Here is a 72,089-nt window from a genome sequence, read left to right as displayed (position 1 = left end):
CATTCACATCAGCCACCAGAGTGGTGTGCTGGAAACCAATGATTGCCCATAGAACTGCATCCCAGCATGACTTGGTCAGACCACGTGCAGGGAGGCATATGCCCATGGGAGGAAAATTTAGAAAGAAACTAATTGGACACACTAAAGTTTTTAAAGAATTTGAAGTATGTAAACCAGCCAAATTCCCAGTCACTTTGCATAGCACATGCTCTTGTTTCCTTTAGTCATTGGCAGATGGTGGATGATAATGGAACCTGCTTGGACCAGAACTGTCAGGGATTGCTGCTCCAAAGTTTTTTTTTCTTTTAGATAAGGTCAGTAAAATTGTGCAATGAAATAGGTCAGATCTTGGTAACTATGCCAATGATCTAATCATTTTATGACCTGCACTGTATTTTTTCTGCAGTAACTATTTTTGTAAACATTTATGAAATGTTTCCTTTTTGATTATAGTATTTTTTCAGTGCAATATCAAAATGTCCCTAAAGAATAGAAATATTGCATGCACACGATATAGCAAACTTAAAGATATATTTTTGTCAAACTGAAATCTGATACTCACAAATAGATTAATTCCACTTAAATCTAATTTTTTACTCTATTTTTGTAGCATTTTAGAGCATCCAGAATTCAGGGAATTTTTAGACACAATCTTCATTTTAATAACTACAAAAGAAATGACAATTAATATTGAAATCAAAAATCTGCCAAATTCGGAATGCTCTAAATGCGAAGTGGTTTTTGTGGAGTCCTGAAGTGAATTGGTTAGAGCATTAATTCTGGGGTAGGGCGAAACCTCAGGCAAGTTGCCTTACTCCACACACCCATGTTTACCTAACAGCTAGTAGGACTTGGTGGTTAGTCAATCGGCAGATCACTTTCTGTGGGTAACAATCTCTTAAAACATTTTTAAAAAAACAATAATCATTTGCTCACTCAATCCACGACTGTTTGTGGGACACTGCTGTGTGCAATTGGCTGCTGCGTTTCTGCCACAAAATATGCAGTCAATTCACTTTACAGTAAATTCTGTGAAGCACTTTGAGATGTCTCGATAATGTGATAAGGCGCTTTATCAAATGCAAGGTTATTATTATTTTTATTACTTTGCAATGTCCTCTCATGGGAGGAGAAGCTGGGGGTTGGGGGAAAGATACCAAAAGCACAGTCTAAGAGGTAGGTCTTAAATCTGGCTTTAAAAGTGGTGGTGAGGTGAAGGAGTTCCAGTGAGTTGGGGCAGGGTGAGTGAAAGCTCATTGAGGAGCAGATCAGGTGGGGGAGTAGAAGCAATGATTTGAAATGCAGCCTAGTCAAGTGAAGTTACAGTATTTGCAGTCAAACACAGCACCAGCAAAATCCTACAAGGAACATGATGTGCATGACTATGTAATTTGGAAGATAGCCAGGGCACCTTGAGAAATGTTGAATAATGTCTGCCAGAAGAACATGCAGATAGGATCTTAGTAAATCCAAAGTTCAGCACTTCTGACAATGCAGCACTCTTCCAGTACTGACTGGGAGTGTCAACCTAGATGAGTTTAACTCCTGACATTGGTTTGAATTACCGACCTTCTGACCCAAAGGCGAGAGAGACAGCTGCTTCTTGAGTGAGCCAAGCTGACACTTCATATTGCTCAAATACACATCTCAATTCTAATGTGTGCAATCGGTTTTCACATGGAATTTGCACAATAAGTATGGGAAAATAGCAGCTTTCCTGCCATATGATGTTGTAACGCAGATTAGTTCTTGCGCATGATAAAACTAAGATCGAGCCCGGACTTAAATGGAGAGTTTTGCTAGTATTTTACAACGTAAACTGAACAATCCTGATTCCTGATTCTAAGAAAACATGCACCAGTAAACGTTATTACAATCATTGGATATGTTAGAATCTTTTCATAATTTGCCAAGTTCTTGATGGACATGACTTATTAAGCAGTATATCAAATGCATTCAGTTATCTCATTAAATTCCATTCTTTGAAGGTTTCCACCAGCTGCGGCAATAAAGCTATGATTGCCCCAATTATCCTTTGAAATCTTTGTAAATCAGATGAATATAAAGGACAAAGAAATAATAATAATAATCCGTGCATTTGATATAGCTCCTTATCAAATCGTTGAGATGTCTCAAAGCGCTTCACAGAATATCTTGTAAAGTGGATTACTTTACATTAACCAATGTTAGTTAACACTTGACAGGTTGACATTGTGAAACTTTAGTGATTGTAACCTAGAATACAAAAATAAATGGATGGATGTTTCAGTTCTGGTTTCTTTCATAAAATAATCCTTGCGTTTGATTTACTACTTTACTACATTGTCAAAGTCTCAAAGTTCTTCAAAGGATTGTACTGTAGTGAATGCTGTAGCATTTTAAAAGGTACATTTTGTTTAGAGGTAATAGATACACTCTAGAAACCCACATTGAGTACCTTCAGGCTATTTCACATGTAGTAGGAGAACCAAACCATTGTTGACCAGTTTTTTTTATTCCTTCATGTTATGGAATCCATGGGAAACTTGCAGTACTGGGAGGTGATCCATAGAGGCTGCTGTCTACCAACAAGGAATAAAGACATAAAAAGTTCCAAACTTTTAAGGCAGACAACTCGAGGGCAATTTTCCATTCGTCAAACAAATACCCAAGTAAAGGATATTTTGTAGACACAGTCATTCATGAGTCTTGATTGTCACCTGGGCTGAAACTCATTCTCTCATGGGGTCTTTCTGCCAAGGAATTTCCCAATAAAATGCCAGTTGAAATGAACTCATAGATCAATCTCGCTCAGCTACACTTATGCTTTGACAGAGGGCTATAATAATAATAATCCTTGCATTTGATATAGCACCTCATCACGTCTTCGAGGTGTCTAAAAACGCTACACAGAATATACTGTAAAGTGAATTGACTGTATATTTTGTGGGCGAAGCATGGCAGCCAATTGTGCACAGCAGTATCCCACAGTCATGGATTGAGTGAACAATTTTTTAAAAATTATTTTTAATCTTGAAGGGATTATTACCCTGGAAAAGCGATACACCAATCTACTAACAACCGGGTTCCTACTTACTGCTAGGTAACCAGAGTCGTGTGGAGTAAAGAAACTTGCTAAATATTTGGCCTTGCGCAGGAATCAAACCCAGGTCCTCTCGCTTGCGAGGTGAATGCTCTAACCACTATGTTTGAAACATGTTTGATACATTAATCTATCTTTCTCATTCAGGTACTGATTGACTAGCTGTGGAATTTAAATTTTTTTTATTCTGGTGCCAGGTAATATCAGCCAAAATTAGCACATGCTGAGTATTATTACAAGCCCCAGATTTAAAAGCAAATCCTCTAGTTATTTGTAGGTTTAAAGGGCATCAAAATGGCTTTTGGATGAGAAGAAACAAGAAGTGTGTGCTTTGCCCCAGTGTGCCCTTGTTGAGGGTGTGATCATGTGGAGCAGGAAGGTTCCTGTTGCAGGTCTTTAAGAGAACTCACTACAATGTGAAGAAGGAACAGATGTTGGCAAGAGGTGACGGCTGTGGAAGCCACCAAGCAGTCAAGAAGGGAGTGACGGAAGGAACTGAATAAGTTGCAGCCAAGTGCCACACTAAGAACGGATAAACATTAACAACATTTAGGATCGTCTGGCACAATTTAAACCAAGAATATAATAATAATAATAATAATCCTTGCATTTGATATAGCACTTTTCACGTCTTCTAGACATTTTTTTAAAAATAGAAGGATTAGGGGATATGGGGATAGGGAGGTAATTAGAGTGAGGTCTGAATTAGGTCTGCTCCTAATTCTTATGTTCTTATGTTCTTATCTCAAAGCGCTTTACAGAATATGCTGTAAAGTTAATTGACTGTATATTTATGGGTGAAACACAGCAGCCAATCAAGAAGGGAATTTCTCCTGATGTCCTGGCCAAGAATATTTCAGATTAGTGTTTGCATGGCTTTGCCATGTGCAAATTGGCTGCCGTATTTGTCTATAATAATAATAATTCTTGCATTTGATACAGCGCCTTATCACGTCTTCTGGATGTCTCAAAGCGCTTCACAATTATACTGTAAAAGGAATTGACTGTATTATATTTTATGGACAAAATGTTGCAGCCAATTGCACACAGTAGTATCCCACATATAGTCATGGACTGAGTGACCAAATTATTTTTATTCAATTTGAAGGAATTATTACCTCCAGAAAAGTGATCCATCAATTGAACAACCGGGTTCCTACTTACTGCTAGGTAAACAGAGACGTGTGGAGTAAGGAAACTTGCCCAACGTTTCACCCTACTGAGAATCAAGCGCAGGTCCTCTCGCTTGCAAGGCGTGTGCTCTAACTATTAAGCTACAGGACTATAAATACAATTCCCTACAGTGCTTTGAGATGTTTCAATGTTATAGGCACTAAAGTATTTCTCTTCTGACTATCCACATATCCACATAGGTCGGAGTGTGGACTGTGATTTGCTGAGCTATTTGTTTTAAGTGTAGTGTAAGATTAGAGATGGAGAAATAGAGAGTAAAAATGTTGAAGAGGAAAAAAGAAAAATAGTGAAAAAAATGTAGTGAGGGTGTAAGAGAAATTTGTCTTCTATAGCTCATTCAATGTTTTTTTACTAAGAAATCTGATAAGAAATGCAATAAATTAAGCAAATTATATTTTCCCATGATTGCTTTTCCATTAATTGTGTCCAGTCCAGGATTGGATGTGTGGAGCTCTGATAAGAACATGTGTTCAATTGATTATATCCTTCCGTCGGGATCCTTTCTATCTTAATAAGTCCCAAATAAAATTGGTCACTTGCTCCCCGGCTGTTTGTTGGATATTGCTTTGCACAAATTGGTTGCAGTGTTTCGCCCACAAGATACATGGTCAATTCACTTTACAGTATATTCTGTGAAGCAATTTGAGATGTCTCGAAGACAAGATAAGGCGCTATAGCAAATGCAAGGATTATCATTATTATTATATCCTCAACCAGGAGATGGCAGGGTTTAGTTGCAGCTTTAGCAGAAGCTGTAACTTTCTCAAACATTTCTCTCTCAACTCTCAAATGTTCAATGGAGTAAGAATTGCGACCTGTGATGTGTTCATTAACATGATATTAGTGCACATGTTTGTGAAAATTGCAGAAAATGTCTTGAACATCTACTGGTCTGTGGGTGTGATGTCTATCCATGTCCACTCCCCACCCCACCACACCTCCCTAGCTCCATCGCAGTGGTTGGGACTGGAACCAGCTCCACCATGACACTGGAATGCTGTTGGCAGGATCACAACACAATTCTGTTTTCATAGTGTTGAATCAAGCCAGGATCCCGCTAATTTGCGGATTTTAAAACAGGGTTGTCCAATACGTTAACCATTAGTCATAGGTGGCGAATTTGGCATCCAGAACTGGTGAAACCGCATTTTTGATTAGTAAATGAGAAATAGACACCGTATATGATCTCAATACTCATACTCACCCAACATACCAATATGTACATTTTTTGCTTAAAAAGAAAAGCAGCTTGGGGGAGTGTTTTTCGATAGTTGTGTGTGCTTTACTTTTTGGGTTATTTTTCATTGTTTTTCTGCTAAAATGGTGTGTAACGTGGTTGAAAATGCCAGGTTTCGACGCCAGCAATATTGTAAGGAAAGGAGAGTTGTCAATCGCGGTCAGCTCGACTAACTGCTCCAGGCCGGCAAGAGAAAGCATGTCCAGCCAATAACAAGCAGCTCCAGCAGGGGGGAATTTGGAAAAATCTTGAATATAACAATGCTCTAAAATGTTAAGAAAGTAGAGTGAATGTTCACCTCGGTGGAATTTCTAGCCCGATATGCTGTGCAAATGTTGGTAGAAATGCAGGTACAGGCAGGAGGATATAATTTGTTTTACTTCATTGAGGGATGTGGGTGATACAGGGCAGAGCCAGTTGTTATCTCATCCCTGGCCTGGCATCAAGCTTTGCCACTGTTAAGCATCCCAAGACACTTCCTGCATGAAGGGCGCTGTATAAATGCATGTTTTTGTTGTTGTTGCTCATCCCTGATTGCCCCCAAAATGGTGGTAGTGTCTTTAAGACGTTTGTAAATTTTTAGCTTTAGTTGGCATCTCATTGTTGCCCCATTTCATTTATTTTTGAATATTGAACAAAGAGTGAACACATCATGTGATACACTTTACAATCGTTGAGAATGGTATCACACTGTCAGCATTCTTCAGGCCTCAACCACTGTACAAAAGCTGTCTCAGTTCTTCCCTTCCTACTTGAGATTGAAAGCCTCGTTTACTGCTTGCAATCCAATATTTTATTGCCTCCGCACCTGCAACTTGTTGGTATTTTGTTATTCCTATCAGTTTGACAATTACCTCCACGAGAGGCTCTCAGCCTGCTGGATGTTTTGCCACAGCTTTAACCTGCAGACTGATAAAGACAAAGCAAAGGTCATCAAAACGTCCTGTGTTTTTTACAAAAGTTGCAGCTGACTGTACAAAAATAAAGTGCCAGGGATAACACATTGAATAGAAAAACAAATAACACAACGTGATCAGGTCTGCTATTTTTGCTGGACGTGGCAACTTCAACAATGTACGCTCAACTACTGTATTCTGCTCCATTGCTAAGTTTGCTGAATTGGGGCTCTGGTTTATAAATGTAAACAATGATATATTGTATTTCATTTTTACATTCATTTATAATGCCAGTTTATTTGTGCTTTCAAATGTAATATATATATATACACACACGAGTGCACTTGGACAAATTTGTTAAAGTTACAGAACGAAGCATAATAATAATAATCCTTATATTTGTTATAGCCCCTTATTACATTGTCAAAATGTCTCAATGCATTTCACAAGATTTACCGTGAAATGTTGCGACTGTTTATTTGTAGGTAAACTTTCGGTAAAATGTACAGTCACTTCACTTCACAGTCTATTCTGTGAAGCGCTTTGAGATGTCGAGAAGACGTGAAAAGCGCTATATCAAATGCAAGGATTATTATTATTATTATTAGAAAGCAGCAGCCAATTTGTTTTTACGACAATGTCCCTAAAACAGCCATGAAGTGAAAAACATAGTACATCAAGAAATGTTCTACTTTTAGTGATCTGTGCTAAAACCTCCACAAGGAATGTTGTGCTCCTGTATCAAAGTTACGTACAGTGCAGTTTCTATAGCCAGTTCATTTAAGATCATAGAATCTGAAACATTATAGAATAAGAGAGGGGCAGATGAGCCAGATCTATCAATTTAGCTCAGGTTTCTGTTTGATATTTATCAAATCGCCAAAAAGTTTTCATAAATTTGTCAATAAACAGCAGGACCTCAAGAGACGTTGACCAGCTTTGGGGCAAACTATTGTATTGAAGTCACACTGGACAGGGCTTCACATCTAAACCAAATAAAGGACCAGGACTTGGATTGTACTTATCAGTGATCTGGTTCTCTGCATTCTTCACTCGTGGGATACAGATTAAACTTGAGGAAGTTAGGGGTAGGAAGAGAAGTAAAGCAGACCTATTTGTACATTGGACTGCCATGTTTGCCTACAATACACACAGTCACTACACTTTCCAGTAAATCCTATAATGTGCTTTGAGACATCCTCCCGACATGAAAGACACTACATATAATTCAAGGTTTATTATTATTAGTTTTTTACCTGGCAAAAACATTGCTTCAAACAGCTATTAAGTGGCCGAATTTGGCACTTGAAGGGAATTATTATTTAATAATTAAACCTGGAGTTTGCTTTTTCTTCTCAGGCTTAGGGAACATAAAGGCATTTTAACGAAGTCTGACAAAGTGTTCATTCTCCATTTATTGCAACTTTATAAACCTTCATAAATTCAGAGCATGCACGCTCCACACCAGGCAAATGGAAACCATGTGTGTGGAACACTCAGCAGCATGGTTTAGAGATTCTTCAGCATGGTGTTGTGTTTTCCATGTGTGTCGGACACTTGACCGACCGACCGTTCGAAGAGATAGGATTTAAGGTGTGTTCTCTAGGGGTGGGGCAGGGCATGAGAAACTTTACCACACTTCTAAGGTACTATTGGTTTTGGAGGTGCTTTTAGACCACTATCTACAAATTTAATATTGTACAGAATTTTGTGCAACAAAAAGTTGTTCCTGGTAAGTGTTTAAGTGTAAAACAAGGTGGTTATTAACTTTACAGCAACCGAACAGGGATTGGAATGTTTGCTATCTTGCATTTAAATAACTTCTACATATTTATTTACTCGTAAAAAATTAATACATGACTTATTTTAACTATGAATTTTATGTGGCCTGCTTGTGCGTCTGGAAGTGGCAGTACTATCTCTCCCTTCATTGGTTAGTTGGCAAAGGAGACCTCTGCACATACACAAATGAATACAGTTACTGCTTTTACATTAACTAGTTCGTTTCTGGGTGGGGCGGGGTGTTCAGATCGGGGAAAGGCAATTAAGTAATGCAGAATGACTGGTTTTCCCAACTCAGAGTCCGATCAGCTGTTTATGCCATCCCACAGGTGAACAGTTGATCCTTGTGTACTGAGGTCGTGAAAATGGCTTTGAAAACAGGTGAAGTCTCAGAGCGCTGAAATGTCCTGTTGCCCCCTCTCTGGTGCCGCATTCCCAGGGCCCTGAAAGTAATGTGAAAGAGGAATGAGCGCCTTTAGAATCCACAGAGCACTGGTTAGTGCTTCAAATTTACTACACACTCTGTTGTGCGTGCTGCTGAACACGTCTGACTTAAATCAAACTTAACAGTCGTTCGGCAGATCTGGCTGGACCTTATCAAATCTTACCACTCGGCCAACACCTCCGCTAAATCGTTGTTCTACTCTAAGACAATCTTGGAGGCCAAGGACAACCCCAGGCTCCTCTTCTCCATCAACAACTGGCTCTTCCGTCCACCCTCTCACACCTCGCCTATCCTCATCTCCAATGTCAACTTCCTCCCCACCCAAAAAACAATACCTTGGAAAATAGGTTTGAAGGCTATTTTATGGTGGTTAGCAATCTGACATAAAGTGTTGTGAGTCTCATTGTATCAAAAACAATAATTAAATTGGTCATTTTCAATCTACGACTGTTTGTGGGACATTGCTGTGCGCAATTGGCTGCCGCGTTCGCCCACAAATATACAGTCAATTCACTTTACAGTGTGTTCTGTGAAGCGCTTTGGGACGTCCTCCCGACGTGAAAAGCGCTATATCAAAATGCAAGGATTATTATTATTATTATTATTATTGTGATAAGCTCTCGAATCTGGAATCTACAAAAGTGAAGGGAGTTTCTTGCCAACAATCCCTCAGATAAACGTGATCATTCACTGTTGCTTGTGGGATATTGCTGGGAGCAAATTGGCTGCCGGCTTCACCTATAAAATACACTGTCATTACACTTTACAGCAACTCCTGAGAAGCACTTGGAGATGTTCTCCCGGCATGAAAGGGTCGGTATCAAATGTGAAGATTATTATTATTGACCTTGAAATACTTGACGCTGACTGAGTGTAATAAAATAGAAACTGTTCCTTTCTTCCTCACTAGTGTCCCTGAGAACCAGAGAGGAATTCTCATAGGATGGAGCTGATAATTTCAGTACATCTGTTGCAATGTTAGCATGGTAATTTCCACCATTACGCACAAGAAAACAATGTGTTACGCGGAGTAACTATTGGGATGACGTCTCAAATTCAGGCTAATTCAGGATTGTGAAGGTCTTCTACATTCCTGAATTAGCCTGAATGGAAGTTGGGAAGCAATGATTCATTCCAGAACCTTGCAAAGGAAAGGGAGGTTGGAGATGGGGCGGTAGATAAAAAGCAGGAATGAGTCCAGGGAGGATTTTTTAAGGATAGGAGTGATGACGGGCGTTTTTAAAGTTGAGGGAATGGTGCCAGTGGACAAGGAGAGGTTTATGATGTCTGTAAGTAGAGGGGCAAAAAGGTGGAGTTTGGAGGTATTGAGAGAGATTGGGATAGGGTCGAGGGAGCAGGTGGTCGGTTTAGTTATTAACAACCAGGCTCCAACTGACTGCTAGGTAAACAGAGGTGTATGGAGTAAAGAATCTTGCCCAACATTTAGCCCTGCCCAGGAATCGAACCCAGGTCCTCTTGCTTGCAAGGCGAGCAAGTGCTCTAACCACTAAGTTACAGGCTACAGGATTTAACATGTTCATAGCATTGCAAACAATTACTCTGTATTATTCAATGTTGTGTGTGTGTGCAATGATGGAAATTACTGCACAAACTTTGCAATAGTTATACTGTAATTTGTTTTTGGTTCTCTGGGACACGAGTGAAGAGGAAAGGAACAGTTTGTATTTTTTCATGCAGTCAGCATCAAGTAATTCAAGGTCAATACTAATAATCTCTACATTTGGTGCAACATCTTTCACATCAGAAGGATGGCTCAAAGCACTTCACCGGATTTACTTTGACGTTTATTGACAATGTATTGTGCCAGCAAATGTGGCAGCCAACTTAGGTACAGCAATATCCCAAACATACCCATGAAGCGAATAATCAATTTTATTTCAGGTATTATTGGCAGGACATCAGGAGAAACTCCCTTCTCTTTCTGAATAGTGCCAAGAGATCTTTAACATCCAGCTAAACAAGCAGATTGCACCTCAGTTTCATGTCTATCTGAAGAACAAATCTGTCCTGACAGTGAACCATGAAACGCTACCCTTACTTCTCTCTCTCACTCTCTCTCTCCCTCACTCTCTCTCTCTCTCTCTCTCACTCTTTTTGTTTTTCGCTCTACCCTTCTCATTCATACTCTCCTTTTCTCTCTCAGTCACTCTTTCTCTCACAGCGTACTCTCTCACGCACTCTCTATCCCTCTCTCACACACATTCTCTCTCTCATTTTTTCTCTGAGTTCCTCCATCTCAGACCCTCTCTCACACAATCTCTCTCTCCCCATCCTTCTCATACACTCTTTCTTCCTTAGTTACTGGCTCCCTCTCCCTTTCTCCCTTCTCTCTCACACACACTCTTTCTCCCCCCTCTCAATCATTACTCTCTGCTCTATCCCACCCTCTGTCCGTTTCTTTCTCTCCCCCTCACCCTCATTCTCTCCCCCTCCCCGTCACTCTCTCAATCACTCTCTCTGCCCTCTCTATCTCTCGCTTAATCCCTCTCCCCTCATTCTCTCTCTCCCTCTCTTAATCATTCCCTCTCTCTCCCTCACTAAGAACTCTCTCTCCCCACTGCCCCTGCCTTCTTTACCCTCCACCTCTCTCACCCCACCACGGTAACAGCCGCCATTATTTCCACTCCCCCCGTGCTGCGTCCCCCCCAACCACCGACTCCTGCTGCTGCCATGAGAGGACATTCGCCGAGGAGGGAGGGAGCAGGCGGCCTGAAGTTGGAAATGGTCTCGGGCCAGATTACAGCATCTGCCGGGCCACATAAGGCCCGTGGACCGCCTGTTGGACCATCCTGATCTTTGGTATCAAAGGTGGCAGAGAGGTCAAAGAGCTTAAGTAGGCAAAGGGAACTCTGGTTAGTGATATAAAGTACTTCAGTGGTGACTTTCACCAGGACATTCATGGTGCTGGGTAGAGCCAGAGGCAGCTAAATGAATCCTCTCGATTTTAATTAAGAAAGAGATGAGGATAGAGATGGTGTGGGAGAGCACAGTACTGTCTTCTCCTCACAGCACCAGGGTGTTTTTTTTTACATATCTTGACCATGTATCGACCTGCTGTTAATTATCATTCTGTGAGAAAAATCCTTCCTGGTATCTGCCTAAAATCACCCTTTGAAAGGGAATTGGGTATATACATGAAAAGAAAAGGTTTGCAAAGCTATGGAGAAACAACAACAATTTGCATTTTTATAGTATGCACCCAAAGTAGTGTCCCAGAACGCATAGTATCTTCGGGGGGAAGAGCAGGGAAGAGGACTAATTGGATAGCTCTTTCAAAGAGCCGGCACAGGCATGATAGACCCAATTGCTGTAGGATTCTATGGTACTTTGAACCTGCGTTCCTTATATTGCTGTGCTGGACATTCTGAAAGTATTATTCTGGGTTTACTTTCTCAATGCCATTTCCAGTCCTTCAAACTGCTCTTGCGATCCATTCCTAAGCTTGTATGCAGGATATTAATGTATGAAAAATGTTTCCTACATTCTCATCAGCAGAAATGATCCCTGGTTATTGATCTGAAACTTAGCCAACTGGAGTTTAGCCAAATTTCTGCATTCCATATCAGTTTGGACCTTGGCCACTAACTCTGCCTATTCCTGGTATTTGTTTTGCAACAAGTAATACTGGAATTGCCAGCAGTAAGCAGGAACAAAAGTAGGTATTCAATCTCTTGTGCCTGTTTTGTCATGCCCAGTTATATAGTATTTCCTTTTTGACATTGATTCGAAAACAAATTATTATTTCTGCATCAAATTGTTTAAAAAAAATTGAGGTGTAAGGGCTGAGCATGGCATCTGAGGGGGGAATACCCTCTTGAAACCATGGTCTTGAAATGTGACATGATGCAGATCTACACGCTCCCCTTGGTGACATCATCTGTGGACATGGGGTAAATTTGCACATGTATGCAGATGACACCCAACTCTATCTCTCTGCCTCCACCCTGAACTCCAGGACTACTGGCGTCCTGACCAACTGCTGTCCGACATCAAGTCCTGGAGGAGGGACAACTTTCTCCAACTCAACGTCAGCAAGACTGAGGCCCTCCTGATTGGCTCGTGCCAGCACCTCCGCACCTCAGGCGCTGGGAGCATCAGCCTCCACGGCTGCACACTCAACCTCACTAAGACAGACAGGAACCTGGGTGTCTTGTTTGACCCTGAACTGTCCTTTCTCCCCCACATCTGCACCATGACCAGCACTGCCTACCACCACCTCCGCAACATTGCCAGACTCTGCCACTGCCTCACCCCTCAGGCTGCCGAAACCCTCACCCACGCATTCATCACATCAAGGCTCGATTATAGAAACTCCCTCCTCATCGGCCTTCCCAACTCTTCCCTTCACAAGCTGCAGAACATCCAAAACTCTGCAGCTCATGTACTCTCACGCACCAGGCTCCGCGACCCCATCATTCCCACCTTCGCCCGACTCCCAGAGGATCGAGTGCAAGATCCTCGTCCTCACCTTTAAGGCCATCCATGGACTTGCTCCCTGCTACCTCTTGGACCTGCTGACTCGCTACGAGCCTGCCTGCTCCCTCCGTTCATCAGGCTCTGGCCTGCTCCATGTCTCCCACCCGACCCGCTCTACCATCGGTGGCCGGGCTTTCAGCCTCTCTGCCCCCATACTCTGGAACTCCATCCCACGATCCCTTCGCATTGCTTCCTCCCTTGCCTGCTTCAAGGTCGGTCTCAAGACCTTTCTCTCCGACCGTGCCTTTGGTCTCCCTCCTACCTCTCTGCCTTCCCTCACCCCTACACGACCCCCCCTCCCCCATGCTCGGGCCTCGACACCTGACTGCTCAGCGCTTTGGGACATCCTCCCGACGTGTAAGGCGCTCTATAAATGTCATTTTGTTGTTGTAGTTAGAAAAGTCTTACATTTAGTCTCAATGTGGAGGTTAGTTTGACAGTTAGGAGAGAGAGAGAGAGAGCTTCAAAGGAATTGCTTCACTCAGAGGATTGTAAGTGTGTAGAATTCATTGCCAGAAATGGCTTTTAAGATTTGATCAATAGAATGTTTCAAAAGGGAATTAAGTAAGCAAGAATCATTAAAGGTTAGGGGGAAAGAGCTGGAAAGTGGGATTAGTGAAAACAATCACTGAGAAAAACAAGTAGCAATGGCACAGACACACTGGACCTAATGGCCACCTTCTATGCTGCAAACCTGGAATGACCCAGGCCACTCGATCCCAATGCTGATGTCAGAATCTTCGTTTGGAAGAGGTTTGTTGAATTGACTGCAAACTGAGTGATGTGAGTGTGCAATATGATACCATTCTGGCCCCTTGAATCCCTCTACTTCAATATGCAGAAGGCATTAAACCGACTGCATCATTAATACATCTGAATCCCACTTTCACACTCGGGTACCCAAAATATGTTGTTCTATATCTACAGCACTGCCACAGCATACATATCTCAAAGTACAAATATGCCTGTTCAACTTGTTTCCAGCTCCCTTTACAGCAATACCACAGTGCTTTTTGTCTTTTAGGAATTCCTTGGAATTTGAGGTGTTACTTTCATATCTTTTGTTGTTCCTTTGACTTATTCATCATTTCTAGCATTCTTCCCTTCCTTAGAAAGACCCTAACCTGACAAAGAATGCCCTTTCTCAGATCTGTAGAAGAATGCGTCTTTGTCTACATGCCTCAGGTCATGAAAGTGGCTGCTCACCCATCGTACTGACAGATTTCTCTGTCTCTCTGTACACAAGTCTGATTCTTGTACAGCCAAACCTGTGTGATCATCTATGGCAATGACTTTGGGTGGTTGTTACAGATGGTCTTTAATGCATGTTCGTGTCTGACTTCTTCAAGTCTATCTTTCTATATAGATGGCATTTAAGACAGTTTTGAATGTAATAAAGAGGTTAATTTGGCGACAATTTCTCAGTTAAGACATTTGGAAGTCTGCAAGGTCTTTGTAGGGAAATGCCACTCCCAACTCAATCTATTTTCATTGCAAGATAAAGTGTTGTGCTCGCATAATGGAAGGAGACTTCATTTGGACTTGTTTATTAAGAAATCTGTTACTAAATACCACAAAATCGATCCTGTTTATTGCAATTAGAAATGTTTTACTTTATCATCAATGATACTACTAACAATACCACACTAACTATACCATTAACTTAACCACTAACTGTACTGCTCTAACTATAGTGCTAACTATACCACTCCAGCTATACCAGTAGCTATACCACCAACTATCACTAACTATATCACTCTTTCATCTGACTTCTGATATAACACACACACTGAGTTTCTCTTTCTTTCCCCGATACAGTTGAAGTGTTGCAGTTTGACTTGTTGGTTAAGGGGCAAGGCCCATCTATGCAGGCCACCAGCAAAGTTGAAAAGAGTAAAGATGAGGGTGAGCTACAAGGAGGAAACAGTGATCAGGTCAAGCTTGGGTTTAAAAAGTATGTGTGTTTTATATCCTGTTATGCATACTTGAATATATTCTTCCACAAGGGGAGACATGGGAGTACAGCAATGGCATGTTAATAATGTGGATAAAAACACAATGTTCCCCATGAGTGGCGATGGATTTCCTGTGCCTTGAGGCTGCGAGCAGTCCCAATTCACTCACTATCGCCCTGCCTTTCAGAACTCTGTGCTACAAGTGGTGACAGAGTACTGTGCATGAGTGGCAAAGTAAGGGTCGTTTGATATTCAGCTTCACCTTTCAAGTTTTCTCCACTCCACAAAAAAAGTTGAAACCCCTGTTGATCACAGCGTTTTATTGTACTTTTAGGGCAGCTGCAGGGATTAAATAATTTATAAAAAACCTTTAAGGGCACGGGAATATAATTAATTGTGGGTGTTGTCAAATTCATCTATTACAAAACAAAGTCAATAATTAACTTTATGTGAGAACTAAGGCAAGATACAAGGAAATTAAAAGTAAAAGCAAATGAACCTGAGACGAGCTGACTGCAGCAACAAATGTACCTGTGTTCAAAATGCAGCCTTAAGTTTTGATCAGTGGTGTTGTTATTTCCTTTGCTAAGAAAATCGAGGATTTACAAGTACTTTGGTGAAAAGCAGGTGTCTAACATCAGGTTTCTCAGGTTAGTTTTTCTGTACTGGCTGCCACGTCACAAGTGGGCCATACAGCTTTGCCATATATTTTGTATCAGATGTACATTTTTGTGGACATAAAAGCTTGTAGGACGGGGAGAAATTCCACCTGGGTCTAGATTTATTCAATTTGAATAATAATAATCCTTGCATTTGATATAGTGCTTTTCACGTCTTCTAGACATCTCAAAGCGCTTCACAGAATATACTGTAAAGTGAATTGACTGTATATTTGTGGGCGAAATGCAGCAGCCAATTCTGCACAGCAGTGTCCCACAAAACAGTCACGGATTGAGTGACCAATTCATTATTGTTTTCTTTTCTTGAGGGATTATTATCAGGTGTGGAGTAGGGAAAATTGCCCAAGGTTTCGCCTCGCCGGGAATCAAACTCAGGTCTCTCGCTTGCGAGGCGAGTGTTCTAACCACTGACCTACAGCACTCCACTTTCTTAACATTTCAGAGAATCCAGCAGAGTATTTAGCAAATTTTTAAACACAGACTTAATTTTGAAGCTGGGTTTTGCTTGATTTATTTTAAGAACTACTGAAAAGCAGTTCTGAAATTGAGGCTGAATTCAACGATTTGTCAATTGTCAATTCAGGGCATTTCTGATTTCTACATAAATAGAGCAAATCTACACCTGGGATGGAATTTCTCCCCCGCATTGTGTAATAGAATTCAGTTTGTTTCATGTAGACGTTTTTCTGCTTGTAAGAAAATGTGAAGTAAAATGGGTGCAAAGAGATAGGTTGCTTTATGGTTCCTAACAGTACCTCACAGTTAGTAAATATTACAATGATCATCACTGGAACAGCCGGCATAACCCATTCTTTACATTTGTCTTCTCTCCTTTTATTATAAAGGAAGCCGTCTTCACAGAAATGCATGAGGTACACCTCTTAGCATTTGTTCATTAACACAGAACACCATGAGGGGTTTATATTGTAAATGAAGCACTTTGGGACGTCCTCCCGACGTGAAAGGTACTCTATATACGTAATTGTTGTTGTTGCTGTTGAAACGCACTATATAAATGTAAATACAACTTCTATATTAAGGAACGCTCATACAGAGAAACTCTAATTCTAGGCTTGCCATGCTTTATTATGATGCGCATCAAAACAGATGGTACACGTTTGAGCTTTTCTCTCTAGAGCTGGCACAATTGAGAGAGGACCTGATAGAGGTGTTTAATATTATTAACGGATTTGATCCGATGGACGCTGATGGTTGTGTCCACTTGTTGGTGAGTCCAAATTCGAGGCAACATCAATATAAGATAGGCAATAGCAAATCTAAAGGGGAGCTCAGGAGAATATTCCTCTCTTGGCTGAAGAGAATGTGGAACTCATTGCCGGAAGCTACAACAACAACAAATTGCATTTATGTAGCTCCTTTCTCATCAGGAGGATGTCCTAAGTTGCTGGAAAATGAGGGGTTTGCACCGAGAGCTGCGGGTTGGGATCAGAGAGGGATGGGCAGGGGACGATGCGCTTGAAGCAAAATATATCAATGTATTTCAGGGGAAATCTGATGCATACATAATAATAATAATCCTTGCATTTGATAGGGTGCCTTATCACGTCTCTGAAATGTCTCAAAGGGCTGCACATAATATACTGTAAAGTGACTTGATTGTATATTTTTTGGGCAAAACACAGCAGCCAATTGTGCACGGCAGTGTCCCACAAACAGTTGTAGTTTGAGTGACCAATTTAATTATTTTTGAGGGAATTATTACCCCCCGAAAAGCAATCCGCCAATCAATTAACAACCAGTTTCCTACTTACTGCTAAGTAAACAGAGACAAGTGGAGTGAGGAAACTTGCTCAACATTTCGCCTTGCCCGGAAATTGAACCCAAGTCTCTCGCTTGCGAGGCAAGTGCTCTAACTACTGAGGTACAGGACTCCACTGAGGGAAAAGGGAATGGAAGAGTGCAGGAGAGCAGCTCATGTGAAGTATAAACACCAGCAGGGAATAATTGGGCTAATTGGCCTGTTTCTGTGCTGAAATATTAATTTTAATGCTATGTAATGTTGAACTTTCAGTTTTACAAGCCTTGGATAAAGAGCACTCTTTAAACCATCTGGCGTGTACGGGCTGTAGGGTTGGTGCGGCTATAATTATATTAAGACTTTGAGCCCTTTTAGAGCAATCACATGATCTGTCCTCTGTTCAAGGACCAGCAGTTTTTCTAAAAGGATGTGTCTGTGAACAGGAGAATGAACAATTGAGAACAGCTCATTCTGTAGATAACACTGAGACGTTTTGTATTTACTCGGATTAGGGATGATCTCAGATCATAGGGTGTGTCTCTATGATGACCTGTGTTTACAGGTTTCCAGTTCAGGCCCGGAAGTTACTAATTACGTGTCCCTGATGAAAGGTGTGTGAGTGATGATGATTGCGACATTGACTCATGACTCAGAGTTTAATTCATTGTTATGGTTTGACACGTTTGATATCAATGAATCCTCTGAGAGTCAACTTCCGCACACAGCGAAGCTATGAATAAAACAGAAAGTCTTCAAAGACGGAATGACAACAAAAAACACGGGAAACAAATTTTTAAACCAGATTTTCTGCTCCTTTTGTAAATTATGCGAATTTGTCTCCGTGCGCTGCTAACCAATAAATTGTATGCAATTTTAAATTATGAATCTGCATAGAATGATAGAATTATACAGCACAGAAGGAAGCCATTCAGCCCATTGTGTCTGTGCTGGATCTTTGAAAAGAGCTATCCAAATCAATCCCACTCCCACACTTTCTCCCCCTCCAAACTCCCCAAATAATTATCTACTTCTCCCTTAAAAGTTGTTATCGAATCAGCTTCCACTAACCTTTCAGACAGTGCATTCCAGATCCGAATAACTCACTGTGTAAAAAAATTTCTTCTCACCTCTGTTTCTTTTAATAACTATATTAAATCAGTGTCCTCGGGTTACTGACCCATCCACCAGTGGAAATAGTTTCTCATTGTTCACCCTATCAAATCCCTCATCACTTTGAAGACTTCTATTCAATCTCCTCTTACCCTTCTCTGTTCCAATGAGAATAATCCTAGCTTCTCTAGCCTCTCCTGATAACTGAAGTCTTTCATTCCTGGTACCCTCCTGGTAAATCTCCTTTGCGCCTTCTCCAATGCCTTGACATCCTTTCTAAAGTGTGGTGCCCAGACCAGAACATAGTACTCTAGCTGAGGCCTAACCAGTGTTTTATAAAGGTTCATCATAACTTCCTGACTTTTTTATTCTATGCCCCTATTTATAAAACCTAGTGTCCCGTATGCTTTTTTTTAAGAAACAGCTTTATCTACCTGTCCTGCCACCTTCAAAGATTTACTTATATAAACACCCAGGTTTCTCTATTCCTTCACCCCTTTAAGATTCTACCATCTAGTTTATATTGCCTCTCCTCATTCTTCCTCCCAAAATGCATGACTTTGCATCTCTCCACATTAAACTTCATCTGCCACGTGTCTGCCCATTATACCAGTCTGTTTGTGTCCATTTGCAGTCTGCTACTATCCTTCTCACTGTTTACTACTTTTCCTATCTTAGCATCATCTGCAAACTTGGAAATTGTACTCCCTATACCCAAGTCCAGGTCATTTAAAAAGATCAAAAACAGCAGTGGGCCCAATGCCGACCCCTGGAGGACACCACTGCATACTCCCCTCCAGTCAGAAAAATAACCGATCACCACCTCTCTCTGCTTTTTGTCTCCCAGCCATTTCTGTGTCCATGCTGCCATGTTTAATACTGTGAGCTTCTATTTTGCTTACAAGTGTCTTATGTGGCACTTTATCAAGTGCCTTCTGAAAATCTATATAAAATACATCAACTGCACTACCTTCATTCACCATCTCTGTTACTTCATCAAAAAACTCTATCAGGTTTGTTAGACATGATTTGCCTTTAACAAATCCATGTTGGCTGTCCTTTATTAACCCATATTTTTCTAAGTGAAATTTTATTTTGTCCCGGATTATAATCTGTAGAAGTTTCCCCACAACTGACGTTAGGCTGACTGGCCTATAATTCCCGGGTTTATCCTTCTGCCCCTTTTTGGAGTAACATTTGCAAAACTCCAGTCCTCTGGCACCACCCCATTGTCCAAGGAGGATTGAAAGATTGTGGCCTCAGCCTCCCTCATTTCCACCCTCATTTCCCTCCATAATTTAGGATGCATCCCGTCCGGACTAGGTGACTTATTTCCCTGGAGCACCAACAACCTTTTTAATACCTTCTCTCGATTTATTCTTATCTTATCCAATTTCTCTACCCTCTCCTCTGATACTTTGGCATTGGCTGCATCCTCTTCTTTTGTGAAGACAGATGCAAAATACTCATTCAACACATCAGCCATGAGCTCTGCCTCCACCCTACCATTGACTAATTTTTTATTCTTTATATGGTTATAAAATACCTTAGAGTTCCTTTTTTAATGTTACCAGCTAATCTTTTCTCGTTGGCCTGGAAACATACTGATCCTCAACGCCAATTACCTGCCCTTGCCCTGTATCCCTTGATATCCTGATCTAACAAATATCTATCCAAATTAAGGCTAAGAGCATGAGAAATCTCAGCCCCAATGTATTTATTTATAGATTTTCTCATTTAGATCCCACACACCCTTCTCCCTCTTACACATCATGAAAGTAATGGGACCGAAGGAATGTGGATTGTTCTGTCTGCTTTGTTACAACTTTAAGAAGGTTAGACAGCACTTGTTCTACCAATTTGACTGTTCTACGATACTCAGGCACTAGTATTCCCAACCTATAATAGATAATAGTGATTTTCCACCGACATGCTCTGCTATCTTGATGCCTTCAGATCCACCCTGGCAAAACATACCCACTGAAAGCAGACAATTACAAGATCAAAAGTAAAGGTGAAATGACGAAAGTCCTTTAGCCCATTTAATTTAATTCTTCTCAAGGATTCCATTCCAACAACCTATCTCTGAGATCTCCAAGTGTAGGTGGGAAGCATGGAATTCTTATTTTGGTTTAGATACTCAAGCGTGTTGATAGGCTTCTGCATGTATCATACACCCAGCTGACTAAAAAAAAAGGCCACCTTACCTTTCCACCATTACAGCATCAAACTGTTCCTGAAATGACTTCTGTGTCCTACTCGGAAAACTCTTTGTGGTGACCTACTGCAGTTATTAATTATTGACTGCATAAAAGAAATACTTCCTGATGTTCATTGAACCTCAAGTTCAAACAAAGTTGAGAAGCCAAGATTCATTGGGTCACTGCACTATTCGCCAGACGATAACTGTGACTGCAGTGTTACTTATTTGGGGATTTAACCATGGAAGTTCCAGTGAGTCATATTGTATTTACTGGACTAAATTACTTTATTGTGGTTTGACCAATGATTTGTTTGTTATTAAGGATACGTCCCAAAACAGAAACACTTACCAGAACTATAAGAGGAATATATTTATATTTTTATAGTGCCTATTCCAACAAAATGTCACAGGTCAATAATGACAAGAGTCATGATTCTTTTTGTTAGCAACTGCGACAATCATTTGTGCCAAAGGTTCTCAGAAACAGCTTTTATGTCAATGGTTAACTTATCTGGAGGACTGCAGGTCAGGCCAGTGGGAGTAACGTCCTCTTTGTATAATGCCATGTGATCTTCAACATCAACCCAAAGAACATTATAATAATAATAATAATCCTTGCATTTGATATAGCGCTTTTCACGTCTTCTAGACGTCCCAAAGCGCTTCACAGAATATACTGTAAAGTGAATTGACTGTATTTGTGGGAGAACGCGGCAGCCAATTGCGCACAGCAATATCTCACAAACAGTCATGGATTGAAAATGACCAATTTATTATTGTTTTTGGTTTTGGAGGGATTATTATTAGACGTGTGGAGTAAGGAAACTTGCCCAAGGTTTCGCCCTGCCTGGAATTGAACTCAGGTCTTTCACTTGCAAAGCAAAAAAATTTAAGGTCTCATCTGAAAGATGCCGCATCTGTGAAGGCAGCAAACTCTCGGCACTGTGTTGGAGTGTTGGCTGGACTCTGAACTTTGTTGTGAGGCTTGATCCCAAAGCCTTCTGTCCCATCGACAATAATGCTGTCTAGGTTCTGAGCCAAACTGGAAGGAAGGTGTTTCCATTTAACTTCCTGAATGTTAAGGTGTTTCATGCTCTTGCTGAGCCATTAGCATTACTTATTCTTAGTTACTTTTTAAAGTTAAATAGGGGTACAGCGCAATTTTAAATATACCTAGTTCAGAATAATAGCAATGAGATGGTGGATATTGGGTACTGCAATTCCAGTCTCTTTGCTCGAATTGCTGTAATGCAAGTACTGCCTCAAATCCTTACCTATTGTATAGTGTCAGCCTGGCTCAGGTGGAAGCACTCTCACTCCTGGATTAAAAAGTTGTGGGATCAAATCCCTTGTTGGGACATGAGATCATAGTCTAGGCTGACACTCCTATGCAGCGCAAAGGGGAGAAACATGTTGTCGGAGATCCAATCTTGAATATTTTTCTGTAGAACATCCAAGTGCCTTTGTCATATTTCACTTTGTTCCTTGGCCAACAATTCTTCTGCAGGAGTTGCTCTTGTGCAAAACGCCCATTACATTTGCTTGAAAAACAGTGACTACACCTAACACAAACAGTGCTTTCAGATACTTTGATGTTTTAGGGTGCTATAAAATTGCAAGTTCTTTTTTTTCTTCTGGTACAACTGTACTTATTATAACCCAGTGGAAAATCAGTATTAAAGGTTAGTTCAAGTGCCTTGAGGCAGGGCATGAACTTTCCATCTTATGAAACAGAATTGAGGCCAACTGAATCTGCTGACACTGTGTCATCATGTGATACAAGGGTTTTACACAAGACTATTTTGTGAAAAGCGAGGGTCATGCTTATCTCTTGTTTTACCTGGTCATGTTAGTTATTTTCACATTGAAAATAAGTCTCGAAGCACAAATGAGTTTTTGGTAAGGTTTTTCAATTATTGTAATGGAATGCACTGACACAAAATTATTTTGATTGAGAATCAGGCAGATACTCAGAAGAGAATATTAAAGGTTATGGAGAGTGATGGAAGAGGTGGGAATAGATTTGGTGGCTTTGTAAGAATAAGAAGAATTGGAATTTAAACCGTGCCTTTCATGTATAGATACATACCTTGAAGCTCTTTGCTTTATATAATTCATCAAAAATGTAATAAATGTTGTTATATGTCAAGCTGTATTGTGGTATCCAGGAGCACAGTGGCTAGTGTGCTCATCGCTCAAACGAGAGCACCTGGGCTGGTTCCCAGGCAGTGTGATACCTTAAAATTAAAAAAATGTGGTTGCTTAATCCAGGGCTGTTTGTGGGACATTACTGTGTGCAATTGGGTACAGTGTTTTGTCCACTAAATATACTGTCAAGCCACTTCACAATATATTCTGTGAAGCGCTTTCGTGCTTGCAGCGTTCCTCAGGGCTCTGTCCTTGGTCCCCTCCGCTTCAACATCTATATGCTCCCTCTTGGTGAAATCATCCGCAAACATGGGGTCAACTTCCACATGTATGCGAATGACACCCAACTCTACCTCTCTGCCTCTTCCCTTGACTCCAGGACCACTGCTGTCCTGACAGAATGTCTGTCAGACATCGTCCTGGACGAAAGCTAACTTTCCTCAGTTGAACGTCAACAAGAACCTCCTGATTGGCTCCCGTCAGCGCCTCCTCACCTCAGGTGCTGACAGCATCCAGGTTGCACACTCCACCTTGCTAAGCCAGTCCGGAACCTTAGGGTCTTGCTTGACCCTCAACTATCCTTTCTACCCCACATCTGCACCATGACCTGCTCTGCCTTACCCCACCTCCGCAACGTCGCCCGGTTCCGATACTGTCTCACACCGCAGGCCGCCGAAAAACTCATATATGCTTTCATTGCAGCGAGGATCGACTATGCAAACTCATTGCTTGTCAGCCTCTCCAGCTCCTCCCTCCACAGGCTGCAGATCATCCAGAACTCTGCAGCCTGTGTCCTCTCCCGCACTGGGATCCGTGACCCTATCACTCCATCCTTGCCCAACTCCACTGTCTTCCCATCACACAGAGGATACAGTTCAAGATCCTGGTCCTCGCCTTCAAAGCCCTCCATGGTCTTGCTCCCCCATATCTCTCCGACCTCCTAACCCCCTATCATCCAGTTCGTTCACTCCGCTCAGCGGGCTCTGGCCTGCTTCACGTCCCCCGCCTCGCACACCCCAATATTGGTGGGCGGGCCTTCTGCCACTCTGCACCCACCCTCTGGAACTCTGTCCCAGAATCCCTCCATCTCGTCCCCTCCCTCTACACCTTCAAGACCCATCTCAAGACCCTCCTCTTCGACCGTGCTTCCAATCTCCCTACTTTCCCCCCTACCCTCCCTCACCCTGACCCCCAGCTCAGGTCCGTAACTCTGTCTGTCCAGGAACTTGGGACGTCCTCCCGACGTGAAAGACGCTATACAAATGTAATTTTGTTGTTGTTGTTGTTTGAGACATTCAATGACATGATAAGGTGCTATATCACAAGCAAGAATTATTATTATAGTACTATGGTTAGGCAACATCTTAATTCCTGCTTTAAGTTCTGGTCGCCAAATATACAGGACTGCCCAGAACCTAAAGTTAGTGCAAATGAGAACAACGATGATTCCCAGTGTTAAAACATTGAGATATGAGCAGAAATTTTGATCATCTTCCTCCCCTCCTGTCCCCCTTGCGCTATAACTTTCCCAAGCTCAGGTGCAAACCCTTGACTGTCCAGTAAATTAGGATATCCTCATGATGTGAACGTTCTTCACGAGGTTGCCTCAATCTACCTCTGGGAACTTCTAAAACCCTACCAACCTTTCCACTCCCGCTGCTCACCACACACTGTGCTGCTTCAAATCCCCCTCCTGCCCCTCCCACGATCAGCAATCAGGCCTTCAGCCTTTCTGCCCCCATTCCCTGGAACTCCATCCCAGAGTTCTTTTGCCTCACTGCTTATCTCGTCTCCTTCAAGGTCTATCTCGAGATCTTCCTCTTTGATCGTGCCTTCAGTCTTCTTCCCCCTTGGCTCCCCCTCCAGAATCCAACCCCCAGCTCGGGTGCAAATTCTGGACTGTTAAACACCTTGGGCTGTCTTCCTGAAGTGAAAAGCACTATATAGATGCAATTTGTTGTTGTTTTTGTTGTTGATGAAAGGTACTGTAGTATATAAGGGCAATTTGTTGATGTTGTTAATTTGGTTCGCTTTGTTTCTGCATTTCGTCCAATAAATGTGAGAAGGTTCCAAAATCCTGCACTTTCTTAAATGTCCCGACAATAGTCTTAAGGCTAAGACCATGCAAAATTTCAAGCTTCAGAGTGTCCTATTGCATCTTTAACTTTAGTCTCTCAACCAGAACCCCATTCCTTGGGTAATTATGATTTATATTCACATAAATCTTTGGAATCGTTTCCTGGGCTTTGTCACAATGACACAAACCTATACAGGCATATTGTGTAACTCTCCTCTTAACCTTGGGGACCAAATCCCACCCTTTGTTCAAATGACTCAGTGTAAGACAATGAAGTTTAATGTCAATGATTTATGTATCATTAATCATAATCTGAGATATGGAGCACCAAACACACCAAATATTTATGTGGAGTCCTGTAACTCAGTGGTTAGAGCACTCGCTTTGCAAGCGAGAGACCTGAGTTCAATTCCAGGCGGGCGAAACCTTGGGCAAATTTCCTTACTCCACACGTCTAATAATAATCCCTCCAATACAAAAAAAAATAATAAAAATTGGTCATTTTCAATCTACGACTGTTTGTGGGACATTGCTGTGCGCAATTGGCTGCCGCGTTCGCCCACAAATATACAGTCAATTCACTTTACAGTGTGTACTGTGAAGCGCTTTGGGACGTCCTCCCGACGTCAAAAGAGCTATATCAAATGCAAGGATTATTATTATTATTTAAATATTTGTAAGTATACATCCACAAACCAAGGTGTGTCAAGCATTAATTCAGTTTCAACGTACTCACATGTTCAATGTCTATCTGGCATTTCACAGGGGCCTCGTGTGGAATTCAGTGTAACAAGCTGTTACCTGTATTCCTGCCTACTTGTTAATTTCTTGTGTTTTTTGTTTATTCCTGAGGAGAAATATTGGACTGCAGGGTGGATTCTCTATTTCCAGCATTAGAAAACACTCTTGGAAACAGGTCCTGAAATATGCAAATTATGAAAGTTAACTTATGAGGGTTCTGAATGGCCTGAAATGTGTATATTAAAAGCATATTAAAAATTAGGGTTAAATTATGAGAACGTAAACTTAGTCTGCATTCCTTTGAGTTCAGAAGGTTAAGGGCTGAGGTGTTTAAAATGATAAAGGGATTTGAAAGAGTAGCTACAGAGAAACTATTTCCTCTGTGGGGGAATCCAGACAAGAGGGCATAATCTTAAAACTAGAGCTAGCCCATTGAGGTGGATAAAATTTTGTTAGGTCAGGGTATGAAAGTATATGGAGCAAAGGCGGATAAATTATGGAAGTTGAGGTACAGATCAGCCATGATCTAACAGAATGGTGGAGCAGGCTCGAGGGGCTGAATGGCCTACTCCTGTTCCTATGTACACTATTACCTCAACAAGTCCACGTCATGTCAGATGCTCTACAATAATTAGCCATTGCTGTTTGTGAGACCTTGGTGGCAAAGCTGCTGCAAGGTTTGCTCATAAAAATCAATGACTATTTTTGACAGCAAATACTGTGAAGAGTATTGAGAAATATCAATTAACATACTAAAGTGCAGCAAACATGTAAGGTTTTTCTTTCTCATTGAATACAATTTGGGTTTGTCGCTGTTCAATGTGTTTTCTGTCTTCTTTAGATTTCTGAAGAGATTGTTGCCTAGTTTGCACCTACCCACAGAAAGTCTGAAATTGCATAACTGATGTTCTCTGCATTTATCACTTTATTAAGCGAGAAATCTTGCAAATCAGACCCAATTCAATTCATTCGTTGAAATATTGTATATTGAAATGAGACAACTGTCAAAGTTCAGTTCTGGATCAAATACATTTATGTTTAATGAATAATATCTATTATTTTAAATATGTTTCAGTACAGCTCAGTCCCTAGATCAATCACTATGCATTCTGAAGTGTGCTATGACTTGCTATGCACAATTGACTTCACTGAACCAATGCTACATTGATCCACTGTTAGTATGTTGTTCATTTCAAATTAGCCACTGTAGTTTTTTAAGTGAAAAGACCAGATTACAAAGGAACTCTTCAGTTTGCAGGTCACAGCTAGTCCATTTCATTGCTCTGCTTGGTTTAACAAGCAAACTTCTTATCGTCTGACAGAGCGTGTGGAATAAAAGCTGCAGGCTGTTTCAACTGATATTCAGAGCTACACGTCCTGATCTGTAAAGCCCTGTTGTCAGAATTGATACGCTGCCACTAGTGGAAGAAAACGTAATAAAATCCCACCACAGTACAACAACGATGTTACAATTTGTTATACTCGCTCTCACTCTGCTCCTCTGTGCTACTTAAAGTAAGCTTCAGCAGCATTAATCGAGTGTGAGATCTGAATCAACGTGGTACCCTTTGGTGGTTTGAAATAAGCAATTTTGTTCATCATCAAAAAAATTTATTTTACATAGAATTACATGGACTGTTCAGCATGGAAACAGGTAATTGGGCTCAACTAGTCTGTGCTGGTATTTATACTCCATATGAGCCTCCCGCCCCCTCCTAATCCCTTGTCCCATACCCTCTTTTCCCTAGTTTTAGCAAAGTTCACCTACAAACATAGTCACAGTAAAACCCTGTGAAGCGTCTTGACAATGTGATAAGGCGTTATATAAGATGCAAGTATCATTATTATATTATTATTATTATAAGTTCACTCCACACTGTGATCAGGATGTGCTGCCTCTTATAAACAACAGCAGCACTAAACTGTACTTCTGAGGCCTGACATTTCTCATGGTCGTCGCTTTAGGACCATTAGCTTAAAAATTCTGATGCCGTTTTCTGCAGTACTTAAGGATTTTCCAAGGACTTTCTTGTGATAAAGATCTTTGAGGAACCTTGGGCTTCAGATTCTGGACAGAGTTTGTGCTCAGAACTATATTGTCTGATGAATGGGTTGAACTCAATGTGGTGAATGGCATTTCACACCGCTTTCTGGATAGACTTATGGCAAGGGTGGGTTGTTGTACTGTGGTTGGATAGTATCTGTACAATTTCTGAAGTCTAAAATTCCTGCCAATCTTAGCCTCTGAGGCCATTTTGGCTAAAAAATTAAGGTTACTCAGAATTGTGGAAAATTCATAAATTCCATCTTAATTTGGAAGCTAGTTGCACACACAGACACGCTCACACACACACGCTCACACACACACACACGCTCACACACACACAGCATAAGTTGACAGATACACACAAATGTTGATGCATACACACACAACACGTTGATAGATACACACAGACAGCACAAGGTAATATACACACACACACAGTTTACACACAGAACAACGTGACACGTACACACAGCACAAGTTGCAAAACACGTGCCCAGCACAAATTGATACACACTTAAAAACACAGAACACAAATTCACACATACACACACACAGCAGAAGTCCATTTACACACACTGCACAAATCAATTAAAAAACATTGCTCTGTATCTCAGATGAAAAGAGGCAAGGTCTGGTTGAACAAACTACTTGTAAAATTCCTGTGTTTGTTTTTATGGTTATCTCCCCAGGTCATAACATGACACCATAACATCAAGGCCTTACTTACATCAGTCATCAGTGAGGGGTTATCTTTCAACTAAAGGCTGATGAGCCAAACATGTTACCTGGAAGCTGCTAATAAATCAAAACATTTGAAATCATTGTAATTTTTCTTGAATATTCAGCAAATTCAGCTTGCAAATCATGCTGAACCTAAGACTGTTTTCCAGAATTCCACATTTCACTGGGGACAGAGATTCTCTCACTCAGCTTCTGTTACCTCTGCAAGTCAAAGCCATAATGGGTAGGGTGGTTCCGGCTGGACAAGCAGCGGGAAAGTTTGCCAGACAGTGATATCAATGGCAATCTATGCGGTTTCAGCTGGTTAGACTCCAGCAGTACCCCAACTCACATTCTGGGGTCCCCAAGCCTTAGCTCTTGGCAACCAGCGCCCAATTAGGTAAACAGGATGTGTCCCTCAAGGGAGAGAGTGCACATTCCATTCCAACAATCTATCTCTTGGATTTCCATGTGTAGGTCGGATACTGGAATTTTCAGTTCAGTTTGGATCGTCTTAAGCATGGTGATATGTTTCCACGTGTGTCAGACACCTGGCTGACCCCCCAAGAAAAATTCTATGATGACAGTAGTCTTAAACCTAAGAGCCTAAGATCCCAGAAAGCCCCAAATTCTCATGGTCTTAGTCTTAACACCATTACAGTCAATTCACTTTACAGTATATTCTGTGAAACGCTTTGGGACGTCCTCCCGACGTGAAAAGCGCTATATCAAATGCAAGGATTATTATTATTATTATTATTATTACCTTAAAATGTTAGGCCATGCAGCATTTGGGAAAATTCTGAGCTGGAAGACTGTGGGTTCAAGCCCCATGCAGGTCTTTGAACTCACATTGACACTGTGACACTCTAATGCAGTACTTAGAGTGCAGGATGCTGGATTGCAGAGATGCCGACCATTGAATAAGACATTAAACTGAGTCAGAAGGTTCTAAATTGAAGACCACATTTGGACTTTGAACTCACAGTCTAGGCTGACACCCACTAATAGGGAAGTCCTGATTGCTCAACTTGCCATTCTTCAGATGAGGTGTGAAACCGAGTCTGTGTCTGTTCAGGTGGGTTTTAAAATCCCACAGCACTCTTCAAAAAGAGAGTTTCTCCAGGCGTTTCTCCTGGCCAGCAATCCCCCAGATAAAATTGGTCATTTAATTCATGGCTGCTTGTGGGACATTGCTGTGTATAAACTGGTTGCCTAACTTGCCTAAAAATACACAATCAGTAAACTTTACAGTAAATCCTCTGAAGGGCCTTGAGACATCCTCCTGATGTGAAAGGTGCATATCAAATGTAAGTATTATTATATTATTATTATTGCGATATTGTGCTTAGAGCTGTAACCAATGTCACACAGTGGTTTGAGTTTTGCAATGTTTTCCAGCTATATTTTCTGTGTTACTTTCACCACTCGTTCAAGTTGGCAAGATTCCAACCCTACACATTCCAAGCCTGTCTTGATCTGGTCTTACAACAACAATGTTGCACCATATTTGACAACTGTTGGCTCATATAATTAACCATTTGTCTACATAATTTGACTTGCGTATGCAGATTAAAAAAATAAACTCAAAGTTTCTGCATCTGATAAAGAGTCAAGCAGGACGTTACAAAGCACTTCACAGAATTTACTGTAGAAAGTGTTTTTTTGTAGGTGAGCTTAACAGCCAACGTGTCCTCAGCAATGTTTCACAAACAGCCATGAAGTGATGTTGCATCTTGGAGCACTTAACGGGGCGCTTTGCAATGAATCCTGTGGTGAAGCTCTTTGACACCTTCTCCTGATGTGAAAGGTGCTAGATCAAATGCAAGGAAATTTCCTTGTTTTACAGAATGCAGAATTTGGCAAATTCTTAAATATAGCCCTAAATTTAGTGTTGGTTTTCTGTAAGTTTACTTTAAAAACTGCAGAAAATGGATTTCAAAATTAAGATCCTCTGGGGAGAAAGTACACATTTCAGTCCGGAGAAACAGAACTGTCTGTGTATATGTTTGGCTCTCAGTAGTATGATTTGGATGTCATTAAACATAGTGATGCGGTTTCCAATGTGTCAGACACCCAGCTGATCAAAAAACATCTATCCAGACTGTTTCTACAACAGGTCACATGGTCTTCTGTGATTGTTTGATCTCAGCAGAATAGACCTTCTTTACACATTTTTTTTAATATCTACCTTTAGGTTTCTTTTCTCTTATCTTTTATTTTACTTTCGTTCATCCACTTTGTGCGCATCTCCATGGGCATGTGTACATTTTTACTGGCTTTTAATCCTTCATTGCTTTTAATTTTAGCACATAGCCTCTATGAGGCCTCTACGGATCATAAAGAAAAATCTAAATTGGCTCAAGCACTTCATTTCAATTTCATTAGAATTATTGTTCACCATGATTATGTGCTTGGCTCCATTAGCTTTGCTTCATAATGGCTTTAGAGTACTCTGAAATAGCATTTCTGCAGAAATTATATGATACAGTACATGCTGTTAATTGTAAACTCTCAGGTTTAAAGATAGTCGTTTTTTAAGCAATGCCCTTAGCATAAACAAGATTGTCTGATGGAACACATAGAGTGCATTCGTGTTGTTAAGGGACCTGAGTAAGGGGCTCACATTGGGAGGATGCCCCATGGCGCTGGACAATGTGGGGTTTGCACCTACCACCTGAGGACGGGGGCCGAACAGGTTCCACTGCTAGGAATGAATCCTCTTTGTCTCTGGCAATATATCGCAGGATAATACAGTGGTTATTAGTTACTCCCGCCCCACCTTCAAATCCCACCTTTTTGACTGTACTTACAGTTACCTCCCCCTGGCTCGTTGTCAGACTCCGCCACTGTGAAGAGCTCTGGAATGCTACCCCATGTGAAGGATGCCATATAAATGTAAGTTGTTGTTGTCCTTGTTGTAGTTCGAGTTCAGCATTGGAGTTACAAGGAGTTATGGATGCTGGGAATGATCACATTAAAGAGAAGGCTCTGGGGAGATTTTATTGAAATAGTGTACAACCTAAAGCATAAATTAACTCGCAAATAATGGTGTCAAAAAATCACTCTTCAGCAAAGCTGAAAATTTACTACTGCCTCACTGTTGGGGAAAAAAATGCATCTAATAATGTAATCGCTGGCTCTCAATCCCATTTACTTTGCCTTCATAGTGCTGTTTACACACAGCATTCAAGTATCGGAGATTGAACAGCTCACTCTTTCTTGTTGCTCTGGGAAACAATTGTTGTAGACTGACAACATCAGATCAATTTGCAACTAACATGTGAGTATTCAGCCTTAAACCGTTTGCAGTTTACAATCTGAAACATGATTAATTTGGTAAAACCAATTCAAGCAACACATACAAGCTCACAGCACGTGAGCAGATTGGTGAAAACATGTCCCTGAATAGGGACATACAGACGGTAGACACAAGAAATATTCCACTATATCACAGTATATTCTGTGAAGCTCTTTGAGACGTCTGAACAACGTGAGAAGGCACTGTATCAAATGTAAGGATTATTATTATTAAAATACATCTCACTTTTAATTTTACATAAATAGAATCATGTTTGCTCAAGCTATACATCAAACATGGGGAATTGAGAAGCAGCAGAGCAAAGAAGTTGCAGAAATGATAATATTTGCACTTGTTCTATGTGTGTTTTAGGATAAGAGCAGAGTGCAATGAAGCCTTCGCTGAAACGCTTAGATAGGCTTAACTCTTTGGAACAATAGAAACAGGCAGAATTAAAACTGGACTGTGGCATTTGCAATGTGCTGACTTATATTTTGGTCAGCCGGGTGTCTGACACATACAAAAATCTATCACCACGCTTAAAAGTATCCAAACTAAACTGTATCCCACCTACACATGGAATTCCAGAGATGTTTGTCGGAATGGAATGTGCACTCTCTCCCTAGAGGGAAATATCCTGCTTACTTAATTCAGAAAAATATCAGGTGCAGGTTGGCAAGAGCCAAGCTTGGGAATCCCAGATTGTATGTTGGTTCATTGCTGGAGTCTAACTAGCTAAAGCTGTATTGTTCGCCAATGAAAGCCTTGCCAGGCAAGCTTTCCCACTGCTTGTTCAGCTAGGACCACCCTGCCCATTAGGGCTTTGACTTGTAGGGTTCAAGGGAGCTGGCTGGGAAGTTTCTGTGCCTCAGTGACTCGTCTGCCCTTCCGAGTCGTGTCGATGAGCCAGTGCAATCATTAGCGGTGCCCTGAAATATTACGGACCCACCTGGCTCAGGAACTAGAGAGCCACAGATGGTTGGTTCGAATCTGACATTTGCTGCCAAATATGTACCTTGTTCAGCTCCAAGGAGACACAGCTTACCTCTCCTGCAAGGAATGCAATTTATTGACTGTGCTGCAGTGGTAGACTTCAGATCCGCAATTTCCCAAGGTGAAGTATAGACTATGAAAAGAGGCCATTCTCCATCATGCAAATTTTAAAAAAATTCTTAAGTTAAGCTTTAACTTCAGAAACCCGTCTTTCAAATTAAAGCTAAAGTTGAGAAAATGACTGAAAGAAACACAGACTAACTTGTGAGAGTAACGAGAGCCTCACAGAATTGATGGGGTTTACCGAATGGGAAAAAAAAAGATTGATGGAAGCCACATTTCATGGTCTTGAAAATGGTGAGAAGTTTTGGAGAACGTTAAATTAAAGCAGGGCTGGGATCATAAGATGAGAGGTTTCCCCTCTTCTCTCTATTTTAAGTCATTTTTCCTCTTCCTTCTCTTTAGATCCCGCACTACATGAGCTATCTACCTAGCTACAGTATTCATCCTATGCAGTCCAGTGCTTTGCCGGGAGCACTGGCCTGCTTCATGTCCCTTGTCGTACAAACTCTACCATCAGCAAGTGGGGTTTTTAGCTTTTCTGCACCCAATCTCTGGAACTCCAACTTGGACTCGCTCCATCCCTCCCCCCTTTCAAAACACATCTCGAAACGTACCTCTTTGAACACACCTTCTTTCCTCTCGCCACTCTCTGAGCTCCTACCGCGAAACTCTGGTGCCTATCCAGCCCTGTTAAGTTCTTTGAGACTTCCTCATAACATGAAAGATGCTGTAAATTGTATTGTATCTAGACTTCTCTTGCTGTGCAAAAGCAAGAATCATCATATTGGGAATAAACAAGACTAGAATAGAGTTCAGAGAATGATTAGTAAACGTTTAGACAAACACAGTGCTTAAATCTACAGATGAGATGTCAGCTGAGTGGATGGAAATGGGCCAAGAGAGAAAAAACAGGAGGCGAATGGAACATTTCGCTGTTTATAAATTAAGGGAGGGAACCTTCAAATGAAAATATGTGCTTAAAATGAATCCAATAAACCTGAAAGAACTGAACACAATGGGAGTTATAATCTACTAAACAATGCGAGCCTGTGTCTGTAAATTGCATTAGATGTCCGACAGAGAATCCATCGTCTCATGAATCAATAAAGAATATTGCCTTCCAACATCGTGGCCAGTCATTCATTCAACCCTTAAATTAATAACCCCACCACCACTACTGATTGCGTTACTGAATTGTTAACTGTAAAAGTGAAATAAGCATCTGAGTAGACAAACCTGAGCCCTTCAGTCTCGAGACATTTCTCAGAGGGAAGTTTATAGAGTTCCTCATTGCACACTCTGGAGTCTCCAAGCCTTGACACTTGCCAACCTGTGTCAACTATTCTCCAGAATTAGATAAGCAAGGAGAAAGTGCACATTCTATCCCATCCACAAGAAAATTTCTGTATGTAGGTAACAAACATATTTGAAACTCTCTGTGTGGTTTCAATACTCGTAAGGATGGTGATGGCTTTCTGCATGTGTCAGACACCCGGCTAACAAAAAAAGTCCTCCTTAACATGAAAAACCTCCCCTTTCCTAGTTTTTACAATTGATATTGTGCCTGTGCCTTAAGTGCTTCAAACATCGTTACTTTTGAAATGCAGTGTATGTAGATTTATGTGTGCAAATCCACTGAGGCTGCTCTATGCCAGCAATATTGTGGAGAATGTGTGTGTTTGTGCATGTGTGAGGGGAGGTTCCCCTGTTTGTGGATATAGGAGGACTATTAGCAGGACAATGAAAGATCTCACTGCTTGAATTAGCGTAGCCAGCAATTGTGGCACTGGCTTGAGTCATATCCCCCGCCCTAACTGTCCCACCATCAGCAGGTGGGCTTTCAGCCTATCTACCCCCACTCTCTGGAACCCCTTCCTGAGTCCCTCTGACTCATTCCCTTTCTGACCTTGTTCAAAGTCCATCTCAGAACTATTTTGATCACGTTTGACTAATTATTTTCCTCCTCACCATCCATGGTTCCTATCCCCAGTATTGTTAAGTGCCTTGGAATGTCCTCCGATTAAGAAAGGTACTATATAAATATAGATTTCTATTATAATTTGTTTTGTACCCCAGTAGTAGACTGTCTTCAGAAGATTAGGGGAAAATTTTGAGGAACTAGATTTCTTTGGTAAGAAACATGACATTTCGTATAAATATTATTTTGATAGTACCAGAAATCCCTGTGCCTTCAATGGAACATGTGTAAGATCTGTTTTATTATGACAGTTTTTGTCTGAGTTTGCATTTGGATAGATGATTGATAGACTAATCTTCATATCTAGAGCCATCCATATCAGTCTGTGACTCATACCCACAGCAGCCGAAACCCTCGTCCATGCCTTTGTCACTTCCTGGCTGAACTTTTCAAATGCCCTCCTCACTGGCCTCCCCAGTTTCACTATACATAAAATACAATTGATTCAGAACTCCGCCGCCCGGATATTAAGCCGTACAAAACTCCAGACCCCCATCATACCAGTCCTTGCAAGGCTGCACCAGCTCTAAATTTCCAAACGGATTGACTTCAAGATCCTCTCTCTCATTTTCAAATCCCTTCATGCCCTCGCACCTGCCTACTTTTCCAACTTGCTCACACCCCGCTCCACCACCTGCTGCCTCCGCTCGGCCGGCTCTCGCCTCCTGTTCGTCCCTCGCCCCCTCCGCTCAACCTTCGGCGGCCATGCTTTCAGTCACTATGCCCCGAAGCACTGGGACTCTCTCCCCAAATCCCTCCCTCCTCACTATCAAATCCCGCCTAAAGACCTTCCTTTTAGATCGTGCTTGCGATCACCTTCCCATTCCCTCTTCCCCTGGCTAGGAGTCAGACTGCACCACCGTTAAGCGCTCCTGAACAGACGTGAAGGGCGCCATATAAATGCAAGTTGTTGTCGTTGGGTACAAATGCATTTGAAGCCTGAAATCCTAGCTACTGTTCGCCTGTAAGATTAAATGGAGATTTTGCAGAATTGTGGACATTACTTAAATTCAGCCTTAATTTGCAAGCTAGTTTTCCTCAGCTCTTAAAAGAGAATCTGCTCGTGATGTGTACTATGTTAATTATTACTACCATAACCAGTCGATAAGTATTGACTAGCCATAGTTAGTGGATGTTACAAAGCCAGCCCAAGACATCTGACAGATGTTATTCGATCTATCATGGAGTCAACAACAACAAGATTTCATTTATGGAGCTTTATAGTGCAGAGCTTCAGTGCCACTTGACCAGATATGAGGTTGAGTTACATCGTTACCCTGTGAAGCGGCACTCAAATTGTGGGTACCAAAGGCTTTAAATCAGTTTTGACCACAAACATTGTGTCAAAATTATTCAAGTGGAGAATTTACACCAGCAGCTAGTCAATAATTATCGATTGGTCCAACCCAAATATTCAAGAATATGATCATTTTCAAACTTTCCACCAACTGATAGTAAACTCTACATTTAATACAGCACTTGTAATGTGGAGTCGTCTCAAAGCGCTTCACAGGTAAATACTGTCAAGTGTAGCGACTGTGTTTGAAGACAAACTGGAAACCAATTTACACACAGCAATGTCCCACAAAGCGCCACACTGTGAATGATCAATTTGTATGGAGGGTTGACTGCCAGGACAACAGAAGAAATACCTTTCTCTTCAAATATTGTCACTGAATCTTCAACATTAAATTGCAAAGGCAGACAACAACAACAACAACAACAAGATTCCATTTATTGAGCGCCTTTCACGTCGGGAGGACGTCCCAAGGCGCTGACAGGACAGCATCCCCAACAATACAGCGACCTCCTCCTCCCACCCCCACATTGAAAGGCACCAACTTGGCTCATTTGGTATCACTCTCATCCGCAACCATCCAATGATCCTTGCTGGAAAGCGTATGTGTAGATGGTGGGCAAGGACAGTGTAGAGACTCAGCAATGATATTGCCTGCAAATACATAGTCACTACAATTCACAGTAAAATCCTGTGAAGCTCTTTGAGACAACGCGACGACGTGATAAGACGCTATATCAAATGCAAGGATTATATCTGGTACAGTTGAATAGGCTGTTTGCCACATGGAAAATAGACATTTTAATGAGGTACCAGAGGGCAGCCAGACATGGTACAGGGTAGCACAGATCTCTGAGAAACACTGGACCAATATCCCTGGTTTAGCTGTAGGAATGATTGTACATTTCCATATCTGTCCATTTTTGCAGTTAATAAGGTGAAAGGAATGTGGTGTAGATTTAATGTTTTGTGCATGGTTGCTTTTATAAGATTTTAACCTTTTATGTACAAAGTATATGTAAACCTTAAGCTCTATAAATTCTCCTGGTGATCAAATAAATTTCTCTTTGTGGAATGATTAAATACATTTTTGCCATATTATATCATTGTTGGTTTGTAAAGGGGAAGCAAAGGGGAGAGGAGAGGGCTGACATGCTCTGTTTGTGTGCAAATGTTTCCCTGCTTATAATGACATCAATATGAGAGCCCAGTGTTATCAGTCATCTAAAGAGCATTCTTAATTTGGATCTAAAGCTATCTTGCATACCTACATTTCACTGCCATCTGTAATCATATTCTGGATTGCAGCACCATGGCTTCATGTCCAGACAATAACTTCATTTATGTGGCTACTGCAGGTGCAATCGGAGCGTATTCGAAAAGTTTGGTTTGGTTGCCATGTCTGCAGAGGATTTTTTGCCTTGAAAGAAATGAGGGGTGAAGATACGGAACGGGATTTCTTTGCAACCTCCTCTCGATCTTTAAACAGCTGGAAAAAAAGGCATGTTTCTATTGCCTGGTGTTAGTCAAACCATTATTTGTCTTCACTGGTTGGAATTTTGCATATCATTGAATGAGGCAGGCATTGAGACTCTGTTTTGTCTATCATTTTTTCTGCAGCTTGCAAAAATGTTGAAGTAAGACCTTACATGGGGGTGGGGGAGAGATGGGGGTGGGAAGAGACACAGCAAGGATGTATGGATGGAAAACAACTGATACAATAATAATCCTTGCATTTGATATAGTGCCTATTCACGTCATTACGACGTCTCAAAGCGCTTTACAGAATATATTGTAAAGTGGATTAACTGTATGTTATACAGATGAAATGTGGCAGCAGCAAATTGCGAACTGCAGTGTCCCATAAACAGTTGTGGATTGAATAACCAAATTTTAATTACTCTTTTTTTAAGGGGTTATTACCCCAGAAAACAATCCATCAATCGACGACCAACTGGCTTTCTACTTACTGCTAGGTAAACAGAGGATGTGGAAACTTGCCTAAGGTTTTGCCCCGCCCGGGAATAGAACCCGGGTCCTCTCACTTGTGAGGCGAGTGCGCTAACTCATACTCTACAGTACTCCACAAGCAAGAAACACTCACGTACCACTTAACTCCCACCAATTATCAAAGAAGCGAGCTATGCAAGTAACCCTTAGGTGTCAAACATACTGCATATTCAATTTGGTTTTGAAATGAGTATTCTAGTTAAATAACACCTAATAATTAAAATATTGAGTAGGGGAAAAATAATAATATAAATTCTTGTATTCGACTTAGCGCCCATCACATCATCATAATATTTTCACAAGATTTATTATAAAATGCAGTGATTATGTACTTATAGGTAAATAATCTAATTGACCAGAAAATGTAGTTAAAAGCCTTCAATAGTTGTCACAATAATTGCCTTGGTGGGTGAGCAGGTCAGTATTTTGCCCAGTGAACAATATTAACTGCTTTCAAATTTATTCTTGTTCATAGGGATAATGAGCACTTATTGTCGCCAGTGATATAACTGGTGATAATATCGGTGATAATATAACAGGTCATGGTATCACATGTTGCATTTTCCTCCTTTGCTTAATTTATTTAATTTTATTACCAGCATATGTCACAGTTTACAATGTTAAAAAATGTTCATAGCATAAAAGCAATTCTTTAAACTAAACGTTAAACCAAGGTGCCGTCTGCCTGTTCAGATGGATATTTAAAATCCCATGGTGCTATGGTAAAGACAAAGGAGGCTCTGCTACTGTCCCAACAAACAATCCTCCAGATAAAATTGATCATTCACCTCATTGCTGTTTGTGGGACATTGTTGTTTGAAAATTGGCTGCTGCGTTCACCTTCACATATACAATCACCACACGTTACAGTATATCCAATAAAGCACTTAGAGATGTCCTCCCTGACGTGAAAGGTGTTATATTAAATAACACAAATAAGCAAGGATTATTGTTATTATCATTTTAACATTTTAAGGATTAAGCATTTTATTTATGCTCATTTTTGTTCCCAATAGTCTTTCTTTCAGTAGGTGAGTTATGGATCTGGCACAATGGATCAAATACAAGATTCAAACCTTTGTAAAACTGCAATGAATCAATTAAACAAGCAAAATCATCGATCCATATTTCTTTTAAGCCCCAATTTTACTCAGCTTCAAATATAACTGTGATGTTTTTCTAAGTTAAAGAAAATTTGCAACTGTACATGCACACTATGCTGTCACCCACGCTGAAGGACTTAGCAACTGAATCCTAATAGAATGAATGCCAGAGAGCTCTGAGCCAAAGGGCAATTAAACTGTGAATGGCTCTAGGTAAAGTGACTCTACACTATTCTATGGCTGTGCACCAGACAGAAACTCTCAGCAGAAAGGTTCCACAGACAGAAAATAAAACTGAGATCACAAGAGTGGTTTGGATAAAGAAGGCACTTCAACCTATTTAAACTACGAGCAGTGATTAGTTAGGCTTGGGCTCTTTGGTCTTGAACAGATGTCCCAGAGGGGAACTACTAAAGGTATGTAAGATTTTAAATGGAATTGAGAAAGTGAACCCAGACCATTGGTTACAGATGCTCCGAGATAGCAGAACAAGAGGACACAGTTTGACTTTGTAATTGGAGGATATCGAGAGAAAGAATAGATCTAATGAGCTGAAGGGTCTTTTTCATTCAAACCTCTCTTATGATGTCACCCTTCCAGCATATGCATCCTACCATCCTGCCTGGTCTAACTGTTTAAATACATGAAGTATCCTGGTTTCAGCCTAGTAACCTATTCAAATTCACAACATCACAAAATTAATTCACAAATAGAAGGCTCTTTGGCCTTTCTGATCTAATCCCTCCAGAATAAAGACCGTCCCCTCCTCCCATCACAGCATCAGGCTTTTACAAATAAATCCACTGTCCTGGCATCAGCCACCTCCTGGCAATCTCTTCAGAGGTTACTTACCCTCTGTGCAAAGAAAAACTTCCTGGTGTCTATCCTGAAATTGCCCTTTACGACTCTGAACCTGCGTCCTCTTGTTTTACTGTATTGGTGTACCTAAAGTATTGTTTTGGGTATTCCATTTATACTGGTATGGTGTGTATCTCTATAAATGTAAGGTTTCCTGTGAGATGTGTTCTCCTAGGACTCAAAAGTCCCAGGTTGTGCAAGTGTTGTTGGTTGATCATTCCTCTAATACTTGTTGATTGCCTTTTGTATAAAGAAATATGTTTTGGTGTTTTTCTAAACTTGCCCTTCATAACCCTGAACGTGTTCTCTGTTACCTAGTAGAACCAAACTGTGTTGTTTGGGGTTTGTTCTCTCTGTTTTTGGAAACGGCTGCTGCAGTAAATAATAATGGGGCAAACAGTGACTGCACAGTCCTGACCTACTGCAGAGCCACTTCTGTTTACCAGAATAGGAACATAACAATCTACAGGACTTGAAAAGATCACTGTGGCCCAACTGTCAGGTACCAAAAGTTAAACTAATAATAATAACCTTGCATTTGATATTGCACCTTTTCACATTGGGAGAACGTCTCAAAGTGCTTCACAGAATTCACTGTGACTGTGTATTTTGCAAGTGACCAATACAATACAATTTACACTTATATAGTGGCTTTCACATTTGGGGACTTTACATTTATACAGCACCTTTTGAGTCTCAAAACACTTGACAATGATGACTGGGCATCTGAGCTGGGGTGGGAGCCGAGGAGGGTGGAGTAGGGTGCAGAAAGATGATCAAAAGCACTGTCAAAGAGGTATTTTTGAAGGTGAGGGTGGGGGAGGAGTGAAATGGAGTGAGCCTGAGTGACCCCAAATGGAGTTTCAGAGCACAGGAGCAGAAAGACTGTAAACCCTCTCGTCAATGATGGGGTGGATATGGTGGGGAACATAAAGCGACTGGTGCTTACTGAGCAAAGGGAGTGGCTGGGTAGGTTAAATTGAAGGAGATCACAGTGGGAGGGTGGGGTGAGACTGTGGAGGGATTTAAACATGAGTACAAGGATCTTGAGGAATGGGGAGCCATAGTGGAGCAGAAAACTAATGGTGAGATAAATGGATTTGGATCTACGTACTGAGTATCCAGAAGTGATCCACTACAGAAATACCCATTATAACAAACTAGATCCCAACTCTGTGTGCAAATGCAGTATGTGTGTACATGTGCCTATACACATAGTTATTGTTCTGGGCGATTTTAAAGCTTGGACCCAGATTTCTTCCATTCCACCAACAGTGTTGCTCTGAGCCTGATATTGACACCACACCAATAATAATAAATAATGCTAATCCCTCCATTTGGTATAGCATTTACAGTGTCGGATTATCTCAAAGAGCTTCACAGATCATTTCTGTTAAATGCATTGACAGTACGTTTGTAGACAACTTTGTACCAGGTTTGTTCCGGCAACGAATAGATGTATAATCTAAATGGGGGCTTTTCTGTTCCTCTGTTCTGTGCACAAAGGGTTTGTGGAAATGTAGCTCTTAAAAAGTTTGTAGCACTGTTTATTTTGCCATTTGTCCTAATTACAAGGGTAAACATTAGAGTCTTGTTAACTCCAGCAGTGCCTGAGATAGTCAAGTCAGGAAATTGGTTTAGACTTTATCTGAAAATCTGTTGACTTTGATCTCAACAGCACAGTGGGAAACACACTCCAAGTGCTAGAAACCTGATATTTAGTAACTCTGAATCCTTTGCCAGATGTGAGAGTACTTCCCCTTTGTTGCAACCAATACATCTTTCTAGCATTCTCTGTCTGTCCAGTGAAATGCGGGAGAAATGTGTGATATTTCCTTGTCTTGTTTAGCACCAGGAATGTGTTACGAGACATGGCAAATTTCAGCCCATAGCCAGGAAACGAGAATCCATGTTGGCACACTACAACAGTGCTTTACGTTGCGATGATTGACAGCTAAGCTTGTTCGAGTAGTTGTTCTTGTAGTGTTTGTGTGTTGCATCTTCCCCAAACAAACATTCTCTGACACCTGCAGCTGAGGAGACTTTGAAGTGTTTTATTACCAGCATATAAAATCACATGTCAGCCTGATTCCTAATCACATTGATCGGTTGTACTGGGTCCAGAGACACAACAGGTGCTGCCAAGCCACAGTGACAGAGTTCAGACAGACACAGACTGGACTGGCAGAGTGTGGGTCAGTAAAAATAATAATCTTTGATATTTTGGTATAGTGCTTTATCATGTTGGAAGGATGTCTCAAAGCACTTCACAGGATTTACTATGAAATGTATTTGTAGGCAAATGCAGCAGTCCAACTGTGCATAGCAATGCCCCTCAAATAGCCATGAAATGAATTACCAATGTTTTTATTTGGGGGCATGGTTGGCCAGGACACTGGGAGAAACTAGGAGAATGTGAACAAGACTGAGGCCCTCCTGATTGGCTCGTGCCAGCGCTTCAGCACCTCAGGCTCTGGCAACATCAACACCAACTCACCAAGTCGGTCAGGAACCTCGGTGTCTTGTTCGACCCTCAACTGTCTTTTCTCCCCCACATTCAAGCCATGACCCGTTCTGCCTTCCCTCAGCTCCGTAACATCGCCCGACTCTGCCACTACCTCACCCCTCAGGCCGCTGAAACTCTTGTTCATGCCTTCATCACCTCCAGGCTCGACTATGCAAATGCCCTGCTTGTCGGCCTTCCCAACTTCTCCCTCCACAGGCTGCAGATAATCCAGAACTCTGCAGCCCGCGTCCTCTCCCGCACCAAAGTCTGTGACACTATCTGGGTTCAACTCCAGGCAGAGCGAAACCTTGGGCAAGTTTCTTTACTCCACACACCTAATAATAATCCCTCCAAAACAAAAAAAACAATAATAAATTGGTCATTTTCAATCCACAACTGTTTGTGGGACACTGCTGTGCGCAATTGGCTGCCGCATTTCGCCCACATATATACGGTCAATTCACTCTACAGCATATTTTGTAAAGCAGTTTGGGACATCTAGAAGTTGTGAAAAGCGCTTTATCAAATGCAAAAATTATTATTATATCTCTCCCACTCTCGTCCGACTCCACTGGCTCCCTATGCTTCAGAGGATCCAGTTCAAGATCCTGGTCCTCATATACAAAGCCCTCCGTGGCCTCGCCCCACCCTATCTCTGTGACCTCCTAACCCCCTACCAACCCGCCCGTTCCCTCCGCTCAGCCGGCTTTGGCCTGCACCACATCCCCCGACCCACCCGTCTCAAAATTGGCGGGAGAACCTTCAGCCACTCTGCCCCCAACCTCTGGAATTCCATCCCCCAGTCACTCCGCCTCGCCCCTTCCTTATCCTCCTTCAAGTCCAGTCTCAAGACCCTCCTCTTCGACCATGCCACTGCCCATCGCCTTCCCCTCCCCTCCCTTCCCCCCCCAACCCCAGCTCGGGTCTGAAATACTGTATTCTGTCCAGTGCCTTGGGATGTTCTCCCAACGTGAAAGGCACTATACAAATGTAATCTTGTTGTTGTTGTTATCTTTTCAACTAGTGCCATGAGATCTTTAATGTCAACCTGAATAGGCAGACGGAACCTCGCTTTAACATCTCATCCATGGGATGTGGGTATGGGTGACTGATAGTGTCAGAGCTCAGAAATAGACTGGGTTGGAAAGGCAATGAACATATTCCTGGAGACAACCATGAGGTGTGTAAACTGGTTGGAATGCCTCAGACATGACTGTCTGATCACTAGTCCCAGTATCAATGAGTTATAAATGTACTGTGTCCAGAATGTGAATTAGGGAATCACAGGACTAGACTCTCAGGCCTATAGGTTACTCGATTATATACGTTTGTACCTGCTTCAACAAGAAAAATAATATTGATAAAATAATTAAGACAGACTATCTATTTCCTATTGCACTGTCCTTTTACATCTGATTCATGTTCCCATAAAAAGCAGTTCAGAGACTGATGAGTTTAAGTGAAGAGCTGAATGATCTTATCAGCAAGTTTCAGCATGAGGGAAGAGTTATTGTTGCTCAACATCTTCAAATTGCCTTTGCTTCCCACCCCAGCTCAGCGATCCACATTTCCTTTGCAAAGCTCTTTGAAATGGTATCCTACTGAAAAGTGCTCTGCAATTGCAAGTTCTTTTTTACTGTTCAAATACAGGGTGACCAAAAAGTCTTATTTTTCAGCTACCCTATTATCGAAAAAAATCATAATTTCTTTAAGACTTATAAGACATTGTAATGGTATCATGGCGTTTTGGTCACCTGGTACATACAGTTTGCCATTAAGTGATTAACTGCCTAAGTGATTGCCATTATAATTTTTCTGGGCGCTGGCATTTTCCCATAAACTGGGTAAAGAGGTTCTGTAGGAGGAAGGGAGCTTACCAGTGGTGCTGATTCCCACCTCTGGCAATTTCCCTTGTTGGGAATTTTATATCATGGCTCTTTGTAGGAAATTGCTGTGTCAAATGGCTGCCATGTTCGCCTGCAAAACAATACACATTCACTACACTCTACAGCAGTGTTGGCCAACCTGTGGCCCGCGGAGCCGTCGTGAAGCAGCCCCAAACATTTGCGTGAGTCAAGGTAAATCCGTGTTCGATTACTATTGTGCTTTCAGCTTTTTCTTGATTGAATATTTCTTGATATATGGCATAAATATATATTTATATATATATATATTTCGCTGGCAGGGCGAAATATTGGGCAAGTTTCCTACTCCACACACCTTTGTTTACCTAGCAGTAAGTAGGAACCCATTTGTTATTCAATTGGGGGATCGCTTTCTGGGGGTAATAATTGCTTCAAAATAAATAATTATTAATAATTTGGTCAATCAATCCATGACTGTTTGTGAGACACTGGTGTGCGCAATTAGCTGCCGTGTTCTATGTTTTGTCCACAAAATATACAGTCAATTCATTTTGGAGTATATTCTGTGAAGCGCTTTGAGACGTCTGGAAGATGTGATAAAGAGCTATATCAATTGCAAGGATTATTATTATTATAATCAAGAAATATTCAATCGAGAAAATGTATTTTGTTGGCTGACCTTAAAGATTGGTCTGCTCTACAATATATCCTATGAAGCACTTTGGCATGTCCTCCTGATGTGAAAAGAGCTATATCAAATAGAAGGATTATTATATATTTTATTATTAAATTACCGAGTGGTGTCTTTATCGTGTTTTTTTTGGCTAAATTTCCTAAAACAAGGAAATAAAGGCAAGGAGAAAGGAACAATACATTGTCTCCTGGAGCAATGCAATATATTGAAAAAAGGTGGGCAGAGGAATTTACAGCCCAGCGAGAGACAGAATGTGAAGTTTATTGCATTGCAACCCACTGGGAGACTGCTTCCTGAGGAGTGAGGGGTAACAGACAGATTTTATTGTGTGGCTGATGGATGGCTGGTTAGGTGATACAACAGGAATTTGTTGACAAGCTGTGGAGCTGGTCAAGGAGGTTAGAGTAGGGTTGTGTTGCGAAGCTATCGAAGGCTGTATTATGGAGCTAACGAGAGCTGCGATGTGCAGCCATTGAGGGCTATGTTAACTTCTTTAAAACAAAAAATACCACTCTTTATTCTGGTCAATACAGTTCATTCAGGCATATTGTTTAAACTTCACTAACTGTTCTTTGTTGATCTACAAAACTGTAATATAATTTTGGTTACAGTCGTGACAATCTATGAATGTTATTCATGTATGCTTTGTGTTTTACACGCACTGTGGCAGTGCTGAAAAGTGCAGAGGTCAGATCCAAAGCCACAGTAATTTCATTTAAAGATCAAATAATTATAATAATAATCTTTGCATTTGATATAGTGCCTTATCGCATCGTTGAGACGTCTCAAACATTTCACAGTATATACTGTAAAGTGAATTGACTGTATACTTTGTGGGTGAAACACGGCAGCCAATTGCTAGATCAGAGAATGTTTAACATGGGAAGAATGCAGCGGTAGAGACTGAAGGGCAAAGCAGAGGAACAGAGAGGAATGGATAAGTAGTCGAAGAATAAACATATCAAGTATTGGGAAAGAGCTAGAGTATGGGATTAGCTTTTGTGGGTGGCTTGCAGAATTCAGACAACATAGACCAAATGACCTTCTGGTTTCAAAGGGGACAATGGGGATTCCTGAGCCGGCCTAATTGACCAGATTTAAATGTGCTGACCAAAGGCACTGACAAAGACCCATTTTTAAGATGGTTTTCAAGGTGGGGAGAGAAGGCGCAGGCAAATAAATATTGAAAGAGATGTCCAAAGATCTGGGATAGAGATTGATATAGATTGAAAGCTTGGCCACTGATGGTGGGGCAGAGGAAATGAAGAATGGCCAATAGACCAAGATTTTTGGAAGAGAGGAGGGCACGGACCAATCAACTTGGTTTAACATTTCATCCGAAAGGTGGCACATCAAGTAATCCCATAGAATTTCATCGAGTGTCCTGGCCAACAATCCTCTCTCTAAATTGGCAATTCATTTCATGACTTTTTATGGGACATTGATGTGTGCAAATTGGCTGCCACATCTGCCTACAAATACAGTCACTAAACTTTACAATAGTTACCGATGAGGTGCTTTGAGATGTTTCAGCATTTATAGCTGCTAAATCACTACAAAGTTTGGTGCATTCGCCTCGCGGGCAAGAGGACCTGGGTTCGATTCCCGGGCAGGATGAAACATTGTGCAAGCGTCCTTACTTCACATGCTTCTCTTTAGTCGATTGACGGATCGATTTTCAGAGGATAATGATCCCTTCAAAATAATAATAATAATAATTTGGTCACTCAATCCATGACTGTTTGTGGGACAGTGCGTAATTGGCTGCTGCGTTTCGCGCACCGGACACACAGTCACTTCACTTTACAGTATATTCTGTAAAGCGCTTTGAGACATCTCAAAGATGTGTATATCAAATGCAAAGATTATTATTATATATATGGCTTGACATCAATGGATTTAATCACGTGTGCTTAAATGTCACTTTTCACGTAGGAAGATGTCTCACATTCGCTTTCTGTGGCTTCAGAAGTTGATTTGGCTGTTGTATGCTTGGGTGTTTTTGACAAGGGCAAACATTTTTTATAATTTATCACATAGGCATTCCAACAATCCTCTTGCTGTGAGGGAAGAAAGTTTTTTTTTGCCTGTGGTATTCACTGTAATGAAAAATGAGAAGGGTGGTACTGCTGGATGTTTGGCAACATGGTGTTTTTTGTGTGTGTGATCTGAGAGTTAGAGCACAATATCATTTGTCAATTTATTTATTAACATTAACTTAATTTACCCATTCAAAGATCACTAAAGACCTGTGGCAGACAGAGACAAGGGAAAACATTTTATAAATAATGTTCTGTTTTAAATTGAGAGCGCCTTTTTTTGGAGGTGGGAGGAGGGTTGAATACAACACGTGATATTATTCAGTGATATTATCAAACATCATCATCACCGCCCCATGCTTATAAAAAGCCCAATAATATTGTAGATCTCTCTATCTATGCTGTCTTTAGACTGGGGGGAACTCACTTGTCTTTTTAAGCAGTATTATTGGACCTTTAATGTCTACTTTCTGTGAAGCGCTTAGTGACGTCTCGAAGATGCGATAAGGTGCTATATCAAATGCCAGGAGTATTATTATTACAAACAGACAGGACCTTGGTTTAATGTTGTATTGAAAGAATCTTTAACATTGGAATGCTTCCCCGTTTATTTGTTGGGAGTCCAAGCCTAGTTGGGAGTGGCAGCCTAAACTGCCTGAACATGGGGCTTAAAATCACAATCTTCTAACCTGAAGGCAAAGTGTACTACTGTGTACAACTGAGCTAAGCTGACACAAAGTATTTTTCTGTGAGGTTATAGTATCAGCATTCTCTGTGCGCGGAGATGGGAAGCAATGTATTAGCAATGGTTACAGTAATGGCTTTAAATCGTCTTTTACTCCTGTGAATGTAATGTTCAAAGAAATATGTCCAGAATGCAGAATGTTTTGGTTTGACACGTCTGAAAATTTCTGTGGTTCTGAGTATTGGATTTTTTTAAAACCATTTCCTTTGTTGTAGTAATAATAATAATAACAACTATAATAATACTCATCTTTGTATTTGGTATAGCACATTTAAAGACAGGAGTATGTCTCAAAGCGCTTCACAGGATTTCCTGTGGAGAGGTTGTGTACTTGTAGGTAAATGTAGTATAGGGAGCACAATTGACCTCAATCCCTAATAGCAGCATGAAATATCATGTTCAAGAAATCAGGGACATAAAAGGGGGAAGAACAGGGGGAGAAGATTGAAGGAGGAATTAGGTTCAGAAACTGTGTAAATAGCTTCAAAAGGATAAACTGTAGTGCAGGCTTTTAGAATTAGTTAGTACCCTTATTTTCAGACTCTCAGAGAGGTGTGAACTGTTACTAAAAGCTATCCAACACATCACCACCATACTTCTATTTTTCCTAATATCGGTTAACTCACGAGCACCCATGCAAAAAGATACACTGATAAAATCAACATCACCTAACCCAGTCATCATGGAAACATGTCTCCAGTCCCTGATAGCGCTGAAGTTGTCAGTGACGAAGAAACCCAAGTTAAAGTAAAGGCCTCTTTTGTCTTCACAAGTCTCTTCCTGACCAAAATAAAATTCCCTTTGCTAACAATGGGACAGCAGATTGCTCTTCTGATGAGACGTTAAATTGAGATCCCATTTGTCTCTTCAGATGGATGTTAAAGATCCCATGGGACTGTTCAAAAAGTGAAGTGAGCTTCCCCCGGCCAACAAACTCCAAATCTAATTGATCATTCACTTATTGGCTGTTTGTGGACATTGCTGTGCGCAAATTGGCTGCTGCATTCACCTACAAAATACACAGTCACTGCAATTTATAGTAATTCCTGTGAAATGTTTTGAGATGTTATCCCAATGTGAAAGGAGTTATTTCTTATTATTGTAGCCTGTTCCTGACCCACAAATGTCACAGGTTCATGCTAAATTAGCCCGTTTGCTAAGTGGCCAAATAGTTAGTTGTTCTGAAATGGAAATCTCTTCACGATCATTCACTATGAACCTCAAATCCTTTGTCCTCCTAGTCCTTTACAACAACACCAGCAAGTTACATTTATTTAGCACCCTTCATGTAAGTTAATGTCTCTGTGCGCTTCATAGGAACGGAGTGGACATCCAGCAAGGGTGGCGGGTGGGGGGAGGGTGGGGAGCAGGAAGTGAACATAGGTGCATTCAAAGATTTTTTATGAGTTAAAAGGTAGGGGGTAGGATTTGAGGTGGGACTTAATGACAGAAAGAGAGGACATAAGCAGGGATACAATTCCAGATGTTAGTGGCATATCAATGTCTTACCGCCTCCGCCAGTTGCTCTGACTTAACAGTAATAATATTTTCTATTGGCCCAGCTACTGAGCCACGGTGTGCATAGAACCATAGAATCTCAGAACCACAGAAATTTATAGCACAGAAGAAGGTCATACAGTCCATCAGTCTACGCTGTTTCTTTTAAGCAATTTTTTCAGTCCAATTTACCTGCCCTTTCCCCATAATCCTGTAATTTACAGCGGTATGGGGAATGTTCTTGGAACATTTGAGTAATAATATAATAATACTTTGGTTTGATATAGTGTCTTATGACACTATTGAGACGTAAAGTGGTTTGATTGCGTATTTTGTAGGCAGCCAATTACGCATAGCAGTGTCTCACAAACCACTATGGATTGAGTGACTAATTTTATCTCGGGGGATTGTTGACCAGGATACTGGGAGAAACTTCCTTTTCTTTTCAAATAGTGCCAAGGGATCTTTAACATCCACCTGAACAGGCAGATGGGACCTCAGTTTAACATCATGGAAATTAACAAGTTTGCTTCAGGGCGATTGTAGGGTGAGTCAGGGAGATATATTCAGCCCCACTCCCACATTTTCACATTAGCAACACAAACTCCGCATTCCTCACTTGCTGATGCCTGCACCCGCACGAGTCAGTACTTGCTCACACTTTTCCTTCTCGTCTTGTCCACTGTTTTTGGTGCTCCAGTTCATTAACCATTGACCTGCAAAACACACAGTCACTTCACTTTACAGGAAAGCCTCTTTGAAAGGACCTCCTGACATGACACACTGCCCGAGATATTGGACCCAGACAATCTCTTTATAAAATCCAACTCTCTGTCACTGGGATTTTGTTTACGTCCTCTAATTTTCCCCACTCCACAGGATGATTGCTGATCTGCATCTTTCTCCACTTAACATTTCTGTCAATTTAATGGAATTAATTTATTCTGTTAATTTCACTGGAATCAGCACATGGCAAGTTTGAGCCTGGATACTCTCAAATGCTTGAGCTACGGAGCCATAACACGGTTATTAAAGGTGCTTTACCAAATGCAAGGATTATTATTATTCATTATTATAAATTGTTCAATTTTCCTGCCAAATTGAAAGTAGGAGGCTTCAGCGTGCCAACGGCAGTTATCTGGGATCATCCCAGAAATTTAGGGGTGAGCTGTAAGTGAATGGAAGAGTGGGAGAGCCCTTGACAGAGAGTTTGGGATTACCACAATGGATAAAGAAAACGGGAATGTAGCAGTAAATGCCACAAACAGCAGCTGTGACTAACCAAATAAAACTATGTTTTACAACCTTAATGAAACCACCAAAAATGATTATATGTAGGCGGTTCCATTACATTCACACAACCCTGTGTGCTTTCAAAAAAGAGATACATGGTACAAAACTCTCCATTATAAATCTTAACAACAAACCTGTTGTCTTTAACAGCTGGCTGTAACACAGAAGAATTAGAAATGTGTGCAGATGAAAATGAATCACAAAATTGTGCTGTTGTTATATTTTGCTGGTTGTGTTGAAAGGTTAGAGATTGCAGATCACACTGGTATTACTTCACGCATTACAGATGAACCTCAGCTCAACAATCGACTCCTTGTGTTTCACATCCTCAAAAAAAAAGTTTTTTCTCTCTTATCTCTGACAAACGCTCTTATTTCTTCCATGTACGTGTATCAGTGAGAACAATTTGTTTGCTTTATTGCACTGTTTCTTGTCGCAGAAACTATAAGGCACATTTATTTGCAAGGGCGTATGAAGTACTAAACATAAATTCCATTTTGTTTGAACCAACCAGTCATTCTTAGGGTAATTGTTATTTTGTCAGTAAATTTAACAACCTTTTGCAGCAAGAGTGTATCTTGTCTAAACCCTCGAGTTTATTGAAGTAATCTTCATTAATGTCATGTGGCATTTTTTCTGCCACCAAGACTCACTGTTCCATTGTATCCTCTTCTACCTCTTGGCTGCCTTTGACACCTTTGACCTCTTCATTCTCCTATATCTACTCTGTGAACCGATCACCCCCATCCTCGCCCGACTTCACTGGCTCCCCATCCCCCAGAGGGTCAATTCAAGATCCTCATCCTCACCTTTAAAGACCTCCACGGTCTTGCTTCTCCCTACCTTTGCGACCTCCTTAAACTTGCAACCTGACCACTCCCTCGCTCGGCGGGCACTGGCCTGCTTCATGTCCCTGACCCTGTCCTCTCTACCATTGGCAGTCGGACCTTCAGCCTTTCTGCCCCCACCCTCTGGAACTCCATCCCGGAACTCCTCTTCCTCTCCCCCTCCCTTGCCTCCTTTAAGGCCTATCTTGAGACCTTCCTCTTCGATTGTGCTTTTGATCAGCTTTCCACCTCCACCTCACTTGCCCTCTTGACTCCAACCCCTACCCTCACCTGTCCAGGGCCTTGGGACATCCTCCCAACCTGAAAGGGACAATATAAATACAATTTGTTGTTGTTGTTGAGTCCCTGCCTCCAGTCTGGTCTTCCAAGTCCTGCCGTAGGACAGGCTGGAATATTGCAGACCCACTTGGCTCAGGTAGTGGACCACCGAGACCACCACAGAGGGTTGGTTCGATTCTGACATTCCATTGTAAAAATGTCACCTTGTAGCCAGTTGAGCTCCAAGGAGAGCCTACTTACCAGCTCCAAGGAAACCCATCTTATCAAAGGTGCTATATAGAATCTACGGATGATTATTATTTATATATGTGTTGTAATACCCCATGATATTGCAACGTTATGAAATATTGTGGCCACCAGTCCCATTTCCATGTCGGCACAGCTGTCACTGTTGGTTTACAGTTTGGTTGACTTTTTTCATGTGCACACCTGAAAATGGAAGCACACTGCTCGTCTGGTAACAAGTCCACAGGAGACTCACGTTTAAAGCAAACTCACTCTAGCGAGGCCCTTCGTAACAGGGCCCCATATTTTCAAACTGTCTGAGCACTACCCTTTTGATTAAAACAGACTCAGAAGAACCCATTGCTCGAACGTTTGGGATACATCTTCAATGGTTGTGTAGTGTACGCAGATAGTATCAGCAGCACCTTCAAGATGTGACTTGTCAGCCTTTTTCAAGCACAGACAGGGCAGCAATAGCTCAAAAGGTCAAGCGAACACTATAAAAACTGGTATTTTGTTAATTTTCATTATCACTTTCGTCAGATCATTTTCCAATACCCAGAGGCCCAAGACTTATCAGCTAGTGTCAGCCAACTATGTAGCAGAGTTTAAAGCCTTTTAGTGGATGGTGTTGACACTGGAAGGTGCACAGGCATGCTCGACTTCAATCATCTTCATCCAATTGCACAACCTTGAACACGAGTCATGATATATATTCCTCCAGCAAGTTGTACTTTCTAGTGAGTACAAAAACACACAGGTAGATTGTATAGTAAAATTGGTCATTACATTGTGTAAATTAGCTGTTGGGTATGCCTACAAAACGCACAGTCACTACACTTTACAGTATATCTCGTGAAATGCTTTGAGGCATCCTTCTCGGCACTATACTAAACGCAAGGATTATTTATTTTTATTATACTATATCATATTATACTATAGTCAGCTAGATTATGCAAGAGCACAGTTTGCAAATCAGAAACTCAAAAACACCAGTCATTTTTCACTGCATTTGTTATTAGAGCTGTACAGAGTTCCTGCTTATTCAGCTGCCTAAGATTTAATATTTACATAGTCCAGGGCACAGTGTATCTATGTTAAGGATGTTTTAGACAGAGGTGATTAAATAACACTAAGGATTTCACATGGATAGGAGTGTTTTGCAACCATGTAAAAAGCTCACTCAACAACCAAAATATCTCTTCATTCCATTGGGTTTCCCCAACACTATGGACAAAGATTCATCAGAGGTTAAGATAACTGTCAAGTTCATTTGGCAGCACTTTTGTCTCTGATTCAGAAGGTTCTGGGTTCATGCCCCATGTTGGGACTTTGAACTCACAGTCTAGGCTGAAAATCCAGTGCAATGCTGAAGGAATGCTGCATTGTTGGAGGTGCCATCCTTTAGATGAAACATTAAACCGAGATCTCGTCTGCTTGTTCAGGTGGACGTCAAAGATCCATGGCACTATTTGAAAAGAGAATGGAGTTTTTCCCGCTGTCCTGGTCAATAATCCCACAAATGAAATTGCTGTGCGCATTGTCACTACCCTTTACAGCAAACTCTGTAAAGTACTTTGAGGTGTTTTGACATGATAAAGTGGTATATCAAATGCCAGGATTATTATTACCTACCTCAAAGGCTCAAGGTGATCAACAACAACAACAACAAAATTACATTTATAGAGCACCTTTCACGTTGGGAGGATGTCCCAAGGTGCTGGTGCCAGGTGACATTGTTCACAATGATCTATGTTGGGTATTTAACCAAAGCAATGATGCGCATCACAAAAATCACATAATTATGTGATGGGATTTCCCAGGTTCCAAATAGTGTAATCTGGTTGAACCAGCACCTCCAATCTCAGCTATACCCAATCACTGTGATACTCCTATCGTCAATGGTGCTGCTAATACGATTATTGTTTCACAAACAAGAGACAGACAGACGGATTGAATCCGTCCACTTGTTCACTCCCTCCCTCCCTCATTGGCGGTAATGAGCCTGCCATCCCAGGCCCCTGTGTGTGTATGTTTTTTCTCTTACTAAAGAGCATGACATTTTTGTTCTCATTGACTGAAGCTACCATTCAACTTTAATACAATGCAAAATTACATTTGTAAAGCGCCTTTCACGTCGAAAGGACGTCCCAAGGCGCTGAACAGTCAGGGATTAGGACCCATGCAGGGTGGGGTTGGGATCAGGGAGGGTGGAGGGCAGAGAAGGTAGGAGGTGGCCGAAGGCACGGTCGAAGAGGAGGGTCTTGAGGCATGCATTGAAGGAGGCAAGGGAGGGAGCGAGGTGAAGAGAGTTCCAGAGGGTGGGGGCAGAGAGGATGGTGAGGCGGGCCAGGCAGGGGACATGGAGCAAGCCGGAGCCCACTGAGCAGAGGGAGCAGACAGGTTGATAAGGGGTTAGCAGATCACAGAGGAAGGAGGGGCAAGGTTTTGGAGAGCCTTGAAGTTCAGGACGAAGATTTTGAACTTGATCTTCTGAGTGAGGGATGGAGAGCCAGTGGATCCAGGCGAGGGTGGGTGTTATGAACCTGTAGCCTGGTGCGGGAGAAGACATGAGCTGCAGAGTTCTGGATGACGCAAATTTTTTTAATTATTGAAAATTTCAGACCAGCTTTGGTGAGTGTGAAACAGAAGTGTTAGGAGGGTGGTATTAATAATAATAATAATAATAATCCTTGCACTTGATATAGCGCTTTTCACATCTTCTAGACATCTCAAAGCGCTTCTCAGAATGTACTGTAAAGTGAATTGACTGTATATTTGTGGGCACGACAGCCAATTGCGCACAGCAGCGTCTCACGAACAGTCATGGATTGAAAATGACCAATTTATTAATGTTTTGTTTTGGAGGGATCATTATTAGGCGTGTGGAGTAAGGAAACTTGCCCAAGGTTTCGCCCTGTCTGGAATTGAACCCAGGTGTCTTGCTTGCAAGGAGAGTGCTCTAACCACTGAGCTACAGGACTCCACAAGGTACCCACCATCATCACTCACATCATAAAATGAGTGAGGAGAATGGGAAAATCTCACTGAGTAACAAAAATATGACCACCATTTAAATATGAAAAATCTGCAGGAGAAACTATAATAATAATAATTATTGTATTTAATTATTTAGCACCTTATCACATTGTTGAGATGTCTCAAAGTGTTTCACTTTCATATACTGTAAAGTGAATTAATTGTATACTTTGTGGGCTAAACGTGGCAGGTATTTGCACACAGCAGTGTCCCACAAGCAGTCATTGATTGAGTGTCCAAATTATTATTTTTTTAAAAAGGGACTATTAACCCCAGAAAGCGATTTGTAATTGACTAAAAACACGGGTTCCTACTTACTGCTAGGTAAACAGAGGTGTGCAGAGTAAGAAAACTTGCCTAAGGTGTCCCCCCGCTTGGGAATCGAACATGGATTCTCTCGCTTGCAAGGCGTGTGCTTTAACCAATACACTACAGGACTTCACAAACTATTGGGTGATAGAGAGGTTAATGGTTCAGTCCCAAACCTATTACCAAGCATTTGGCATTTAAGGGCTTAAATTTAACTGAATTGTTGTCCAGTTGACAAAACAACAACAAATAACAACAAATTACATTTGCATGGCGCCTTTCACATCAGGAGGACGTCCCTTAATTAAAATAACTATTATTTAAGGAACAGAATAGCCGAATGTTGGAAATAATAATCATAGTAGTAATGCCCATAGTTGAATCCTGTTAATTAGTTTGTAAAATGTTGTTAAGTTCAAATGGGCTTTGCTAAATGCAGAATTTTTCCATTCACAATGTTTTTCCTAGAACTCGTGAATTAATTAAATCGAGGTTTGGGCTGTGACAAGAATAGGCGAGAGAGCTTTTTCCGGACACACTGTAACCATGGATACATCAACTCTGTCCCCGGAGGCAAGTTGCGTTAGTGTGTGCTGAGAAGTGCAATGCTGACACACCAACACAAGTTTAAAAGAACGAGGTGTTCTATTAAACTATATCAAATATTATCTCTGATCCTCTCATCAGTGACGGAATTTAACTAATAATAGATTGGCGTTATGCAGATCACTTCTCTACATCTTCATTATAATAATAATTATAATCCTCGCATTTGATAGAGCACCTTATTGTCTTTGACATGTCTCAAAGCCCTTCACAGAATATACTGTAAAGTGAACTGACTGTATATTTTGTGGGCGAAACACAGCAGCCAATTACGCACAACAGTGTCCCACAAACAGTCGTGGATTGAGTGACCAAATTATTTTTGATCGGGAACTTTTGATTCACCCTGTATAAAAATATTTAAAAAAGCAAGATACAATTTGCGGTTCTAGCTAAAAATTTGAATGCAAAATTTCCTCAGCCTCTCACTCCCCTCTCAAATCGGATTAGATGATGGTGGTTGAGGAAAACCAAGGCTACGTGATACACCTGCTAAATAAATGTGTCTATGACACATGTGTTATCTTGTGCATCATTTTGTTTAAAATCAAGTTCGAAGTCATCTGGTAGAATTGACAATGTGTTGTTGTGCTGGATTGTAAATATGGGTGTGCAAGGACCTGTCTAGCGATAGGATGATATTATTATCTCACTCATTGGTCAGCCCACACGGCACTGTAAAAAATCTTATCTAGAATTCAGAAATCTATTGGGAAAACTCTGCAGGCTAATGTCGCAATACAGTACACGTCACACAACCTACGTAGGCGTCACAATCCTGACAGACAACCAAGCAGATCTGAAGTCTATTGTAATCTATTTTTCTCATAGAACGGGACCATGGGAAATTACTGAAATTTCACCTGGCCTACGACTGTAAGACGTGTTTGTCTTAAAATTTAACATTGCGCAAATTTTGCAGAAGAATTCTTAAAATTCAGCCTTAATTTGGAAGTCTGTTTTCTGTAGTTCTTGAAAACAACCGCCTTGCAAGTAAAGACTAAATGTAAGAACAAAACACAAAATACTGCAGATGCTGGAAATCTGAAAAAAAACAGAAGTCGCTGGGAACACTCAGCAGGTCAGGCAGCATCAATGGAGAAAGGAAAGTGAGTCAACGTTTCAGGTCCACGACCCTTCATCAGATCTAAATTTAAGAACCTTGCACAGGTTTTCAAGCTCATAAGTTTTAAGATAAAATGGTCCCACGGGCTCAGAACAGGTGGAATTTCAGAACCAGGGTACCATAGCTAACCTCAGAGAATGGCCTTGCCCCTTTCACAGCAAGTTTTAGTGGTAAGATATACCTCTTGTAAGGAACTTTCTCTCTTAAATTCCATTCTTCAGATTCTGTAACTTTACCAGCAATCACTCCGCCTCACCCTCTCTTTTGCCTCCTTCAAGTCCGTCTAAAGACCTTCTTCTTCGACCATGCCTTTGGCCACCATCCCAGCTCCTGCCCTCCACCCTTTCTGACCCCAACTCCCAGCTGGGGTCCCAAATCCCTTATTGTCCAGCGCCCTTGGACGTCTTCCTGATGTGAAGGGCGTTGTATAAGTGTAATTTGTTGTTGTTTTGACAGGGAAACTAGGGCCACTCAGATGAGATTTCTTCCTTAAAATTAATAATCCCAGAGATTCTTCTGCATCTTTTGTCCAGTTATTGTGCTTTAAATATTTTCAATTTACTGGTGATTTGGCTCAGTAGATCCCACTGTTACCTTTAGTTTAAAAGATTGTTGGTTCAAGCCAAACACAGCACCTTGAGTACATAATCTAGGATGGTACCACAATGTTGGAGGTGTTGTCCTTTTAATGAAGCATTACACTGAGGTCCTATCTGCTTGTTAACATGGTTCTAATAGACTTTAAAGATCCCTTGTCCTATTTCAAAGAAAAACAGGGACTGCTGTCATCCCAGCCAAAATTCCTCCCTCTCCCAAATTAATTAAAAAAGGCTTAAATGAACAATTCCTCATTGCTGTTTATGGGATGATACTGGCACACATTCCATGCCAATTTTGCGTTCATAACAACACTCAGTCTTTGGAATGATTAATCGTGTCAAGAGTTTTGAGAGATTTTATAGAATCATAAAATTATACAGTAGACTATTTACCTCATATAAGGAGGGCATTTGGCCCATTGTGTCTTTTGTACTAATGCTCTTCCCTCACTGGAGACATCAGATGGGATGGAGATCAATTCTGGCTGTGATTATGAACACTGGCTCCCACATGCAGAATGATCACTTGAGCTGGTTAATGGGGGCGGGGGGAGCTGCCTCACTTGTGGGACCGAACCCGGCAAGAATCAATTCCTTCAGGAGGTACAAATCTGTTGTAAGAGAATCTTTCCTCTTCATATCATATGAGAATTAGCTGCGGTACAAGCAAAAACAGATAGCAACAAAGTGAACTTTAAACCCATGGTAAGAAAACAACTTTTTCAATTGCCGATGTAATTGTTGCAGCAATTCAGGTTGTTCTGAGTGCAATAAAAGGCTATGTCTCGGTAACACTGATAACAACTGAAGAAGCTGAGTTCCAGTATCTACATTGCACTATTTTTGTCTACATATACTCACTCAGTCACTGCACTTCATAGTTAAATCATGTGAAGGACTTTGAGACGTCTTGACAATGTGAAATATATCACATATCAAAAAGAAAAGAATTATTATCAAAATCACTGATTGAGCTGTATTCAGCATCTGTAATCTGTAGATTGCTAAAATCAGGATAAAAAAAGAGATTAATGTGTGATATATTAAAAAAAGTTCAGAAATATGTTTCTTTGATGTGTAGTTGTGTAACCTAGTTCCAAGGCTACAAGCGTTTTCACTCAGAGGACTGGATTGAAAGTGTAGAATGTAGCTTTAGGTTATCTGTCTTGTAATTTGTCTTGAATGGCTGCTTCACAGGCAGCAGTAATTTAACCAGTCCCTTCACAGCCCACAAGTGGCGATTTGATTACCATTGATGATTTTGGGCTTCATAGTATTACAGATAGGCACGCTGTCAGATTACCATTAACATAGGCAAATGTAGCAGTCAATTTGTGCACTGTAATATCCCACAAACAGCCAAGAAATGAATGACCAATTTATCTGGAGATCGAAAGTCAGAACACCCGGAGAAACTCCATTCTATTTTCAAATAGTGCCACCTGAACAAGCAGACGAAACCTGCTTAATGTCTCATCCAAAGGACGGCACCTCAAATAATACAATGCACTCCTTGCTGGGAGTGTCAGCATGGAATATGAGCTCAATCTCCCGACACTGAGATTTGAACCCACAACCTTCAGACTGAGAGGCGAGAGTCAAACTCATTTCAGATTATAAAGTGTTATTGACACGTATTATATCTAGAATGATAGAATAACAGGGAGGAGGAGTCTCCTTTCATACACAATACTTCAGGATATGGACACAATACATAGAAAGCTCAGTCTTCATAATAGTGATATGTTGCATGTTTGTGAGTGATACACAAATGTGACACTTGTGGTTGAACAAAACAATCGGCATAGATATGAGAGAACCTTCTGGAAAAATGCTCTTCTACTTCTTATACTGTAATCTCTTACTTCGTCACTTTTTGATCACTTTTTCATAGCCATGACAAACATTTCATGGTTAAATAATAACAATCCTCACATTTGATATAGCACCTTTCATGTTAGGAAGATGGTTCAAAGCTCTTCACTGAATTGACTGTAAAGTGCAGTAACTATGTGTTTGATAATCCTAATGATAATAAAGTTTAACGTCTCATACAATAACGGCGCCTACAACAATGTGGCACTTTCTCAGCATTGTTTTGAGGTGTCGGTCTGGACTGTGAGCTCAAAGTCCCAATGTGGGGCTTGAACCCTTAATCAGAGGCAAGAGCGCTACCAACTAAGTCAACAATAACAACTTGCATTTATATAGCGCCCCTCAAGCAGGGTAGTGTCCCAGAGCGCTTGACAGTGGCAGAACACGACACCGAGCCAGGGGGGAGGGGGAGGTGACCGTAGGCACGGTCGAATAGGAAGGTCTTCAGGCGCGACCTGAAGACGGGGAAGGAAGTACATTATGAAAGATCGATGGAAGCTTGTTCCAGTATCAGAAAGGCCACCGTGCCAGGGACAGATCATCAACACTCTGTGGAAAGGCCACTTATCCTGAAAAGAGTAAAGTCTAACCTGCGGTTGTAATGTAAGCAAGACAATGACCGACAGTGACTGGAAAAAGTAAACATTGGACATTATGCAACCAATTGGCACAAAGCAAAAGGTGGGATGTTCCACACATTCTTTCTCAGCTAGTTAAACTCCAGCCATAACCCAACACACTCTCTGCTCTTGCCAACCTATGCCTAATACACTGCTTTCCGGGTTTAGGGCAGCAGGGTTTGTCCCTCTGTGGATTTATCTGCACTAACGTCACAGCCATTTCTGATTCCGTTTTGCTTTGCGCGAATTGACAATGGTCTTATTCCTAAAAACACAAGACATTTTCAGGCCACTGACTGATTTGGGGAATTTTCCCAATTGCGTAGAATCTTTCATTTTAAGACAATGGTCTGGAGAAATTTCCATGTGGAAACCTTCAGTCTGGTTTGGACACTCTTAAGCATGGCGATGGGTTTCTACAGGTATTAAACACCTGACTGACTAAAAAAAAGACAATAGCCTTCAGGCTGGAACTGTGTCATGGAACTGTGATTTAGGGACAATATTTGTTTCAGTAACAATGTGAATAACAATCTCACAGGTGCTGGAAGTGAAATACAGTAACATCTAATAATAATAATCCTTATGTTTGGTATAGCACCTTTCATGTAGGGAGAATGCCCCAAAGGCACTCATACTCCACTATTACTGTTTTCGAGTCACATTTTAGATTAGAAAATATGAGTCTAGTCTGTTTCCAATCTTCACATGTAATGATAACAAATAGTGAACGTTTATAAGTAACCAAGCATCAGGTTAATTCTGAGCAGCCTTCAAATCCCAATCTAACTTATCTGAGAGGATCAATTATTGTTCAGGTTTGTGGACAGGTTAAAACTCACATTAGAACACAATTATTTACAATGTCAGAGTGCTTTGCTGCTATTGTTCGTTTCTTGAAATTAATCGGGATCTTTAAGTGATCTGATGTGAATGGACTCCAGCGGGAGATTATCAACCCCACTATTCTGACTTGATTGAATTATTATTAACCTCGCCCTCGATATCATGATTAAATTAAAGGTCAGAAGCAGTCTGTGTTTAAAGGGAGGCAATCCATTTAATCAACTTATTCAGGAAAATGTGTGTGTTGGTTGACAATTTGGTGATAATAGTGCAATTACAACAACAAAATTACAATTAGCTGTAACGCTGTACTTTCACCTAAGAGAAACCAACCCAGACTGATGGGATGTTGGACTCCTATCTCCGATTGCTCTGGGGTGAACAAAATCTGAGCAATTTCAACCATGTTCCCACAGTGTAAAGCTATTGCTATTGTAGTAGAGGATTAGGGATATAAACAACTTTAACACATCATTGATGTTTTACCAAACCATTGTGCTTTAGCTCATATTGTAGTGCGCTCATGTCCTCTCCTGACGAAAACCTGGTACATTGCAGGTTAAAAGGCATATGTGCTTGTACATAGAATCAAAGAACATTACAGCAAAGAAACAGATCATTTGGCCCACTAAATCTGTGCTAGTATTGTTCTCCATGAGTCAAATAATCTAATCCCGCCCTCCTAATGATTTGACCAGTGGAGACAATCTATTACTACTTATCCTATCGCAACCCTTCATAATCTTGACCTCTATCAGGTCACCCTTTAACCTTCTCAGCTCTAGTGAAAACAATCATATCTTATTAAATATCTCCTCATAATGGGAACTCTTCATTCTTGGCAACATTCCAGCTAATCTACATTGCATCTTTTCTATTACAAAACTTTTATATTCTTCCTCTAATGGAGCACCCCAAACTGTATATAATACTCTAATTGTGGCCCAACCAAGGTCTTGGATAAGTTTAATACTACCTCCTTTTTATTCTATGTCTCCAGATATAAATGGATTGTGTTTGCTTTTTAATGTTCCTATCTACAGTGCTGCCTGCTGCCACCTTTAAAGACCTCCGTATCTGTACACCAAGGTTGTTTCCATCATCTTTTAGCAAACCTGCCTTACATTTAAATCCTATTTTCTCTCAGAGACCTTCCTCTGAACATTTCTTATCACGTTTGCAGCTTTCCTATATTCTTGATACAGTATGTGCCTTGGCTTTCCTTTTATTATCTGTTTGGATTGCAACAATGTTTACTTTTTATCAATTTTAGATTTCATCTGATCTCTTGATACATGGACTTTGATAAACTGCCTTTTTGTTTCCTTCTGGAAATGGAATAAACTTAATTTTTTTTCAGTCAAGTACCCTTGTCCTTGACTCTTTATTTGTAAACTGAGCCTATTTCCCCAATGTTCCTCTGCTTGCACCCTGCCTACTTCATTATCTGGAAATCAGGTCAAGATGTGCATCCTTCATTGTTGAGATTAGCAACATGTTAGACTGTCCTTGGTATATTGAAAGGAAGTCTGTTCTTCTGTGAGCTTGTCTCATCATAGAATTTCTCATTTAATTCCATTGTTCAGTAAGAGTCGCCCCGAGCAAAAATGAAGAATGACAACCTTTGTTTGACTTACTTCAATAACTCACATTGAGGTGGGGTGGGCGGGGATTGGAGGAGGGGGCTTACTTCTCAATAAAAATACTTTCACACAAAAAACAGTGTCAACTTTAGGAACCCTTCTTCAAATCTTTTCGGGATCCCCCAGGGAGCTGGGACCCCTTGACTGGAAGCCCTTTGTGGGAGGGGGATTTCAAATCCTACACAAATAGAACTGTTGTCACTCTTTATCGTGCTGCATGACACAAATATGTCATGACTCAAATTAAAGTTCTTTGGAGACAAATTGCTGATATAGAAAATTCCTGTAGGATATTCTTGATACTAAATCAAGCCTAGAGGATTCATAAATCCTCTGGTAGAAATTGATTCTCACCATCTGCTAGAGTCTTATGAGAACATATAGACATTTTACACAATGTTTTATGAAATATTATCTCCTAAAGTTCTTCCAAAAGTGAGTGAATAGTTGAGCCGTTTAGAGCTGTGGTGTGAGATTTGACTATATGATCACTATTCCTGGCAGAGTGAAAAATTGGGCAAGTTTCCTTACTCCACACGCTTCTGTTTACCTAGCAGTAAGTAGGAACCCGGTTGTTAGTTGATTGGCGGATCGCTTTTCCGGGTGTAATAATTCCTTCCAAGAAAAAAAATTGGTCACTCGATCCACGACTGTTTGTGAGACACTGCTGTGTGCAATTGGATGCCACATTTCGCCCACAAAATATATAGTCAACTCACTTTAGAGTATATTCTGTGGAGCACTTTGAGACGACTCGAAGACGTGATAAGGCGCTATATCAAATGCAAGGATTATTATTCTCAGCTGTATTAGTTGATCTCAGCTGCCACTAGGAGTGCTCCAAATGGTCTCATAATAATATAAATAATAATCCTTGCATTTGATGTAGCATCTTACACGTTTTGGAGACGTCTCAAAGCGCTTCACAGAACATACTGCAAAGTGGATTGACTGTGTGTTTTGTGGGCAAAATGGCATAGATGTTAGGAAATAACCCCATCAATGGGTCCTGCTCTTGAGCATTTTCTAGTGACAGATTGTGGACAGTATAAGTGTATAGACATGTGAAGCCTGCTTGACAGCAGTGACACTTGCAGTCACAAATCATGTCAACACTCACTAGCAAGACCTGCACATAAATAATAGCTATTTGGGTGAGGAAACAGAGGGCAGCCAGCATTCATAGAACCGTATTATAGCAGAAGAAATAATCGTCAGGAGAGAAACTTAGCAGAAAATTGGTGAAGACAAAAATACACTCGGTTAATAAAAAGAAACATAACTCAAACCTATCACCAATAATTCCACATACCCCAATAAAAGCTGGTTGCAAACATTAGATGCAGAATTATTTCCGTTAATAATAATTATGGTACTTATAGCGTCAAAAACCACTTCACAGGGTACTGCTGTAAAATACTGTGTATTTGTAGGCAAACACCACAGCCAATCTGCAGACAGCAATGTCGCATAATCAGCCATAAAGTGAATGATCAATTAATCTGGAGGACTGTTGGTCAGGACACCAGGAAAAACACCCTTCTCTTTTCAAATAACATCATGAGACCTGAGAAGGTGTCAATTTCACATCTCATCCAAAGGATGTCATCTACAACAATGCACTCTCAGCCTGGACTCTGAGCCTCAGAGTCCCTGACGTGAGGTTTGGACCCACAGGCATCTGACCCTGAGGCAGCCAACTGAACTAGGTTGAGAGTATGCTTGATCCTCCAAATCATTTACCATCTTTGAAAATTTGTAAATTAAAACTCAGGGCCTGTGCTTGGATTGGAGCTCCCAACAGTAAGCAGCTGTTGTCTGATTGCCTACTGATGGCCTCCATGTTTGGCCCATTTGTTCTCATTACTCCCTCTCTGCTCAGCACTGGTTTACCTGTTGTGACTTGTTTCGATAGCAGCTCGTGGAAGAAAAACACTGAATTGATGCTGAAGAATGGTTCTTAAAATGAGGCACAAAAATTTAATGGAAATACACACAGTCACCTTGGGAACTGCTTGAAATGTAATGGATTTTTTTAAAAATCGGACACAGCATTTAAATAGCTAGGTAAGCTGGTTACATGTAAGGTGGAACAACACTCACAGAGATGGCTGGACTGAGCAGTGCAATTAAGTAAATTAACTGATGTGGTAACATTGCTTATTCTATACTTTTCTGAGTCAAAAATACTCCAAAAAGTTAGGCATGTTTTTGCCCTGTTCAGCTGACACCACACTGAAAGCCCTTCTCCATTTAGACAACAATTACTCTGACTGAAATTGATAATTAATGTACAATATAATTTAAAAGCATTAATTCGGAGATCATCAGGGGTAGAATTATTTGCATAACACATCATATTTTTGGTCTGCACTTCTGGTCATCTTTCCTCTCCCCGTTCCGTTCAATTCCCCTCCCCAGATGGGCTGCCCAGTCAGCAAACCAAACTGAGAGTTCCACATGTGTAAGCACTTTGCGAGGTCATCCCAAAGTGAAAGACGATTTATATAAATGTTAATTGAATTGTATTTTTTTGACCTGCGAGGAAAGAACCTGTACCGATCAGATTCTAAAAGCAGAAGCTTGTCTTCATAGACCAGTGGATAAAAGTCTATTTTTGATGCAATTAAACAAAGTGGTGATTTGCAATCTGATTTCTGATAGTTGGGAAGTCACAGCTGTGAGAATTCAGCAGGGCTCAAATTGGACTTTTGTGTCATATGTGGTTCAAACTCAGCCAAATAAAGTTTCACTTCTGCATCATTTCCAAGAGTGAGCAACAGAGTGAGGCTGACACGTGGAACAATATATAGTAGGGTGACAAATACACTCATAACTCCGCAAGGATGTGCCAATTTTTTTCAGCCAGGTGAACAAGCTTGGGTGCAAACCCTTGACTGCCTTGGGACATAAATTATGTATACCCCTTGAACACATTACTTTTTTTTTGAACAGACAAGACTGTCTCCAGGACAATAAATTCCTCACCAGCGAACGCGTCTTAAAATTCTCAGATGGGAGAGAGTGCGGGAAGACAGAGAGAAAGTGAGAGAGAGAGACCAGCGGATGGAATATTCTAAATAAACAGTCGTTAAGGTTTTTCCTCTTTGCTGAAGGCAACTTTAGGCTGATAAGAGGCAAACCCATCCCTCCCATCGCATTGACAGCCAAGCACACACAGCCTGCTTCCCAGATGATGTCATTGAGCCATGATTTGCTGTGTGCCTTGTGTTGCAGGAGAAAGGAGGCGGGCAGTGTTGCTTGCAAAGGTGAATCAATCCAAACTCAGAGGGAGTCAGCAAGCAAACCAGCCAGACAGCAGTCAAACAGAGCAGACAGCAGCAAGGCAAGTGGTGCAGAGCAGTGCAGAGTGTGAGCCTGTGACAACCAACAGCAAGCAGAAGCCAACCCACACACTGCCCCCTGATTTCCACAGACTGTCACACACACACCACTGACACAGTGCTGGGAAAGTGCTGGAGATTAAGGAGAAAAAAAGACCTTATTTAGCAATCCGGATCAACAGAGAACTTGGTGTGTTTGGATTGTTCAAGTAACAGTGGGGTAAGTGAGTTATTCTTTTTTCCCCCTTTACTGTCACACTATAGATACATGGCGGTAAATTAAGGAAAATAATACTTTATTATCAAACCAGATCAAGAGGGGAACCTGGTATTTGGAGGGTTTAAGTGACAGTGGGGGGAGTTTTTGAGTTATTATTTTATGAGTTTCTATTCCCTTACTGTCTTTTTTCCTGACAGTCACATACATGTGTACACGGTGCTCTAAATTAAGCAGAAAAAAGACTTTAAAAAGACAAACTAAAGTTGTTTGGAGGGTTTATGTCACAGTGGGGTGAATTATTAATTCTTGGTGTGTTTTAATTTATGTGTATTTATATATACCCCCCAAAACGTTCATATTTCTTGGAAATTAAAGAGAAAAATACTTTACTACCAAACCAAACCAGAGAGAACCCGATGTATGTGGAGGGTTTAAGTGACAGTGAGATGAGTGTTTATTTTTTGGGGTGTGTTTTATTTACAGATATACACACAAAAAAGTTTTTATTTCTTGGAAATGACTGAGAAAAAGACTTTATCACCAAACCAGATTAAGAGGAGAACCAGGTATCCGGTTGGCTTAAGTGACACAGTGGGGGCGAGTTTAATTTTGGGTGTGTTTTATTTCTAGATATACCGAAAAAAAGTTTTCGTTTAGATCTGAAGTTTTTTTGCGGGGAAGAGAACTGGCAATGCCGACTGAAATCTCGGGCAGTCGAAGAATGCAGCCTGGCCTGGAACTGAGTTCCTCTTTACCGCTGAGGATATTTCACAAGGGTCCCAGCTACCTCCGCAAGCAGGTGGTGGAAGAGGGCGTGAGCCGTGGCCGGCTGAGCGCTGTGGAGAGGTTGGCTGCTGACAAAGCCAAGTATGTCAAGAGCCACCAGGTGATGAGCTCCCCTCAGCAGCAACAGGAGCCGCTGGCAGTGAGCTTGAGCTCCAACTCTGAGAGCAGCAGCAACAACAGTGACAGCAGCAACAGTAGCAGCAACAGGAGTTCATCAGTCAACGGTGCAGGTCACCCTCTAGGGGGTTTGGGTTTGGACTTGGGGTTGACCAAGCCAGGAGGCCAGAGACAACCGCAGTCACAGGCCAGCCGTCACCAGCCCTTCCAGAGCCAGCTCACCGCCAAACGTTACAGCACCAAGAGGCAAATGCGCCCGGACTCGCTGGTGATCTACAGGCAGAAGTGTGAGTTTGTCAAGGGAGCCACAGGCGAGAGCCCCAGAGGCAATAACCTGGTGCGGAGGCTGTTCCAAAGCTCCTCTCTCAGGGACAAGCAGATGGCAACCCCCCAAGCTGCCCCCCAGCCGGCCAAGGTCATCATAAGGGAGGGGGTGAGGTGCCAGGAGCCCGCCAGAGATGCGCAAGTCGGGGATGAGCCTCAGGGCATCTCGATGGACAAGCCTCAGGGCACCTCAACGGACATCGCAAGCTCCCAGACTCTGGCAACTTGTCCCCAGAAATTCGAGCCACCCTCAGATGTGCGGGGCAAAGAGATAACCAGGCAGGGATCAAAGGATCTTAAGAGGAGAGGCGTCCTCCGATCGCAGTCCGATATCAGCTCCAGGTACTCCAAAGCCTTCTCTGAGTTTGACAGCTTCTTCAGGTACTGTGGGCTGGAGCCCGAGGTGGTGGAGGACATCGGGAGGGAGAACTTCTCCTCGGTTTCCGACAATGTCACCTTTAGAGGCCGGAGTGTGAGCATCACTGCCGACTCGGACAGTGAGTTCTCCAGGCACAGCGGTGAGAACGACCGGCTGCTGGAGGAGGAGCTGAACGATCAGATCTCCTCGTCTCTGTCAGTGGTGGAGCGCAATGCCCGCGTCATCAAGTGGATCTACAGTTGCAAGAAAGCGAAGGAGTTGGGCAGTGCGCTACTTGTATAGCATTTAACTCTCAAAGCACTGGAATGGTCAGGACCTGTCCTCGCCCCTGTGCATAAAACTGGCTGACGCTTTTGACACACTTCACAGTAAAATACCGTGAGCCACTTTGAGACGTCTGGGCCATGGGATGGAGGCAAGGATTATTAAGACTCCACCAGCGCAGAGAACTTCCTGATAGAGGGATGGAGAGGGAATTAAACTGAGTGAAGAGGACTGTTTATTTACTTCCCAGCATATTTAAAAATTGCAAGCGCATTTTTTACAGTTTTGCTTTTATTGTGTGTGGAAAAGTTATCTCTGTACGTTTCTCATAGGCTGGGACATGGACTGCCCATGGATTGCAATAGGTTGCAACATGGCAGGCTCCTGCTAATGTGTTTGCCCGATTATTGATTATTAATTATTAATTGGAATTGATCCACCTTCATAACACGAAGCCAAAGGAAACTTGCAAATCCGACAGCTCCAGATTCTTTTTCTAAATTATAGTTACGTAATTTATGTGAAAACTCAATTTGGAAAACTTTTCACCCTGACTCCCGACGTTTGTTTACAAAAATTTAAAAACTGGGAATCAGTCATTGCTGTCATGTAAATTGGCTGCTAGGTTCGCCTACAAGTAGACAGTCACTACACTTTACAGTAAATCCTGAGAAGCCCTTTGAAACGTTCTCCCGACATGAAAGTCGCAATATTACCTGCAAAGATGATTATTATTAATAACAATAATCATTTCAAGATACATTCTATAAACTGCTGATATTAGTTAAAAAACTTATGCAAACTTCTGTCTCCACACCCATGAAAAAAATTTGTCTAAAAGTAGCAGTCTTCCTCTTGTGAGACCATCTGCATTGCATTGCCTGTGTATAAAAGTTATGTATATAAATATGTTATTATTACTGCCTTTTACACTAAATTTCTTAATATTGCATTTTATTAAAGAGATCACTACTATTTTCTGTGGTTGAATGCAGAACTGTGCAATTGTAGGCAATATTAATGTTTGCTGCTTGCTCACATCCTCAGATGTTGTCAGTGTTTGGGTCGTTGAAGGACTGATTGTTTTATATTTAAGGAAGGTTTCAACGTGGGACAAGCTACAACATATACTTACACTTCCTTGCCTCACTGCTGCGTAATGTGGACAGGAGTGTGTCATCGGGGCACTCCTGCTTACATTTGGTCATACAGAGCTTACCACAGGATTGTACATAAAAACGTCTGTCATTTTCATACTGAGGATGTCTGTGGACAGTTTCGCAACAATATAATCAGGTTACAGGTTTGATTGAAATATTTCCAGTTTGAAATGGGCTCAAAAAAACCCTCATTTTTTTAAAAAAATCATTAACTGTCTGCCAGAGGTTCACAGTCTGCATTTTGAATGGCTTTTCTCAACCAGATAACCAACCCTTTGGCCTCTCAGGTTTAATCTCCTCAAGCTACTCACCTTCTGGGGTAAAGCATTGGGCTTCATTTAATGCTTCTCTTTAATGGCACACATTTAACTGGGAACTCAATTTGCATAGAACTGGGTGTAACGTCACCACTGCTGTGTCACTTGAGCTCTTTCCAACATCGTGCTTCACCCTTCGAGTAACCAAAAAGTGTTTTACTCGACCTTGTTCCCCAATGACAACAGAGACTGGGCACAAAGGGGTTCACCCCTGAGGAATTCTCTTAACTCTCGGCCGTGTCACAAGGTGTAAGGCCTCACTGTAAAAGGGGGATGGGCAAAGGTGGGGAGATTTTTCGGAGGTAAAACATAATGTGTCTTCGGAAAATGAAGACAAAGCACTTCTCAAGAAGGCAGGTGTAGAAAACACTTGCTCACTGACTCATGTAGAGTCACATTAATGTTTATAATAATAATCCTTGCATTTGATTTAGTGCCTTATCACGTTGTTGAGATGTCTTGGAAAGCGCTTCACAGAATACACTGTAGAGTGAATTAACTGTTGGGGTTCATGTCAGATTTGCATTGGTGCATTAAGCATTCAGAGGCCTGCAGAGTTTACGCTGCTGGAGGATTTAGTTCATTCAGAATGAATCCTACAGGCACAGTGGTGGGATAAGCCTAGTGATGGGAAGCCACCAGATTGACATCGCTTGGAAAGATTACAGAGCAGAACTGGGGCTTCCTCCAGGGCAGATAAAGTCTATAGTTAATCCTTGTAGGACAAAAGCCATGTATGGAGGAATTGGATCCACATGAGGGGAGAGGAAGAGGTGTCTTAAATTATAACTTGATTCAGAATGGAGTCCTTCAAGCCAGAGCCATTCCTGTACAGATATTATACGGCGTCTTATACTTATAAAGGTATAAGCTCCTGTTAAGTTAATGAAAAGCATGTAAAGACATGAGTTGCCATTCCCCAGAAGCGATAAAGTGAGGAAACCGAGAAAATAGATTAGTTCCTTTTTTTAAAAAATGTTATTTTCTCTCTCGATCTTTCTGCATCCACAGTTGTTGAACGTGATCGAACGATCTGCCTCTCCATTGCTATTCATGATATGGCTCAGTGACCAGTAAAAGTTCCACTCCTTTCCTATAGGAACAGACCAGAAATTCATGGGAACTCCCTAACATCCTTGGCACAGTGTTCTATAATAATACTCCTTGCATTTGATATTGTGCCTTATTACGTCGTTGGGACATCTCAAAGTGCTTCATAGAATATACTGCGAAGTGAATTGACTGTAATATTTTGTGGGTGAAAAATATATTTTGAAGAATCATCCCCCAAAAAGGCAGATAACATTTTGGTTTCCTCTTTTTAAGATTGTCGACTTCAATAAGAACCATAGGATCACACGGGTGGATTGAATGCGAAAGGCCCCCATAAACCTCTTTCTTACCGAATACCAACCGTATCTATCGCCCTTGCATTATGACATGAAGCTGAAACCTGTGTCCTGGCCTGGGCCACCCTCCTCAGTAACCTTTCCCAGCTGCTGCTTGCCCTCTGTGTAAATAAACACTTTCCTGTGTCTGTCCTAAATGTGCCCTTCACAACCCTGAACCTGTTCCTTCTTGTCTTGGACTAACTTAATCTTCACAGAAACAAAGTCTGTAACCTGCAGACCATCCGGCCCGCCACAGGTATCCTCTTACACAGCATATGCTGATTGGCGTCCATATGTTGAATTACTTTGTTTTTTTAAAAGAATGTGAATCTATATTGTATAAACAGTAGCTGACGTTACCTTGCCAACGGCCTGTAGATTACAAACACATACGCTCGTGACTACAGACTGGCTGCAACTGCTATTTCCTCCCTTTTATGTGCATGCCTTTTTGAGTACTGATTCACTATCAGCTTCAGGTGTTCAGAGATACTGTAACTCTTTGAGGAGCTCTGGTTTATAGTACTGTACCTCATAATCATCCTGTTAAGTGATCTGTCAACCACAGCAGTGTAAAATGAAGCAGGATTTCTTCACAAGGCAGGATGCCAATTGCTTAGCCTTGGCAAGTTATAATTGAAGAAAATGAATACTTAAGAGGCCCCTGAAGAACATTAAAATGTAAGTGTATTTATTTGAATTCATTTAAAGAAGATAATAAGTGATGTGGGAGAGGTCAGTCATCGGCCACTGCCTGGGAGTTCAAAATCTCTCCATAACTTTCAACACCTGTTTCTTAAAGTACTGTAAAATTAAAGAGCGATTGCCAAGTGGTTATAAATCTCTCATTTGCAAGAGATTCAAAGGTACAGTCAGGGGTTTTCTGGATGTCACCCAACCTAAGGCTTGAAACGCTTTACTCTGTAAAGGTGGTCTGAATGTGACTTTGATGCCAGA

The 72,089-nt window shown here is 41.2% G+C and overlaps 1 protein-coding gene across 1 annotated transcript; it reads left to right on the top strand.

The window, feature by feature from the left end:
* The first annotated feature begins 15,598 nt into the window (after positions 1-15,598).
* Positions 15,599-68,921, top strand: fam110c (family with sequence similarity 110 member C). The gene is made up of 3 exons (XM_007894013.2): positions 15,599-15,738; positions 66,068-66,394; positions 67,025-68,921. Exon 3 carries the CDS (start codon positions 67,086-67,088, stop codon positions 68,280-68,282), a length of 1,197 nt encoding a protein of 398 aa, XP_007892204.1. The 5' UTR covers positions 15,599-15,738; positions 66,068-66,394; positions 67,025-67,085; the 3' UTR covers positions 68,283-68,921.
* The last annotated feature ends 3,168 nt before the right edge of the window (positions 68,922-72,089 follow it).

Source organism: Callorhinchus milii, unplaced genomic scaffold (genome assembly GCF_018977255.1).
Source record: "Callorhinchus milii isolate IMCB2004 unplaced genomic scaffold, IMCB_Cmil_1.0 Scaffold3, whole genome shotgun sequence".
Classification (NCBI taxonomy): domain Eukaryota; kingdom Metazoa; phylum Chordata; class Chondrichthyes; order Chimaeriformes; family Callorhinchidae; genus Callorhinchus; species Callorhinchus milii.
Note: the sequence above shows the minus strand (reverse complement) of the source record. Positions and strands in the feature narration are given on the sequence as shown.

What these genes read in the sequence shown, in the direction of transcription:
- fam110c (XM_007894013.2), top strand. Translation starts at nt 67,086, where the DNA reads ATGCCGACTGAAATCTCGGGCAGTCGAAGAATGCAGCCTGGCCTGGAA.